Source organism: Cryptomeria japonica, chromosome 5, assembly GCF_030272615.1.
Source record: "Cryptomeria japonica chromosome 5, Sugi_1.0, whole genome shotgun sequence".
NCBI lineage: Eukaryota > Viridiplantae > Streptophyta > Pinopsida > Cupressales > Cupressaceae > Cryptomeria > Cryptomeria japonica.
In genome coordinates this window covers 730,591,788-730,663,876 of record NC_081409.1, presented here as the reverse complement: position 1 = coordinate 730,663,876, position 72,089 = coordinate 730,591,788, and the positions used below count along the sequence as shown (strand labels likewise).

Below are 72,089 nucleotides of genomic sequence, written 5' to 3'. Positions count from 1 at the left end.
TTTCCATTGTCGGCCAGTAATATCCCATTCTTAGAAGCTTTTTAGCAAGAGTAGTACCACTGGAATGTGTGCCATAGATACCTTCGTGAAGCTCGTGTAAAGCAAAGTCAAATTCATTACGATCAAGGCAATGAAGAAGAGTACCATCTAGACCTCGACGGTACAAAGTATCAGTAGTAAGAGTATAATGGGTAGCTTGTCGGATAAAGTTACGTTTTTGGTTTCGGGATAGGTCTATGGGTAGGATATTATTCTTTAGATAGTCATATATCAATCCATATAATGGAGAGTCAGAACCAATCAAGGCATAGATAACATGGGATTCAGAATGGTCATAGGCTGGGGAGAACAGTTGCTCTACCAAAAACTCGTAACGACTCTGTTGCTCTAGAATTTGCAGTAGTGAAGCGATAGTAGCCATTGCATCGGCTGCTCTATTGTCCAACCTTGGTATTTGCTCAAAGATGATGTGTACAAAATATTGTTTGAAATCATCCACCATTCGCTTATATGTCAACAACTTGTCATCCTTTGTCTGATAGTCATTATTGATTTGATTGATGACTAGTTGTGAATCTCTGTAGACTTTTAATTCTGTGATTCTCCATTCTATGGCCATTTTGATGCCTATAACCAATGCCTCATATTCAACAACGCTATTTTTGCATGGAAACATAAGCCTATATGATCTTGGTATGGTGTTTCCTTTAGGAGTGATGAACAGAATGCCAACATCGGAGCCATGTTGAGTAAGTGATCCATCAAAGTATAGGGTCCATTGTGTTGTAGAGATAGCAAGAATGTCTCTGTCTGGAAATTCGATCTCCATAGTTTGTTTTCTAGGTAGTGGTGCTTCTGCAAGTTGATCTGCAATTGCTTGTCCTTTGATAGCTCATCGCTCTGTGTAGTGGATATCAAATTCACTGAGAATCATGACCCATTTAGCCAATCGGCTTGTAAGAGCTACTTTGCTGACTAAATATTTGAGAGGATCAATTTTTGCAACTAGCTTATTTGTGTGAGCTAGCATGTAGTGCCAAAATTTTTGAGAGGCAAATACCACTGTTAGACAAGCTTTCTCAATGAATGTATAGTTAAGTTCATATCCGTTCAATGTCCTGCTGATGTAATAGATAGCTCGTTCTTTACCTTGTTGATCCTCATGTGCTAACAATGCCCCCAGTGATATTTTTGTTGTTGAAATGTAGAGAATAAGTGGCTTCCCTGCTATTGGTGGTACTAGAACTGGTGGGTTCATTAGATATTGCTTGATTTGATAGAAGGATTCTGCACATTTGGCTTCCCATCTGAACAATACATTCTTATGTAGCAGATGATTGAATGATAGAATTTTATCTGCTAGTTGAGTGATGAATCACCTGATTGATTGGAGTCATCCTTGTAGAGATCTGAGTTGGGTGATGTTCTTTGGTGGTGGCATCTCCATAATGGCTTGTAACTTTGCTGGATCCACTTCAATACCCTTAGCTGAAACTATGTAGCCTAGTAACTTGCCTGATGTAACCCCGAAGACACACTTCTTAGGGTTGAGCCTGACTTGGAATTTCTCCAATCTGTCAAAAATCTTTTCTAAGATGCTTAGATGTTCTGCTCTGGTGAAGGATTTAGCCAGTAAATCATCTACATAGTCTTCCATGAAGGTATGCATCATGTCATGAAAGATTGTTGTCATTGCTCATTTATAAGTTGCCCCAGCATTCTTCAAGCCAAAAGGCATGAGGTTCCAACAATACGTTCCCCAAGGACAAGTAAACGTTGTTCTATCTTGATCCTCCAGAGCTATCTTGATTTGGTTATAGCTTGAAAAACCGTCCATTAGTGATAGCATTGCATGGCCTGCTGTGAGGTCTACATATGTCGATACTGGGTAAAGGAAAGTCATCCTTTGGAAATTCTTTGTTGACATCTCTGAAATCAATGCATATTCTAATACTGCCATTTGGCTTTGATACTGGTACAATGTTGGAAATCCATTCAGCATAGTCGATAGGTCGAATGAACCCGACATCCAATAGTTTCTTCAGCTCAGCTTTAACCATGAGTGCCACATGTGGATTCATTTTTCACAGTTTTTGCTTAACTGGCTTAGCTCCTGGAGTAATGGATAGGTGATGCATGATTAATTATGGATCAATCCCGGGCATATCTACGTATGACCAAGCAAAGTTGATTTGCTTTGCTTTGAAGAATTTGATAAATTCTGATCTTTCTTCCTCTGTCAGAGATTCTGCAAGGTGTATATTTTTGGTTGTTTCTGTAGTACCAATGTTGATTGATTGAGTGGGCTCAATCAATATGGGTGATCACTAGTGATAATGCTCAGGAAGAGTGTCAAGTCTCCCATCTTTAGGTGCCTTTAAAAGGTTTTCACCTTTAGATGCATCCTTTATTTTTACTTTTTTGTGATCTATTGCTGCCATTGACTAGTTTTCAGCATTAGATTTTTTATTTTGCTCATTTTTGTGACTGAGAGACTTGGCACTCCCTTGATTGTAGATGTCGTTACTTTGTTTATTGATAGAGTCTGTTTCCAGTTTAATGGTACACAAGTAATGGATAATGGATTTGTCATTTGGGAAAATTGGTATATCATGAGTTTCAGGTTTGTCTCAGTCTATAAAGTCAGGAAAGACAAGTGGTAAGGAGTTGTTAGGTGGATCAAGTTCTGCTACTATAAGTTTAAGACAGAGGTATCCTCGTGATTGGCTAGTTTGTTAAAGAAATTAAGAATTTCGTCAAGGTCTTTGATGGTATCATCTTCCTTGTAGACTTGCTCATAATGTTGCTGCTCGTTTTCCTTAGCATCATAGATATTTTGTGGACCAAATTCAAGTAGTCTAAGCTCTATGCTATGTTCTTCTTGAGAAAGGGATATATGACTAGTATTTTCAGCAGTATCTTCAGTAGCATTTGAACAACTACCCCATTCATATTCATTTGAATCAGTCTTAGAGGTATTATCCCAGATTCTTTCAGTGCTATGAATAGGTATGTTGTATGGTGAAAAGAGATCTTTGATAATTGATACTAGTCTACTAGTTTTCTCTAATTCTGCGTCAGATCCTGCTTCTATTCTTTGCATTTATTCATATGTTGTTTCTTCTCAGGGAGGAATGATATTGTCAGGAGGTGATTCCTCTTTGTCAAAAATAGGTTCTTGAATATTATGTACCTCTGCACAAGGTGTTTCTATTATTTGAAGGACTACTTTCTCTTGATGTTTCCTTTTTTCTTGGTATTCGCATTCTTTTCAAATTGTCTTGGCTGATTCAAATAGTGCTTCCTGCCATGAGTCCTCCTTGTATTTCTTCTTTGCCTTCCACTGCAGTTTTTGATATTTTCTTGGTGTCTTCCTTGGTGGTATGGTGTGTTCATAGCCCAATCCCTTTTTGTCTTTACAAAATTGTGGAGGATCTAAGGGTTCTATGATGCCTTCCTTACACTTACCGATAGGTCCTTTGCCATTGTATCCCATTTGTTGCATGATTAGATAGCCCTTACCATATAATTGGGTTGGTATAGTGACTTCTATAGTAGCTGCTCTGATTTCTTCCTCATCCTTGTATAGCCAACTAAGGATGTCCCTTTCTTCTGATTCATGTGCTAGGGTGCCTAGTTGGATAAATTTACCATCAAACTTGGTGATGGGCTGTGTTGCTTGATGTGTTGATTCTGAAGGTAACCCATGAGATTTAGGCGATGCTGGTAGTTTAGTTAAACACAAGGGTTCCAAAGAGTACTCTCCCATACCTTGTTCTTTGATTTTCATCTTCTGTTTGAAATCGATGGATAGAGATTTGGGTTTTTCCTACAGAGGATCTGTTGTTGAGTAACTTTGTTTTTCTCTATTATGTGGAACCAAGTTGTCTTGGGCTGCCCCCATGGCATTACAATGTTGAAATGGATTATGATCTACTGAGATGCAAACTTCTTGTCCATTGTAGGGAAACTTAACACATTGATGATAAGTAGAAGGTACTGCTTGTATTTCATGTATCCAAGGCCGACCCAATAAGATATTGTATGTGAGGTCTATGTCCAAGACTTGGCACATAGTATCCCTTTGTATTGGTCCTACTTGAATTGGAAACATTACTGTTCCTTTAGATAATCTTTCTTCATCATAATATGCTTTGATAGTGATCTTTTTGCGTGGATCAATAGACTCCTCAGAGAAGCCTAATGCATGGATAAGTTTCAAGGTACAGATATTGAGTCTAGCTCCTCCATCAATTAATACTCTTTTGACTTGATGCTTGTAAACCAAGAGTTCAATGTGGAGTGGAGTATTGTGTGGATGGCTCAATGAGATATTATCATGCTCAGAAAAAGTGAGGTTATGAGGCCCTGTCATATGAGCCACCATGGCTTTGAATTTGTCAGCATCTAGATCTTGAGGTACATTTGTTTCCAATAACGCTTGTTCCAATATGTCTTTGTGTTTTGGTGAAAGTTTCAGCAACTCTAGTATAGATATTTGAGTAGGAGTTTTGCACAGTTGACTGACTAGATCATATTGAATTTTGGGTACAATGTTTGTTGTTGACATATGTCCCTTCAAGACATATTTTTGAGCTCTGGTTGTTACGTTGACGGATTCATGTTCATGCTTGTCTTTGATTGTGATAACATTGACTTGATGGTCCTCAGCTGATATATGATTGATGGTGTTAATGTATATGTGATTGATACGAGCTTCACGTGTATCATTTGAGGTTGAAGCTCCATCCTTGTTGTAGTTTGGAAGAGGATTCCTGAAGGCTCCATGGTCACCATTTCTTTTGAGACCATCGACTGTTAAATATCCTCAGTCAATCATGTCTTGGACAATGTTCTTCAGCCTCATGCAATCATTGGTTTGATGACCTTTATTGCGATGAAAATCACAAAAGTGTGAGTCATTCCACCAAGGTGGTTTGACTTGTGGTTCAAAGTTGTTGATTGCTGGTAAAGAGATAATTTTGTTCGCCAAGAGTTCTCTGAATGCCGACTCTAGCGATTGCCCCAGTGGTGTGTAAATGCATTTTTGAAAGTTGTTTGCATTACCCCATGAGTTTGGATTAGGTCCCCGATTGGTGATATTGTTTTGGGAATGTTTGGGGTTGTTTGTGTTGAGTTGATCTTGATTGGCATTTGGTGCATAAGTGTTAGTGTTTGAGTTAGCACCTTTGGTATTTTTTGTAGCTTGAGGATTACCTGATAACGCAAGCACAAGCTACTTTGATTTTAGATCATTTGATTCATTGCCTCCTTCATTTCCATTGTTTTTGTTTATGGTCCAGAATCTGAATTTGTCCAAGTTGTTACTGTTTTGATTGTTGTAATTGGATGAACTTGTTCCTTCTTTGAAGAATTTTAATGTTCCTTTCTTGACACATGCCTCTTCTACTTGTATGCCATTCTCGATCAATTTGGCAAAAGATGGTATGCATTGGAGTTTGAGTATGTAACCCATTTCACTATTCAAGTTGTCGATGAAAATTTCCATCTTTTCTTTTTCAGGCACATCACGAGGATATCTTGAAACCATACGTCGCCAACGTTGAAGGAATACCATGAATGTTTCATTGTTTTTTTGCTTGGTATTATAGACATCTAGCATAGTGATAGCATGTTGAATGTTATAGGGATATTGAGTTATGAATTTGTTAACTAGTTCATTGAAGGATCTGACAGGAGGTGTGATTTTGGATAACCATTCCATTATTTGCCCTCCCAAGCTTCTTGGGAATAACCTCATCAAATAGGTATCATCATGAGAAAATTCAAGACTCATTGTACAGAATTCTCAAACATGATCATGGGGATCACTCTTCCCATCATATCTGTCAAATTTGGGAATGTCTGAGTTTGGAGGAAAAGGCACCATGTTCAACCGTCTATCAAACAGATAAGGACAAATTTCAATTAATGAATATCGTATTGTTGTCCCTTGTTGCATGTCTTGCATTTGTCTTTGCAACATTTGCATTTGTTGTGTAAGAGCAATCAAGGATGCATTTGTTTGTCGAGGGAAGAGTTCTTCCCTTCCATTAGTTCTCAACTGGAGTGGTGTGTGGAATGGTATATTTTTCTCTGGGATGTTTTGCTCAGGCAAATTCTGTTCTGGTAGATTCTGCTCGGGTATGTTTAGTTCAGGGTCACGTGTTTCTTCCTCTCTTTGTCATTCTTGATAATCATAATGTCGAGACCTTGTTCTAAATATGCCAGTGTCAGAGTCATCAGGAAGTTTAACTCCTTTACTTGTGAGCATGAGCAAATATTTTTCTTTGTCATTTTCTATAAGTCTTTCTATGAGTTTTTGAAATGAAGCGCTTTCTTGACACTCTTAGAGGAGTTCCTCAGAAATTTCAATGTCTTCTAAATTTGGACCCTCGAAAGGATTTCATAATCTCTAATCCATGTTGGACTCTGGTTGCATTTCGCCTTGTTTGTTTCATTGAGAGCGAGTGACAGTGAACATTTTTAGAAATATTTGGGGGTTGGCGGTGACAACCTTGGTATGTGATAAGTGATGCACTCTTTAGGAAAGAATGCTGGATTAATCTTTCCTCCATGATTGATTTGTTGGTTGAATGTTGATTTTTGACAGAATGCTCTACTCCGTAATGGTTCCTTGTCAAATTCGTTGGTTTTGTTTTGAAGATACAAGCAAATATGACGAAGGAATGTTCGATGAGATTTAAAGAGTTGGAGATTGATGTATAAAAATTGATATCATTTTGCAAGTTTCAAATAACTAGGTTGTTGTTTCTTCAACTTAATGTTATGATAAATACTCTTTCTTCTCAAAATATAAAGATTAGTCATGCATAAATGATCAATGGTTTCCTTTGATTTGTTTTTGGATTTAGTTTAGCTTGTTTTTGGAAACTCAAGTTTTACTTTATCAAATGAAGGTTTAGATGCCCCCTCACGACAAAGTGTGTCAAACGATATGGAATATGAGCTTTCAAGATATGGAAACTTAGTTTGACAACTTGGAGTTTTTAGAACAAGTGTGTTTTGGGATAGAAATCCGTATGATTGAAGGACATGTTTGATACCTGTGATGAGGTTTCCTAATTTTGATAGGATAGATTTTTTTATCTTGCAACTAGTTTTTCACATTTTGGGATAACTTTGTTTTAAAAAAACTTGCTTTGAGAATAGTTTTGAATACTCTGTTGTGGTTTTCTGTTTGATGAATTTCAGACCGAGGAAGGAAAGCCCCCGAAAATGTTTTTAAATTTTTCAAAAATGACCTCTGTTTTGCCCCCTGTTTTCTTAGTTTCTGCCACGCGCTAAGACAAAGACAGAATGCGCTAAAGAAATTCTTCCATGCGCTAAGCTGCCCTTGTGACGCACTAACTGGTTTGTTTTGATTTTACCTTGGTTTAAAAGGTTATACATTAATATGGGCTTGTGACGCGCTAACTGTTTAACCCTATGCGCTAAGGTTTTGTCTTTACGCACTAAGTTGTTGCTTCAACGTGCCAAATTGTTCTTAAGGCGTACTATTTGAAACTGCTAGTTTTGGATTCTGGTGAAGCACTAATGTTAAGCCTTAATGCACTAAGAGTAAGGTTTAATGCACTAAAGTATGGTTCCTATGCGCTAAGAAGTTGCTTTTATGCGCTAAACTACCCTGATATATTTTGACTTGGTTGTTTTTCTGCAATTTTGGAATTTTGCTCTGAGTTTTTAGTGTTGATAGATGATTTTCTGAAGTAACAAATGAAAGCATGACACCAAAGAGACAACCATTTTTCTTAATCTAAACAATAAGTGTATGTTCTGCGAGGATGTGTTCAAATCCCCAATGTTTTAACAGGTTTGGATACAAAGAATACACTTCAAAAAGACTCTTTATTCAAAGGTCATAAGCAATATCATAGCCCACTAGTCTCGATACTTCGTCAGCTCAAACAGCCGTGTCACCCCCTAGGGGGTGCCCATTTTTTTGCCTTTTACCAAAAATTAACTCAAAGTGAATTGCTTCACAATTGAGTAGTTATCTTGGGAGATATATGGTGAGCGATCTTGGGGGCGGATTCTTCCCCACCCTTGCACTATGATATTGCAAATGTCTGGTTACTGACTCGGCTCAAAGTTTCTATGCTAAGGTTCATAATCAAGCTTCCAGTTCGGTCTTCAATGATAACCTCCCTCGAGAGGCTTCCCAACCTTTAGAACAAAGGCTTTACGTATCTCAAGGATACTGGAGGAAGACTAATCGTTGAGCAAAACCGTTGAAGGTACTTTTGTCAACCTCCACTTTTGATTATAGTCGGTTGGAACTCTTGGCAATAAAGTCGTTTCCCACTTAGGTCGTTCCCTTCACACTGGTCAAAAATGGCTTTAAGAGTTTTTCAACCCCTCGGGAAGACAGGCCTGCTAAAGGATTTATTACTTGAAGTAAAGAAAGCTTTAAGAGTGGTTTGGCTTTTTGATCACCCAATTAAGGGGAGAGCATATACCTTCCACTTTCAAGACAAAGCACACAAGTTCTTTTTAGCCTTTCAAAGCAATGATTTGCTAATTCTATATGGAGATGTTGCTCCACAAAAACATGGTGTTCCTTTTAACCTTGCAAGACAATGATTTTCTGATCTATTTGAAAATGAATGGTCAACAAAGTAAATCCAACGTTTGGTCCACAAAATAAATCGATGTTTGGCCAACAAAATAAATCGATCCAAAGGGGAAGATCTTCCCTCTTTGGTTGCAAATGACTTTTGGACTTTGTGTGATTCTTTACTTTGCAAATACTTAAAGATGGATCCTTTTATGCACCAAAGGATGGTGAAGTTCTTTTGAATCCCTTTGTTTGCAAAACTTTGAAAAATTTATTTGTTCTTTTTAAGATCCAATTTGGAAATTCTCTCTCCTAGAAAAACAAGGAAAAATTCTTTTGTGGTTCTTTTTAAACCCAAACAAAGTGAGTTCAATTTTACCCAACAAAAATTTAAAAAAGAGCCTTATATTTTAACTAACTTAACTAAGTTAGTAAAAACTTAAACTATTTATGATCCTAATTAAGCTCCCATATGCAAGAAATTTGTTAAAAAAACCTGCAAGATACCAAGCAAAATTGTTAGAAAAATATGTGCGTTTGGTGGACTTCAACAAGTCTAATTTCTCATTCGGTTACAATTTTTAATTTTGCCTTTGTCTGTTATGCACTACATAACAGACTGTACGTGCTACGAGATAATTAGGATGCACTATCGGACAGACCCGATGCGTTGAGCTATTTTCTTGATGCGTTGTTCTATTATTCTGCTGTGCCAAAACCTACAGGAAAATGTTAGAAAGATGATGCGCTACGGTATGGTTGTCACACGCTAGGGAATGAGTCCCATGCGCTAAACAGTAAGTCAGATGCGCTATAAGATCAACCAAATGCACTAAGGGATGTTCCCTATGTGCTGATTCTTGTTTCCCGTGTACCTGCAAAAGTGTTTATTTTTAAAAACTGATTTGATATATGGGGTAGTGCCCCACGGTGGGTGCCAGAAATGTGTGTGGGAAAAGCAGGTCAATGAAACTTAAAAAGTGAAAATGTGGTCTCAAAGAGGCTTGTTCACACACCCACGGGCCTTCTTGGTACAAGTTATGGAGTCATGAAGAATGAATCAACTTCCCAAGGTTGGTTCCATGGTTCTCTATCTCACAAGGTCCCTCAAGCCAATGCCTTTGCTCTCAGAGCAAAGTGGCTTAGGGATGGGTAATGCAAGAACTAGGGATGCTTTAGATTGATTTTAACATGAATGCATCCTAAGCTATACATGATTCTACAAATGCAATAAACTAGATTATAAGATGACAAGATTAGTAGCAATATTATCCTAACATGATATACTAGTTTATGATTTAAGCTAATGATAAAAGAAATAGTCTAAAATGCTTATTAAATTAATTCCTATTACAAAGAGAAGCTAGATGTATTGATAAATTTGAGCATAAATGAGATACTAAAAGCTTTCATGGGTCCTAAAAATGGAGGAAGGAGAGCTCTATTTATAGTGAAAATAGGGCAATGGATGGTCAGGATTGAAAGAGTTAATCAAGGGTCAAGTTTGAAAGTTGTCAATCCATGTTTACAATTTTCACCAATGAAATAGTGACAATTGTCAACATAAGACTGGTTGAGAGTGTTGGCATTATGTGAACCGGTATGAGGACATGATGACATTGTATGTTGTCATTGATGTCAATATGCTGAAGATGTGAACTGGTATCTGTGCCAAAGTGAAGCGAAATTTTTTGTTCAAAGTGAACTGGCATGTTGGTATGGGAACCGATACATGGGAACCGGTGTATGACTAACTGGTTGGTAGTCTCAATCTTAGGGTTTCCGGTTAAAATGTTCAAACCGGTGTGATGAATTAGCATTTGTAACGACAAATGGATCATGTTGCCACATCAACCTTGTGCGCATGAAGGATCTTGCATGGAGGAGATTGACCCTATCTACCTCGGGAATATGCAAAGTCTCCAAACAGTGAAAATGCATGATGGGTTATCAGCCGCCATGCAAGCAATGGAGAACGAATGATGGAGAATGTCTTGAGATTAATACAATATTCTCAACGGTCAGGATTGAATCGTTTGAATTGCTTAACCTAATAGATTTAGGGTTTAGGGTTTATGCTATCGACCTATCTGTTTCCTATAAGGTTGATGGTGTGTTTCTTTCTGTGGTTGTTGGGAAAAGTTGTGTGTGAGTATCCAAGAGAAGCGATACGTGATTCTTGCCAGACCAAGAGGAAAGAAGTGATACCTACAAAGTGTGAGTGCAGAAGGAAGAAAGGAACTGAAACGGATCTGCATTGGCATTGAGTGTTGTTACCAGATCGTTGTAATACCTGTTGATCGTTGGAAAATCCCTTAACAGGGTAGCCTTAACTGGCTTGTTGTAAATCCTTTAACAGGGTGACTCAAATTCATTGAGTTCTTGAAATCCTCTAACAAGGTAACCTCTAACAGGGTTTAATCCTTAACCGGGTATATAGCCATCCCCTAACTGGGTGATCCCTAATAGGATCGGTTCCTAGTAGAACCTATTGTAATGTCTCTAACCGGACAAGGCTTCTAACAAAGTAGACTTCAAAAGAGTTCAAAGAACAGCTTGTGGGTATTCATTCCCACCATGGTTTTTCCCAGTTGGGTTTCCATGTGAAAAATTTGTGTGTAATGTGTGGTGTTTTTCATGTGATGGCTAAGTGATTTGTGTCTGAAAGTAAATCATGTTGAATTAGTTGTTGTTATACTTATGATGATAGATTACCTATTAATGCATAAGGTTGAAATGGAAGTATGGTATTAGGTGGAGTAGAATGCTAAGTGAACAACCGGTTAATGCTTGTCTCAGTTATTCTGGGTCTTGCCGGTTGTACTCTGGTTAAGACCGATATTAAAGTTTGCTTACCAAAGCATAGTATCTATAGACAAACTGGTTTTAAGAAGTGTTTTGTCCGTACTGATTCACCCCCCCTTCTCATTACCGGTTTGGTACTCAATGTTCATCATTTCAGTTATCAATTGGTATTAGAGCATCCTCCAGGTCCTTTGTCTCATAAGCTTAACCACTTGGGGAAAAGATCCTTATCTCATGATGAAGAGGGGAGGTCCAAAGTTTAACAGAGACACCTTCAAAATATGGAAAGACAGAATGAAGATATACATCAGAATCATGGGTGCTCAACACTGGAGCTATGTTGAGAATGCTTATGTCATCCCTACTGGTACCCTCACCGATCACCAGAGAAGAGAGATTCAGGAGAATGGGCAAGTCATGGAAGCCCTAATCAGTAGTCTATCTGACATTGAGTTTATTGATGTCCAGGATAAAGATAATCCCAAGGAAGTATGGGAAGCTCTGGAGAATATCTATGGTGGTGATGAGCATGTAAAACAAGCTAAGGAGGAAAGCCTTAGGGGTAAGTTTGAAGACATGCGGATGGTTGAAGGAGAGAACATTCAACAATATGGGATAAGAATCAAAATGGTTGTTGGAGGCATTAAGAGTGTAGGAGGCAAAATAGAGGATTCCACCATTGTGAGCAAAGTCCTGAGATCCTTATTACTAGTCTACGCTATAAGGGTAGCTGCTATTCAGGAGCTGAGATCTATTGACAACTCTAAGGTATCCCTAGACTCCATCATTGCTAAGTTGACTGCATATGAGTTGAACAGTTTTGATGGTAGTGTTCAAAAGACTGAGTCATCTTTTAGGGCATCTGCTACACCTTCTAGGAAACGAAAGGAAGCCAGTGCCAGCTGTGAACCAAGGCAAAGTAGAGAAATAAATGATGAGGAGATCCCTATGGACTTTGAAGCCCTTCTTGCCAAGAGACTCCCTAAGGGAACCAGTAAATACAAAGGCAAGCTCCCTTTAAAATGTTTTTCTTGCAATCAGATTGGACAAATTGCTATAAATTGTCCTAATGGAGATAACAAGGAAAAAACTGGAAAGGTTTAAGAAATTCAAAGGAGGAAATAGGAGAAACTATTTTGTAGTAGTTGATGAAGGAGTTACTAATGAGGAGTCTGAAGATGAAGAAAGTGAAGATAATGTGTTTGTGGTTGTCAAGGAAGATGTGTCTGACAAGAAGGCTCTTGTCTCCCGCTTTAATAATTCCAATGATTGGATTATTGATAGTGGTTGCTCTCACCATATGACTGGTGACAGGAGTAAGTTTCTATCTCTGGAAGAGTATGATGGTGGTGTGGTTCGCTTTGGAAATGATGCACCATGCATGGTAAAAGGTAGAGGGTCCATCTCTTTGAATGGAAAGAGCAGTGCTGACAATGTGTATTGGGTTGAAGGTCTCATACAGAACCTTTTGAGTGTTGCCCAACTAAATGATAGTGGACTCACTCTGGAGTTCAAGAATGGAGTGTGTAGAATCAAAGGAAAGAATGGTGAATTAGTGGCCACCGGCATACAGACCAAAGGTAACCTATTTCAGCTAAATGCAAACATCAGTACATGTCTTATGGCCAAGTTCGATGAAAGCTAGATATGGCATAGGAGACTCTGCCATGTAAACTTTGATAACATTGTGAAGGCCAGTAAGATCAAGGTAGTTAGAGGATTGTCGGTGCTGAGCAAACCAGAAAATACCTTGTGCAGAGAGTGTCAACTGGGGAAAATGTCTTCCTCAACCTTTAAAGGTAAACCTTTCACTGCAAACAATTTACTTGATCTTATGCATACTGATTTGTGTGGCCCTATGAAAACCAGAAGTGTGTAGGGAGACAGGTACTTCATGATTCTCACAGATGACTGCTCAAGGATGACGTGGGTCACATTCTTGAAAGACAAGTCTAAAGCTTTTGGGAAGTTCAAATCCTTGAGAGCATTAGTGGAGAAGGAAAGTGGTAAAAGGATCAAGTGCCTTAGAACTGACCAAGAAAGGAATTGAAATGGATCTGCATTGGCATTGAGTGTTGTTACCAGATCGTTGTAATACCTGTTGATCTCTAACCACCTCAACAATTGGAAAATCCCTTAACAGGGTAGCCTTAACCGACTTGCTGTAAATCCTTTAACAGGGTGACTCAAATTCATTGAGTTCTTGAAATCCTCTAACAAGGTAACCTCTAACAGGGTTTAATCCTTAACCGGGTATATAGCCATCCCCTAACCGGGTGATCCCTAACAGGATCGGTTCCTAGCAAAACCTATTGTAATGTCTCTAACCAAACAAGGCTTCTAACAGAGCGGACTTCAAAAGAGTTCAAAGAACAGCTTGTGGGTATTCATTCCCACCATGGTTTTCCCTAGTTGGGTTTCCATGTGAAAAATTTGTGTGTCATGTGTGGTGTTTTTCATGTGATGGCTAAGTGATTTGTGTCTGAAAGTAAATCATGTTGAATTAGCTGTTGTTATACTTATGATGATAGATTAACTGTTAATGCATAAGGTTGAAATGGAAGCATGGTATTAGGTGGAGTAGAATGCTAAGTGAACAACCGGTTAATGCTTGTCTCAGTTATTCTGGGTCTTGCCAGTTGTACTTTGGTTAAGACTGGTATTACAATTTGCTTACCAAAGCACAGTGTTTGCAGACAAACCGGTTTTAAGAAGTGTTTTGTCCGTACTGATTCACCCCCCCCCCTCTCTCAGTACTGGTTTAGTACTCATTGTTCATCATTTGAGTTATCAGAGAGGAGAGGTAGGAAGCATTAAATGCTTGAGAAGACCTCATGGTTACCTTAGGGGGTAAGGGTTAAGGTTAGGTTAGGGTTATCCATTGGATAAAGCTTTTACCCAAAGAGTAAACTCTTGTGCAAAGGTTAAAGGAATAACCATGGTCAAAGCAATGAATGTTTGATGAGACCCTTAGGTTAGATGGAGGTTAAGTTAGTCAAAAAGTCTCTAACCATGCCACTAAGGGTTAGTTAACCATTAATGGTTTGAAGACTTTGGGGACAAATTTGTAAGAGTCCTTCCAAATTCGGGGGTATTCAACAAGTTAGCTTGTTGAATGAATAAAGGCTTTAATGCCTTTTGAAGACTTTACTCCAATTTTGAGAAGTGACCTCCTCAAATTTAGGGAAAGGGGATAATTGATGGGTTTAGGTAAATTGATTAGGATTAGATGAATTCTAGAAGAAATTAGGAATAGGGTTTAGGATGCAAGTGGGAGATGTAGGAAAATGCAAGTGGGTGAGGGAAAATAGAATTAATTAAAATAAATTGCTTTATTTCAATTTGGTTGCAATTTGGGAAATTGAATAAATTAGATTTATTCAATTTGGGATAAACTATTAATTAAATGTAAATTTAATTAAAAGGTTAGAAGAAGGGATTTAATTAAATAAAATGATTTATTCAATTAAATGGGCTTAAGTGAATTTAACTAAATAAATTGAATAATTTACTTAATTAAATAGAAGAATGTGGGTGATTTAATTAAATTAGATTTAACTAAATAGAGGAATGAACATAAAATATTCATTTAGGAATATGGTCATTTTTATACGTCTACACTTGATAATGAAACTCAGCTAAAGATCAGAACGATAAATTGCACTCCCTTTTGATTGATCTAAGTTTAGTTGACAATTTACACTTGTAATGACTGGATTTTAAATTGTCGTTTGATAAAAGACAAACTTTACTTTGAAAAGGGTGTCTAGAAGTGGTTTCATTTTTTAGAGAAAATTCTTATTTTGCTCTCTTTCTTCGGTGATGATAGCTTGATGCACTAAGACAAACAATGAATGCGCTAAAATCTAAGTTTAATGTGCTAAAATGATCCTCCAAAGCGCTAAACTGGTGTTAATTTCCTCCAAGTGGTTGAAAATTTTATTTTTACTGATGCGCTAATGTTTTCCTCGGATGCACTAATGTTTGCGTTAAACTGCTTTGTGATTGAATGTTTTTGATAATTTGACTCATGTTTGTGATGTTTTCTCAAATGGATGATCTTCTGGAAATGATTTGAAAACACAGTAACAAGAAAAATACAGTTTATCTATTCTAAACAAATATTGTATTTTCAATAGGATCTTTTCAAATCCTTGTTTGTTTTCATTGGTTTGAAAAAAAACTACACATTAGATAGACCTCTCTATTCTCAAGGGTCATTTAAAATATCAATAGCCCACACTTGATACTCCTTTAGCTCAAATATTTGTGTCACCCCCTCGAGGGCACCCATTTTTTTGCCTTCATTTGGAAATTAACTCAAAGAGGATTTCTCCTCAATTGAATCATTATCCTGGGAGATGTATGGTGAGTGTCTTGGGGGCGGATTCTTCCCCACCCAATTAAGGGGAGAGTATATACCTAACACCTTCGAAACATATACTCAATTGGGTGAGTGTCTGGCTTTTTGATCACCCAATTAAGGGGAGAGCATATACTTAACACCTTCGAAACATGGAATACACTCTTTGTATCCAATATCATAGTTGTTTTCTAAAAGATACCTTGTAGATGTTTTCCAAAAGACATGTGGTTCTTTTTAAGCCAAGATAGCAATGTGTGAAAAGATAGCAAAAACTTTGAACTTTTTTTTTTTCCTGAAAATGAAATCCTAGTCGACAAAATGAATCGCCAAAAGATAACGATTTTTGAATTTGAAAGCTTTTGAAATGGTATGAAAAGATGATTTGTTCCTTTTAAAGCTTTCAAATGAAAATTGGTTGTTCTTTTTAAAGCCTCCAAATGAAAATTGGTTGTTCTTTTTAAAGCCTTTGCAAATGAAAATTGATCCTTTTTTTTAAAGCCTCCAAATGAAAAATTGATTGTTAGAAGTAAAAAGACTATACTAAGTCCTCCAACACATGCAAGACAAATTTTAGACCTGCAAAACCTGTTCTAGCAAGTCAGTTGATATGGTGGGATTACAAGCCTAATTTTCCCTTTGTCTTACAAACAATAATATTTGTTTGTCTCATGCACTAAAATTTGAAGCCTATGCACTATAAAATGATGGCCAAGTGCTAAATAACAAATCACAAGCACTATTCTAATTCTTAGATGTGCTAGTCTGAAGACCTAATGTGCTAACAAAACAAGACAAACTAAGCGCTAAAACAAAATTGTGATGCGTTAGAGTGTCATTGCAACACGCTAAAATGTGAGTTCTATGCGCTACATAATGTGGTTAATGTGCTAAGGGACCTAGCATATGTGATATTCTATGTTTCCAGTGTGACCTTATCTTCAATCTATGCGCAAAAAGCGATTTTAAAAAATGGGGTTTGGCCCCACGGTGGGCGCCAAAAATGTATGCAAGATTTAGTGTGATCAAAATACTAAAATTGAGATCAAAAGATAACATACCAATGAAACTTTTGAGTACAAAGATTAACTAAATTTAAACTAATGTAAACAAGTTAACTTCCCAAGATGTGTCTCATTGTTCTCTATCTCACAGGATCCCTCAAGCCAATGTTTTTCTCTCAGATCATTGAGCAAATGACTTAAGAATGACAACTCCAAGAATGAGTGATAGTGAGTGATAATGATATATATGCAATGCATCCTAGATCCTAGCAAAACTTATTAAGATATGATTTTAAGCTATGATGAAGTTGATGATATGATAATGAAACTAATTAGCTATGCTAACATGATTCATGATTAAAATGTTATATTAAAATGCTCCTAAATAATTTAAAATGGTATTTATCAAAGAGAGGCTAAATGCTTAGTTTTATGTGACTATAGTGTAGATGCGTGAAGACTTGGATATGGATAATGAAGAAAGTGAGTCCTATTTATAGGGAAAATAGGGAAATGGATGGTTAAGATTGATAAATCTTAACAAAGGCTAGGATTGAAAGCTTTTCAATCCATGTTTACAATTTTCACCAATGAAATGGTGACAATTGTCAACAAGAGGTGGCTTGAAAGGAGATGTAAGAGGCATTAAATGCCCAAGAAGACATGAGGGTCACCTTATGAGGGTGTGGTTAGGGATAGGTTAGGGTTAACCAGTGGGTAAAGCTTTTACCCAAAGGGTAAACTCTTGTGCAAGGGTTAGTAGGATAACTAGGGTCAAAGCAATGAGTGCTAGATGAGACCCATGGGTTAGATGAGGGTTGAGTTAGAGAGAAAGTCTCTAATCATGTGCTAAGGTTGAGTTAACCATTTATGGTTAGGATGACATTGAAGGTTAACTTGTTGAGGACATAAAGCCTTTAATGCATTTCAAAGACTTTGAGACATTTTTGAGAAGTGACTTCTCTTAAGGAATGTGCAAATGTTTAAGAAATGAATTAGGCTAATTAGGAAGATTAGAATAATCTAGAAGGCTCTAGAGGATGATTAATCATGCAAGTGGATTTGTTAGGAGAATGCAAGTGGGATATAATTTTGGATTTTAATTTTGAAATAAAGTATTTTATTCCAAAAATTGGATGACAACTTGCCTAATTTAAATAAAATTTTGATTTATTTAAATTGGAAGAGGATTTTTAATTAAATGTGAATTTAATTAAAAGGAGAAGGGGATTTAATTAAATAAAGTGATTTATTTAATTAAAAGCTAGAAATTGGCTATATGAATTTAATTAAATAAATTGAATAGTTTATTTAATCAAATAATTAAATATAATTTAATTAATAGAGGAATGTGATTCCAATTAATTAAATAAATATTAAATATTTATTTAACTAGATGGTCAGATTTATACGTCTACACATATCACTGAGGATATTTCAGATTTGCATAGGACATAGGTTAACTCTTGTATGTTTCGCGCAAGCAACACTAAGGTCCTCTTGGTTCAATTATACCTCGATGCTTGTGTCATCTTGCAATATCAAACTCCATTTAAGTTATACTCGGGTCTTTATGGTTCAATTATACCATGATGCTTGTGTCAACTTTCAACATATCAAAGGCTCGATAATGATAAAAGGAAATTACTATAAAAAGAAATTGATCGAAAGGATGACTATACTAGTAATGAGAGGATCATTTTATATCATAGTCACCTACATTTAGTTGCATTAATTAATCATATCCACTTAGCTGCATATCATTGGTTGGCTAACATCATTTAAAGGTTGCATTAGTATCATTTTGCATCTCATTTTCAAGATACATCTCATTATCAGTCCACAATATGTATTTCATGGCATATCATATCATTATCAAAGTGCACTTAGTTGCATTTTCATTATCATTTAAATAGTGCATTTAGGTGCATTATCATTTTTCATGTCATTAAAATTTGCATTTAGGTGCATTATCATTTTTCATATCATTTGAAAGGTTGCATTTAGTTGCATTATCATTTCATATCATTTAAGAGGTGCATTACATATCATTTAAAATCATTGTCATTTAGTACCATATCAAAGCATTTATCATATCATTTAAAGAATTCAAAAAGCATGTTAAAAAGCATCATCATATCAACATCACATCTACATTTCATATCATTTACACATGCATACATCATAAAAGCATAATAGGACATTTATTCATCATATATACACATCCACATCATCGTTTGCATATCATTTGCATTATCACGTCAATAAAAATCATCGCATAGAGACATATATCACCTTCAAAACATAAAATCACATCATATAGATCACAACATCACACACATCACATCAAAATCATATGCATCATAAAATCATATAGACATGCATATCAAAACATCTAGATCATCAACATATGGGCATCCATCAACATATCAATATCATATCAACATGTATAAATTAAACCATGTAGATCCAAAGAAAGATCGATGAATCATGTCAGAATGAATCAAACTGAAAGAATAAATGTCCATAGTCCCTAGATATCATCTCAACAAATAAAAAGTGCATAAACAAAGAAGATCTAAATAATCACTATACAAAATTGTGTACATCCAGTCATATCATAATGATCAAAATAGATACATCAATGTATACATCTCATCAAGGACTATATAAAAATGATCAAAATACATCAACATGAGGGGAAAATCTAAGAGTGGCTGCCACTTGAGTCTGTTGGCCTAGGACCCTAACTACCACCAACACCTGTATCACCACCCCTTGGGTCTCTCTTAGGTCTCAAAACTCCTCGGCTAACTTCCTATCTCTAAGATCCCCCACGCTGAGAACTAGGCACATAGGATGGGCTCACCACTCTGGAGGTACCGCCTGATGATAGAGGCTCCGGTAATGCTCAGCTTGCTCCGACTAACGCATAAGATCTATGATAGTATCACTCGTCAACCCCTGCGTGGATGCGTGTTGTATCGTATGCATGAGCTGCTCAACGTGCCCACATCGTCCAATCTTTGTATCTCACTCAATGGTGAGCCGAGAAATCTGATCCTGTGTAGCAGGTAAACCTTGTTGCATTGTGTCCCTCTTTTCCCTAGCTGTATCTTTCTCTAGAGAAAGAGTGGTGACATGTTTCTGTAGTTGGGCTATCTGTGCCTGAGCTTGCGTTAATTGTCCCTGTAGGCCATGTATCAAGGATTATAGAGCGGCTATCAGTGCCTATTGATGATGAGGTGACACCAAAATCTGAACCCCTGATGATCGTGATGGCTGTGGATCCTGACCAACCTGTGCAGCCATAACCTATACTAGGGCAGCAGGTGGAGGCATATCTAACCTCCTCCACCTAATCAAAGGTTGCAAATCCTCCTCCTCCTCCTCCTCCTCATCCATCCCACCCATCCCACCCATCACCTCCTCCCCTGAATCCTCAGACTCAGTCTCCTTGGATGACCCATCCTCCTCCTTAATCTCCTTCCCCTCAAACTCGTCACCCCCCACCACCTCCTCTAGTTGCAATGGCCCTCCATGACCTAAGTCTCATCGCCATTCTCCTCCCTTGTCAATAAACATGTGGCCTCGCTCTCTATCACCTCCCTCTCCTCCCTCGCCATCACCTCCTCTACCCTCTCCACCTCAACCAATCTGACCTCGAGCTTTGCCCACACCTCCACCTCTCCTACCTCTCCCACCTCTCCCTCTCCCCCATCCTTTCCTGCCACCCCTTTGACCTCTAGGCCCTCCCTCATCATCATCATCATCATCATCTACCTCATCCAAGGGTGGTATCATCTCCCCAGGTCCAATCATTCATGAGAAGGGATGCTCTGCAAAAATACTGTGCATACTGTTCAGTCATACCTGCATTTGCTAGCCTTATCCGCATTTCCCACCATACCTGTGGTAGTGCCTCAAACTCTACCCATGTTGTGTCAAAGTCCAGTGTGGGGACCAAGTCTACTCTCTCCTTGTGCACTCAGGCATATATGGCTACATCTTGAGGCATCCCTTGGGTACGGCCAAACTATCGGTACATACGTGTCAAAATGAATCTCTCAATAACATAGGGAGTCCTCCCTATCAAGTACCTTCTCTAGAATATCACGAGGATCTCTGTACGATCCTCGACCCATGCCTCACAGTCCATATACGGTCTCCATATCACCGAATCCATGTCATCTATGGTCTGTCTCCAGTAATCCAACTTCCCAGGCATGGGTTGCAAAGATGCCTATCAATACATAAATAAATAGGATAGCTCAACTGGTCGTGATCTCTCCACCACTAGATGGGTCATTGCTATGTGCTCCCATGCCGCAGATCTGTAGAAGTGTGACCCTTACTGCTAAGCTAACACCGTCATCGTATACAACTTGGTGAAACTAGTGATACAAATGGGCCAATACACAAATACCCCATGCATACCATGTCCTTTGTCTAACCATTTATCATAATATCTGACCCCATCCAACTGAGAATCCATGTGACCTCCTATTCGAACAGAGGAAGCCACCGATCAAGCCTGCTAATATAGACGATAGTGGGGCATAATGATCTACCATGTCTTTCCATGCCACTGAATAACCACTGATGTGCGGGTCACCAAATAAATCTTGTAATACCTCAGTGTCACCCTACTCCTCCATATCATACTATACAAACTCACCAGTAATCGAGATCTACAAGATCCTATACATGTCCTCTGGTGTCACCATGATCTCTCTAGTCAACAAATGGAAGTTGTTATGATCACTATGCCACCTCTCCACCAATGTAGTTAGTAGAGCCATGTTCTTCCAATTGGAAGGCATGAACATGATGTGTGACAAACCACATGTAGCAATAGTTGCTCTATCCCCATCAGTCAAAGCTCCCCGCATAGCCAAAGTCTTCGGGTATCGCTCCCAAAGAATCAACACACCACGTCGAGCCTATAATACAATATCAAACATCATATCAGTTATATTTATCAAATCGATCAATACACATGTGTCAATCAAACAATCTTCTATCAGCTCAACGTGAGCTCTTACACAAACTCATTGAGCCCCTATCAGTGACGTAAGTCACACTATCATTCTGGAGTTTAAATCATAAACTCTTCATCAATCAAGTGGGTTCATCTTAGCCTATCCTATCGGTAATCAAACAAACCTTTCCTATCAGTGATGTAAGTCACGCTATCCAATACAAGTCAATTCCTATCACATCAATTGACCCATATCAGTAACAAAAAGACTCTTATCGAAATCAAAGTTATCCTATATCGAACACAAAGCTATCCTGTATTGAATACAAAGTTATCTCCTATCGACTCAAGCGACCCATATTGACATCAATGACTCATATCAAAATCAAATGAACCCATATCGAATCAAATGAACCTATATCGAATCAAAAGACCCATAACAAATCCATATCAGAATCAAATTATCCCATAACAAAAATCCAGTTGACCCATATCAATGACGCAAGTCACACTATCATTTTAGAGGTTTGATCTTAAACTCTTATCAAAACAAGAAAGTTCATCCTAGCCTATCATATCAGTGACCTAGTCATTGACCTTATCAAACACTTGGAGTGTCGATCATACCCTATCAAGTAGACCTCTCCTATTAGTGATGCAAGTCATGCTATCCATTTAGAGTTTCGATCATAAACTCTATCTATCCAAACACAAATAGACACAACACCAAGTCCTATCAATATCGAACTTCAACATTTTTGACAAAATCAGATGAAAACAAGACCTATCGACCATTGAACCAAGTATCAAACATCATCACAAGTACCAAAATCAATTTTGCAAACATAAAAAATCTCGAAAAATATCAAAAAAATCATATTGTTGCATATGCGCTAAAATAGTCCTCTTATGTGCTTCATCAAATGCGCCACAACATCTTTTAAATGTGCCACAACATTAATCAAATGCGCTAACTAAGTGATCAAATATGCTACATCATACCTCATATGCGCTAATTCATCTATCATATGCGCTATAGCAATCATTATATGTGTTGCAACCTTGGTTATATGCACTAACTAAAAGATCATATGCGCTAAAAGCCTATTCAGATGCGCTACGACAAAAAACATATGCACCATGCAAAAATTCAAATGCGCTTTGCGATAGGGCATATGCGCTAAAAGAAGGCTAAAAACCTAGAGCACGAAAAATGCACCAAAAATGACTAAAAATCTTGAAAAATCTATCTACAAATGCGTAAAAATCACACAAAGAGGTCCAAAAACCCCCTACCAAAGGTCCATACATTGTTGGCCTCTCATAACGTTGAACCCACTAGAATCTATGGCTCTGATAGGGGGGGGCACCATCTTGCTCTCTCTTCTCTTCTCCTCTCCAAAGCTCCAATCTTCCAAAGCCACGTGCACAAATGAGCGGGAAAGGGACCCATGAAGGCTTATATAACATGTGATGATGTAGGCAAAGTTTGTTGCCTAGATGGACGTGTGGGACATGTACGCACTATGCTCACACCGTATTCTCAATAAATTTAATTAATTTTAATCAGTAGATCAATATCAAAATTTTTTGAAAAATCCAACAAATCGATTTTTTTTTGAAAAATTCAACAAATCGAAAAAATTTAAAAAATCCAAAAAATCGCAAAATTTTAGAAAATCCAAAACATTGCCAAAAATCAACACAATCATCCCAAACGTCAATTTTTTTTCCATTCATCTCTTGAGGGGGCATCATCATCATATCAATTTCATATCAGTATCAATATTCATATCTGGGGCATCATATCGAAAATTTTGGCGACAACAACAAAATAAAAAATGTTGGTGTCATATTGAGCAATTTTTCTTTGAATCAGCATGTGATCACATGTCACTTCAAAGAGGGGCAAAATGTAGACACCTAAAGCTTTCACATCTAATTAAATGAATTTTATTTGTTTAATTATTTCTTATTCACCTATTAGTTAAACTAAGGTTTAATTAATATCCCCTTTTCTTCTATATAGCCATTAATTAAATACAACATTTGATTAAATCCCCTTTCTTCCATTAATTGAATGAATTCTATATATTTAATTAATTTCTCTTTCCATATTTTAATTGAATTTACATTTAATTAGAAATATTTCTTGCATATAAATAAATCAAATTTATTTATAAATCCCCCCACTTGCACTTTCCTACAAATGCAAGTTGCATTCATTTTGGTTGAAATAAATCTTTTTTATTTTAATTAAAATTTCCCTTTTCTCCCACTTGCATCCTAAGCATTCTTCTAGAACATCTTAAATCACACTTAACTAGCCTTAATTCTTCTAATCGTGTCACATCCCTAAATTTGGGGAAGTCACTTCTCCAAATTTGGAAGAAAGTCTTCTAAATGCATTTAAGACTTTATTTCTTCAACAAGTTAACTTGTTGAGTTCTCCCAAATTTGTAAGGCTCTTACAAATCAGCCTCTAAAGTCTTCTAAACCATTAAAGGCTATTACAAAGCCTTGAAGGTTTCTCCCTTCACACAAGCTAAACTTCCAAAGTATTCAAAGAGCCTTCAAGGCTCTTACAAGACATCATCCTTTCAACACATCAAGCTTAATGGCTTCTCCCCTTTGTACAAATTGGACTTTGCACAAGAATTAAACCAATGGATAATAGTCTTCTTCATTGGATATTAGCTTTATCCAATGAATCATCCTCTTGAGGTTAACCTTCAAAGCTTGTTAAGCATCTAATGCTTACTTAGCCTCCTCTCAACCCTTCACATGGTGACACTTGTCAACATGAGATTGGATTGAAAACCCTACATGGATTGATAATTTTCAATCCTAGCCCTTGTCAAGATTATTCAATCTTGGCCATCCATTTGACCAATTCCTCTCTAAATAGAGCTCATTTCTTCAATTCAAGGATCCATCTTTATTTTGCATCCAAGTTATAGTTAATTTGTCTTGTGTAGGTTATCAAAGAGATCATTTTGTCATCTTTAAGCATTTAGATCATTTTAATTGCATCATAGCTTAGATTTTATCATGCTAGTTTCAATTTCATGCTAGTTCCATATCATCTTCATATCACTCTCATGCTAGCTTAATATCATACTAATCTTGTTATCTTGCACCATATGTAGTTTCATATCCATAGCATATCACTAATAGCTTAGTTGCATCTATTTAGATCTTAGATCATACACTATGTCTCATTCTTTGAGTAGTCATCCCAAAATCAAGTGCTCTTCCAAGTTGAGAGCTACCTTGAATCTGAGAGATCCTTGGAGATAGAGGACAATGAGACGATTTTGAGAGTTTTTGATTAACAACTTGTTTTGTTGATTCTAACCTCTAATGCAATATCCCATTGGTGTGTTTGTGTTGTTTGTGTCTTTCTTGTAGGTACCACAATCTGAGCATACAATAAATCATCAAGCTAGTTTGTGTATGAAATGTTCTTCTCTTTGAAATAAAGCTCTTTAGATAGAGATGCTAGACATTTTAGGCTGCCAATTAGACATTTTAGGGTTTGAATTGGAGAATTTAGGATTTCAAATTTGAAGATCTTAAGGTTTCAAATTTGAATATTTTAGGTTTCAAAATAATTATTTAAGGTTTTAATTAAAGCTTTTTAGGGTTTCAAAATAATTGTTTAGGTTTTCAACTAAATTATTTAGGGTTCTAATTAAATGTTCCAAGGTTTCTAACTAGTTATTTAAGGTTTCAATTGAAGCTTTTAGGGTTTCAAAATAGTTGTTTAAGCTTTCAACTAAATATTTTAGGGTTTTAAAATTGTTGTTTAGGGTTTCAATTAAATATTCTAGGATTTCAAAATAATTGTTTGTGGTTTTGGCAATAACCATTTACAATTTGAAATTAAATATTTGGGGTAAAAAATCACATAAAATTTCACCATATCAATAGAAAAATCCTTGATAAATAGAAACTTTTGTAAGTTTTTGCAAGTAGAAAACCTTTGTTCAAAGTCAAATGGTAGATTAATTGTAAATGATTGCTTGAAGACACAATTTAGCAGTATTTAAGTCAATAGGAGCACTGTGTATCATGTTGCATCTAATGTAAAAGTGAAATGATAAGTTTTCTTTCACTTTTGAAAGGTCATTTAATTGTTGTTTACTTTTTATTACATTAAAATAAAGCCTTCATTGGAAGGTTACCTTCAAATGAATGAAGTATTTTGTTTAAACAATAAAGAAACACCTTTGAACAAAGGAACCTTCATTCAAAGGTGTCTGAGTATTTTGAGCACCCCACACTATAAAAAAAGTGATGTCCCAAGTTTGGAACTCACTATTGTGGGATGACCCCATTACAAATACTATTGATAATTATTTTATTGAGAAACAATATAATAATAAAATTATATGCTTTTACACAATTGGACTAGAAATTATAATTACACACTTAGTCTTTATGGTGTTGATAGGACTAGCAGTTTTTTAACCTATGTTTTCTCATTCTGATTGGGCTATTGATGGTGACATGCTAAGATCACTAGATATATAGCCAAACATTGATTATTTGAGGCTATTAATATTACATCTTGTTGGTTATACTTTTGCACGTGAGTTGTAAGTTGAAAATATAAAAGACTACCTTACAAGGTCTTCCTAAATTAAGTTAAACCAAAAAGACTCTAGCTTAATGAAGACTCATGAAAAAAATATGAGAGAACATCATTGAGTTATGCATCTCTATACATATGTTCATATATGTTGTCTTCTTTCTAGAGGGTCCTTTATAGTGGCACTCCACTCTCATCTTATAGAAGGACCATCAAGATTTTGATTTTGAGTTCTTCAAGTAGGGTACTTGAAGAATTCTCACATTTTCTATTGAGGAATTATCATTGTAACATATTATTTCTTATCACTATAACATCTTAGTAAGTAACATTTAACTTAACATTTGAACAATTGAGATTGCACACTTGATTTTGGTTTTTGATGAATATGTGCGAAGAAAGATCATCACATGTCTTCATTGTTTAACTCATTGTTGTTGTCATAGGATCAATTTTGTACATTTTGATATGCGTATTGACTTGAGATCAATGTGTATAGCAATTTATCCACATTTTTAACTATATAGAAAGTCCACCCAATGCATTCTTCAACATAAATTTGGGTTACTCGTAGGAATAATTTATTCGAGTTGATGACTGAACTACCACAATACCTAGAGGATCACCTACAATTAAAAAAGTGATTGATTTGATATGAAGCCTATGAATTCATTGGATGAAAAAAAATATGATGATAACATATATTGAAACCCTTGTTATAAAGACAAGGATGAAATCCTAATATGATAGAATTAAATTAGTTCATTACATGTGTATTAATCCTATAAATTAGGACAAAAAAAAGAATGTGAGCTAAGTAATCTTAAGTACGTTAGTCTCAATAGGGACTTAATAATAATTAATTAGATGATTGCCTTATCACTCTAACATAATTAGCACATGTTATCTAGTTTCTAAGACACATAGTCTAGTTGTGACATACTTTGGACTACTCATGGGTGTAATCAATTTTGGTTCTCTAGACAAAAGTGACATAGATAGAAGTGGACCAATCTTCTATAAATTTCATCACTTATAATTAATGATAAGTTTTCACTTAGCAAAAAAATGGTAGTGAATTCATAAATTTCACAACAAATAGGTGTTCTATTCTATTATAACCAAATATATCGTCATGGAAAACTAACTTAACTTGATAAAAGAAACTCAATTTATTACCAAGTCAATATCTTGGTTCATGGAAATGTTAAATTTATAGAAATTAATAAGCTATCAATCAAGAAAAACCTTTTGCAAAATATTAGAGCTTCATGTCAAGCAAATGAGACACCATAAACAAATTACCCAAGATGTATAACACAAACAATGATTTATGCACTACCTTTGAAAATTAAGGGGGGGATGCGACACTATCACACATAATCTTAGATATAGTAGGATAATATTTTATATTTTATATTTTCGAGATACATTAGAAGTTGAAGAGTCATTTAGAAGATGAACTGAACAATCATTTCATATTGATAAATATGGACATTGCATCACAATTTGATCAATGTATAAATGATAAGGGTTTCACTAAATTTTTTATTATTGTCTCATTTATTTCATTTTATCAATCTTTTCATCTTCATCTTGTTTGTGACGCATAGATATACAATGACAAATCAAGGGGATATATTAGTATGTGTCTTAGATTAGAAAAAATATGAATAGAAATCAAAACATAAGACCCTAAGGGGGTGTAGGAGTAGCCATATTAATGAAAAATAAAGATGAAAACAAATAACCTTTTCAAAAAATATTCCAAGGGTGAAATAATTGATCAAACATTGTAAAATGGTCTGAACATAATTAATTGAATAAAAAATTATTTAATTAATCCTCCCTCCCAATTTAATTGAATTCATTAGCAATTTGATTAAATTCTCCCTTTCGTCTACTTATTAATAAATCTAAGGATTTACTTAATAGGTTCATTTCAATAATCCCCTTTAATTAATTAATTCAAATTAATTAATCCCCCCCATCAAATTCATTTCTTCTAAAATCCCCTAATTAATTAAAACAAATCAAATTCATGAGTTGTTGAAATTAATTAGCCTTTTTCTATTATTTGAATTTTTAAATTCAAATTCTCCTAACTTCTAACCACCTAACCTAACCACTCCTAAACCTAACCCATTCCATCTAACCGTAGCTTTAATTAACCCCATCCTAGCTTGCACATCCTAACCACCATGTTCCCTTTCCTTGGACACTTTGCCCTCTCATGAGCAAAGCTTCTTGACACTTGTCACCAAGTGTTCCCTTCCAACCAACCCCTTTTCCTACCTACCACCAATTGTCCCCTTTCATCCAACCACCTCCAATTTAAATATTGATATCTTCAGATCAAATCTCGACCATTGATTCATGCCACATCACCCCCGACCTTGGAAAATCCCACAAATAGACCCCATTTTGGAGCTCAAAGGATCCACATCCACAATCCCGATCCACATTCATCCCATCTCATTTGCATCTTAGGCATTGTTACTATAGGCATATAACTCTTAGCAATATTTTTAGCATTGTTATCATGATCAATTTTAGCTTAAATCTAGCATATTTTCTAGCTCAATCTCATCATTTCTAGCTTAAATGCATCATCATTATCATTTAAATCCTCCATCTAGGTGTAGTCAAGTCACTGGAATTGCTAACCAGATCTGAGAGCAAATTCATACTTGCATTTATTAGGAGGTGATAGATCAATTAGCCATGATTTCACATTTTCGCTATCATGATTTCTGATTACCTCCAGGATGTCTTTGATTAGAGGAACAAGGAAGGAATGTGATATTTTTCTTGTCTGTTGTCTATAAATTAATCATTAGTAAGTGCAAATTGGTCTCAAGACATGATCATCGGAGTATCATTGAAGACATTTCCAATTTGCATATGCTAATGGTTAATACTGCCTGTTTTACGCAAGCAACATTCATGTCATCTTGGTTTAATTATACCTTGATGCTTGTGCTAACTTGCAATATCAAAATCCAGGAAAGAAGTGCTCAGGTCATCATGGTTTAATTATACCATCGATGTTTGCACTCACTTCCCACATTTCAAAAGCTCAATGATAATAAAAAGCAATAACCCAGTGACTGCACTGATCGTAGCTTTGCATTTCATTAGCATTGGCATTGGCGTTTAGCTTGCATTTCATTCTTGCATGGGATCCTAAAAAGCTCATCTTATCCAAGGTCAACTCTATCGCAGGAATCATCAATGTATTATCATAAGTGTATACACAATCAAAATGATGACTCATCTCTCTTCAGATATTATCAACCCAGCAAAATACTTATGCTACCCCCTAAAATACACCAACATCAACATATTTACATCATTATGCAACTTGATATCAACAAAATGTTAGTTCTTTACCCAATCAACCTTATCCATCTTATCAATCGATCGTATTTGATCTATTTTATCATGTCTTACACAGGATGTATCTCACCTGAAACCAGACACTTCCGATCAAGTCTTATACAAGATATATCGTTCCTGAAACCAGATGCTTTTGATCATCTTTGTCTTATACAGGAGGTATCTTCCCTGAAGCCAGACTAAATCTAGATCTTATCAAATCTAATCAATCTTATCTTGTAAATCAAGATTTATCAAACCCTATCAATCATCATGATCAAAGAACTCGCACTTTCATCAATCAATGTTGCAGAATCGAATCTTTTCTAATCGGGACATCAATTTTGCAATCATCCAAAACACTCCAAGAAATCAATTATCTCAATTGATCTCCCGAGGGGACATGAACATACCGAAATTTATCAATCAAGGTCTGGGGCATCCTATCAAATCAATATCATCATCAATTTATCAATCAATGTCTGGGGCATCCTATCAAATCATCACCAAAACAAAATTATTCTTTGAATCAACGCGTCATCACACCTCGCTTCAAAGAGGGGCAAAATGTATACACCTAAAAATGGTCTGAAGATAATTAATAGAATAAGCAATTATTTAATTAATCCTCCTTCCCAATTTAATTGAATTCATTAGCAATTTGATTAAATTATCCCTTTCATCTACTTATTAATAAATCTAAGGATTTATTTAATACGTTCATTTCGATAATCCCCTTCAATTAATTAATTCAAACTAATTAATTCCCCCCATCAAATTCACTTCTTCTAAAATCCTCTAATTAATTAAAACAAATCAATTCATGAGTTGTTGGAATTAATTAGCCTTTTTCTATTATTTGAATTTTTAAATCCAAATTCTCCTAACTTCTAACCACCTAACCTAACCACTCCTAAACCTAACCCATTCCGTCTAACCCCAGGTTTTGCCTAACCCCATCCTAGCTTGCACATCCTAACCACCATGTACCCTTTCCTTGGACACTTTGCCTTCTCATGAGCAAAGCTTCTTGACACTCATCACCAAGTGTTCCCTTCCAACCAACCCCTTTTCCTACCTACCACCAATTGTCCCCTTTCATCCAACCTCTTCTACATCCACCTCCAATTTAACCATTGATATCTTCATATCAAATCTTGACCGTTGATTCATGCCACATCACCCCTAGCCTTGGAAAATCCTATAAATAGATCCAATCCCGATCCACATTCATCCATCTCATTTGCATTCAAGCATTGTTACTATAGGCATATAGCTCTTAGCAATATCATTTTAGCATTGTTATCATGTTCAATTTTAGCTTAAATCTAGCTTATTTCTAGCTTAATTTGCCTATCATCTAGCTTAATCATCATTTCTAGCTTAAATGCATCATCATTATCATTTAAATCCTCCGTCTAGGTGTAGTCAAGTCACTAGAATTGCTAACCAGATCTAAGAGCAAATTCATACTCGCATTTATTAGGAGGTGATAGATCGATTAGCCATGATTTCATATTTCTTTGTTTATATTTGCTAATCATGCTTGTAATGATCTATTGAGTGTTTTTGTGTTGCAGCTGCAGGTTCACAGGTCCACACTTCACAGATACACGACAAACATAATCAAGTAATTACATTGGACTTAAATAGTTAACCCAGGTAACTATCAAAAGTAAAATAGCAAAATAAATGCATAAATTGGACAAATAAAACAAATATATGTAGCTAGAAAAACAAAGTTGATATGTTGTTATTGAAAATGATTTGTTAGAGTGGAGAAAAATTGGGATTAATTAGCAAATGTCTTGGGATATGAAAACTCATTGCCTATCACTATGGGTAACTTTCATAATTGTAAGATCAATCGGGCATGTTTAGATCCAATCTACACAAGTGTAGACTTGATTTGGATGTATCTATATCTAATTTGTGTATTTTTTCTATTGTTCACTCTTAATTTTCCTTTATGCTAATCATGAATTTGTCAATGACATAGAATATATTTCCCTTTGGTCAAACCCCTAAGATACCAAGTCAAATACTAAGTCAACAATTTTTAGAAATGATAAAAAAAAAAGACAAACATGCAAAAAGATACCCAACGTGTTGATGCAAATATGTAATGCAACAATAAATGTTTTCATCTCTAAGGCCTAGTATTATCCAATGCACCCACTTGCAGGCAACTTGGTGCATCCCTAGGGGATTAGTCTCACCCTAGCTCGTCCCTTATTAAACTCCAACTTAACAATATGTAAGCCCAAGGCAAGGCAAGTTGGGTGCTCAGTCGTAGGAATATCCTTATGATTACAAAAAAAAAAAAAAATGTTTTCATTATTAGAATAAGTATATCACACTTTCTATCAAATAATTAAAAATTAACTAGGATTGATCTTTACATAGAACTCCAAAGATAACAATTGAAATGTTTTACACTTCAATTAAACACATAATAACTAATAGAAATAATTATATAGATTCTGAAATATATATTTAAAATTAAAAATTTATCCTTTTCCATAAAACACATTTTAGATCAAGTCACTTGTACAAATCATAAATCTAAATCTAGATAGAAAATGAACAAAAACTTTAAATCAAGACCCTCTTTAAAAATTATATATTTGTGATTACATAAGAAATAATCAAGACAAAGCTCTCCCAAAAAGAAGAGGAAAGCGCAAGCACGTAATTTTCACTAGCACATCATATATAGAGAACTAGGGCAGTCACAGCCTAATTTAAAGAATCATTCAAGCTGTCACAATGAGAGTTTGGGAACGAGTGATTTGCAATCAAGTTTGCCCTTCCTCCCAAAATCAACATTGTATAAGTTCCTAGCAAACCAAAATAACAGAAGATCGCGTCAAACTGATCTTCAGTCAATTCAGAACGACATTTTGTTTTTAGCTTCTCAATTCTGGCTGCACACATTCACAACGATCATATGAACTGGTATTTCCCACCAATCATTGGGCATTTTATAGAAGAAATTACAATAAAACCACTGATTCATGTATTCCACATACTGCGATTTAAGCATTCTTGTGCATATGCTTTTAATGAGGGTATGGACATCGATCACTCACTTGAGATCCATGGTAAGTATGTCCTTTACCAAGAATCATTCCGTGTGGCTGATGAAGTTAACGATGCTTTGAAAACTCTTACCTCTGGTCTGAATTGTATGTCTGAGCGCTTTTGTGGTTGGCCTTGCTTTGAAATTTTGGTTTATTGCTATAATCTTGAGATCTAAGTTGAATCTGTTCTTGGTTCATTGTCACAGTGAAAATTCTCAAGTGGGTGCTGGAATTGTGAGGTTACCTGTGGGAATTCACAATTGGATAGAAACAATTCGAATGCTTCTAGGAGAGTAGAAAATGATTAAGCTTTCTGTTCTAATGCCGGCTTTCACAAAACCAGTATCTAATGGCTTAATAGCAGCAGCAGCTATTCTTTTATGCTTGCTTATAATGCATCTGAGTCCATGGCCTACAACCAGCAATCAAGCTTATCTTGAAACTATTCCTACCAGGTATTCTCTATCCTCCTCTGTACTGTTATACATGAAGAATAGTAAATGAAAGTATTGTTTTGAGTATTTCCATTCTCAAAATTTTGATAAAAGGACTACTGGTTATTAACAAGCATAGAATTGCATTCTGGTGTTAATATAAGAGGGGCACGCAATTGGGTGCTCATTATTCATACCGTTTTCTTCTTCTGGTCTCTTTTGCGCTCTTCGTATATCTTTTGAAGCGTCTATATTTTTTTAGTTTTTTAGTAATGTTCAATTATCATGATCGTGTGGCAAATTGACAACCCTGCTAGTGTTATGTTATCATGAAGAGAAACATGAAATCAAATATAAATGGGTTTAAAGCAGGGGTTCTCAGGTTTTGGGTATAAGTAACCATTTAGGGTTTTTCTATAGACAAGTAAAAATTGATACATTTTAAGTAATCACACCAAAAAGTGTACAGATAAATCCATCTTTCCACAAGTCAGAACATATATTCAGATTTATCTTGGAGAGTCAAGAGACAACAAATGACGTTCATATGACAATTACTTTATAGTCGATTAATACTTTAAGTCTGGACAAAATATAAAATATATGCCAACATATTTATGAAACACGCAACAAGAGACAAAATGGAGTTAAGTTTGAAAGATCAATGGAGGGATTCATTATGGACAGATGTTGATATGGTTACTGGATAAGGGACATAATTGGTATTGATTATTGAAATGTTCTTTTCTGATTTAGCAAGCAATCTGTTGCAGGCCAGAAATGGCTGAAGAAACGCAGGTAATTGGAAAACCTATATTCTGATGTTAGTTTCTCGAGGAAATGGATTTCAGAATGTTGTCAGTACTTTGCTATTCTATTATTGGTAACATAACAACACCTGACCAGATCTCCCTATAAATAATTGATTGAGCCTGCAATCTTTAAATAAATGATATATATAAGAGCAAAGAGCGAAAAGAATCTGGGAAGCTACATAGACTTGGCTTGATTTTATGTATATACTATACATGTTATTGCTGAGTCTGTTGGCAGTTTCTATTTTTCTGATATTTTGAAACTCGTGAAAATCGAATTGCCTAAAAATATTACCAATAAGAATACACGTCTGTTGTTTGGATGAATGAAAGGAAATACAAAAAAGAGCAAGATGGTTGCTGAAAAAATATCAGACGCTTAAAAACATATCACCTTATTTTAACTTTGAAAGTTGGTGGTATCCATTCCAAATGTATAAATTCTTTCTTGTTTTGATACAAGCACAGGAGCATGACATACAGAAAGCATTTTATTTCAAAACATATATGGAATGTGCAGAGTCGTGTAGATTGGAAGCCTTGTGAATGGTGGACTGCAAAGCCTTTGACAGGTGAAAGTTGACTTTTATTTTTCTATCCATGTGAAAGTTTTTATATGACTTTAGGTGGACCTATGTCTAACTGTACATTGTGCTATGAGAAGCTAGGCCTGGACTCATTTGCAGACAATTTCACCGTTTCTGTCAAAAATGTCCAGGTTTTCCACAAAAAAGCACCGGATACATTAAAGTTGATTGCTATGGTGGTCTGAATCAAATGCGTAGAGATGTAAGCCTCTCAAATGACAAACCAATTTTAGCTTCACAAAATTGCTCTCTTACCCAGACAAATGTTTTGTAATTTTGATGCAGCTGAATAATCTATCTAATATTTAATTTTTTTATTTTTTAATGCAGAAAACTGGAATTTATTTATAATGTTTCTTATATTTACTTTTCTGCCTCTGTAGTTATGTGATGGTGTAGACATTGCCCGTCTGCTCAATGCAACATTAGTTCTGCCAGATTTTGAAGCAGCTTCATATTGGAATGATACAAGGTAACCTTCAAATACCTTCCTGGAAAGTCCAATAACAATGCCCTTTTTCTTTGCCAAGTAAAGACTCAAGAGATTTTGTCTTAATATTTGATAATCCATTAACATTTCCAAAAAACTAAAGATGAGAACTGTCATCTGGAATTTGAAAGCAATGCAAATTACAAAGAGAATATTAGCAGAAAATGTTAATGTATGAAGTTGGAAGAGTAAGCAATAATCAGCAGACTCTTGTTGAATAGTCTCACCTGCTGAGTCCCTGCAATCCTTCAGGTTATGGTCAATCAGTATGTTGGAGTTCTTATTTTCAGAATGAACCAGTTTTAAACTGATAGGGACCCTCTTTTTGATAATGTGGTTGTCAAGTGTATACATAAAATGGATTTAGCTACCATCCATAGTCTTCCAAAAAGGTTTTCTAATAAAAGAAGTACATTTTCTATAAGCAGAACAAACATTGATGTTTTAGATACGTAATACCACCAAATAAAAGCTTGAATATGTCTTTATATGACCTGGAATGTGAGCAAACAGTATACCTCTGTCTAATGTGTCTATTAGAGGTTTTCCTATATGGCGTTTATCTGTTTGCAGTTGAAATCTTAACCCTCCTTTTTTGTAGAAGACAGAGAGCCAGGAAATTACATGTGAATCCTGTTGCGAATAGTTAGCCAACACTAAATCTTATTATTTGCACTTCATGAGGTTCAGGAGGGCGCAGTGGTACCCATATCTGCAGGCTTACAACATCAAACTACCTCAAGCAAGTGAAATTGATTTTGAGTAGCTGTTATCCCATTATTTTGTAACTTAGGGAAGGTTGTACGCATGTCTGCATTTTATCCCAAAGCTGGCTCAACTAGTGAATCAACACTAGTAGTTTACCTTTGGATATTTATATGACAAGCCCAAGAAGAAGACAGCAATATCAAACAATATGGCCATTTTAGGGACAGATATGGCATCTATAGGGAATACATCTACAATCATAGATTGTTACGCTATGTAATCCATAAACAAAGATGAAGGGTACCTGTCAACGATTTCTCTTCAACCAACCTAAACATAAATATGAGCTTGCTCTTCTCTTTACGAGCAATAAGACTAGATACCTACATATTCATATGATTTTACCAATAGCCTCAAATGAACCCTCATTCCATGGCTACAGAGGCTAAATAAAAAGGCCTATTTATATTGGAGCTACAGAAGGCAACTTATCTCTGGGATCAAAACCAGCACTCCAAAACATTAAGCTAGTTTAGTTGATCGAGTCTGAACATCATCTTTCTTAGTAAGGAAAGTTTGGAGAGGACCATCCCTGCCCCTTGATCAGCCATGAAGCTCATAGATGATCCAATGCTATGCTAGAAGGAAGTTATCTGGTTGTTAAATTCCTAATTTGATAAAATCCAGTGAGAAGTTGAAGCAAATGTTTGAAATTGACACAAATGACCATATTTATGATACATCATTAAAGTTTTCACCACACAAAGGAATATCTCAAAAAAATCAGTGAAGGGGGTTGTAGCCCAATTAGTGCGGATTATGGCATGTCATGCCATCCACCAAGGTATAATTCCCTGGAGACACCTGATATGGAGAGGGCCAGGTTCAATCCCTGGGTAACTTTGATGGAATGGACCCCCCTAGTTGTGGCAGCTTTAGCCAGAGGAGACCTCTGATATACATGAACACTTGCTCAGCAACTTATAATGAGCTATTCATGGACAGAGGCGTTGATACCTATGTACTCAGCTTTACCCATAAAAATAAATAAAAAGATTAGTGCTTCTGTTTTTAAATTAGTTGAGAAAAAAAGAGTTAAGAACAAATATGAAATATGTCAATCTCTGCAAACTAGGGAAAAATGTGTCCCAAACATTTCACCGAGATGTTTAAACACAGTTATATCATAAAGGTATACAACCACAATTTCAGATTAGAGTAACTTATTTGGATTTTTCAAAAGACCTTTTCACCGACTTGGAAGTTGTCAAAACATACCTACCAAGGAATTGAACCTTGTTCAGTTCAGGCAGTGCTCTAACGTGTCTGAAGGTCACAACTCAACAGATTCCTGATGTAGTCTAGCATATAAACATTATACTACTGAAATTCAACATACAGGAAAAATTCCTTGAAGAGACAGTGCAACTTAAAGCAACTTGACAATCCTAGACATTAAATATTAACAGCCTATACCATAGTTGTTTGGAACCTTGAAAAGTACCAAATAATTTTTTGATTAGGAACATGCTCATAAATTGGAAAGGCATGCTTTTCTAATGTATAATTACGAAATGCAGTAATATATTTTTCAAGCTATATTTAAAAAAAAAAGAGATGAAATGACAATGTTCAGTTGATTATAGCAGAATGATTATATCAAAATTTACCTTTAGAAATTGATTCTTTATTCTAGTAGAGCCCAAATCTTAGATTTATCCTCCTGATTTATTTATGCCTTGACATTTTATGCTCTTCTCTGGGCTTTTGTAGATAAAATCGTTCTTTTTATGCCTCAGTGTGGAGAGATGGTATAGACTCTACCTTTTCTTAGCCGGTCCTCATTCTTGAATTTTATTTACCTAATAGGCGAATTGCATTTGTAGGCTCTGTTATACCATCTTTAGTCAAACATATATAAGGAATGATGAAAACTTTTCAAGCTAACTTTTTCCTTTAGAATTCCACGTGGTTTGATTAGTAACCCATGCCTTTATGAAGCGTCTGCAAACATCTTCCTTCTTACAAAACCAGAATTTGTTCAATATTCTTGTGCAAAGGAAACAAAACACAAGAAAGGCTCTTTAACATCTTGAAATTGAAAATTGGCATGAAACTACAGGCAGTTTAGGTTTTATTAGGATTGCCTTTATCTTGCCTGTAGACAGTCACGGAACAAGAGATGTTTGCCTAGGTTGTTACCATCGGTATTGGGAAATGTTGGGGAACCTCCTATACATCCATCTATCAAAGGCAAGAAACAGGAATTTCACAGAATCAACTAGTTACTATCTAACAATGCCATTTGACATTTTTTGCTGCTCCTTAGTTGGGATTTTGGCTTGCTAATTAATGGCTTCACCTAATTTTTGCCATGTTCTTCCTTACTTGCTAAGTGTATTATACTCAAATATCTGGATGTAATGCTAGGTTTAAACATGGTCTTCATGTTTCTTCTATCAACAAACAGCATTTGATACAAAAGTCCTAAAACAATGTCTTTGGCTGACATTATCTTGGGGAAAAAAAAAAAAATCTCAGAGAGTTATTTATTGTCATTTATTATTCTAGGGTCATAGTCTTAGGTTTGTGAGAATACATTTAACTCTTTTTATTTGTTATCCGATACAATCAAATGCAAACCAGTGCACAATTCTAGGAAAAACCTTAGTATAAACTGGTTCAAGCATAATAGGTTACAATGAATAACTGTTAAGATTGCTGTAGCTTGTGACAACATTTGAAATTGATCTTGAAAGGATGGTCCAAAATAAGTAATATAACACATTAAAAAATCCTCAAAAATATGCAAAAAGTGTGCTTATTCTTCTCAGGTATTGTTTAATTTGTGAAGAGAAAAACTGATGTGAGTTAATGGAAAAACACTGTTCAACTAGTTTGTTTATAGTTATCATTCCCATTAGAAAAAATTATTCAAGTTGGTCTGCAAGTCTTCCATTTGGATGAAGGGATACCTTGAATGGCTCCTTTATGTGGTTTGGCCAATAGTCTTCCTTTCAATTTCACTGTACCAGCTAGTTGTATGAGACTTGATTACTTGAACATGGGCATATCAACAATCATACATTCTCAAAGATTCTTGAGATGTAAATTCTAATGGTTTACACTGTGGATATCCTATATTATAAGTGTCCCCAATTCCATTTTCCCATTGGGTTTTAGTTTCAGTGTCTGGTTTCACATGAGGCTTATTACATTACAAATTGGGAAGAGGATGTCACCACTTGTCCAATCAGATCAGCTCTTGCATGTATGCAAAAGATGAAGCATTCCTTGTTCCAACTTTCAGTTTCCATTGGATGAATGGTGTTGATCTTGAGAGAGGAAAAAAGATTTTATAACTGGAATTTAGTGGCCTTGGTAAATTCCCTGGCAGCTGTGATCTACCTTAAGCTATGTATTTTGCAAAAGTTTAGGTCATTGTTTACATGGAAATGGATAGGCTATTCTGGGGCCTTAGTTAAAGCCTATTTTTAGTGACTGATTATTGGTAGATAACTTGAGGGTGAGAGCTGAGGCCTTTGGTCTTGGGCTGGAGAGGTTTCTGCTAGGCCAAAGTGAAGCCACTTTGGTTCTGGTGAGTAGAAGCAGAGTTCATCCCTACTGTTTGTCATGTCAACTATATATGCATCTTTTGGACCTTGCCTTGTTCTAGTCCTGGGATGTTAATCTTGTACAGGACTGGAGAGCTTCCACTGAAATCGCTATATTCTTTTATCTGTTAGATTTGGTTTCTATGTAGCTGAGTTAATGAGGCTATCTTTTATCCTTTTCATGTCATGTTATTTAAATCTTGAACAATTGTTGTACATACTCTACATTTTCATGTTAATGAGATACCCTCTATAATTTCTAGTACATGTTGTGAAAATTTTATGTATATAAATTTAAATTTTGAAAATTGCTGCATAGTTGCTAGGAAATCAAATTCCAGCTACAAGATTCTATATTCTATTGTGTTAAGAGAAATTTCATCTCTCATATATGGAACTAGGTGCACAACACCTTAGTTAAATCTTTAAGGGAGTGTGAAAGTGCCTGTATTTATTTCATGCTAACGATAATAAAAGAGGTCAATATGGCTTGATATGTACATAAAAGTTGCGATGATGATTGAGGTTAGTTACAAGGTTTTTTTTGTTTGTATTTCTGAGTTTCAAGAACATCACTTTTTTAGCCAGTCTATGTCAACTGATACACAGCTTTTGGGAAAAAAATGTGTAGAGATTTTTATGTATCAATGATCACAATTTGTGATTCATCATTAGGATAATACAAATGAGTGATGATGGCAGACATTATCTTTCTAGATGTAATGTTCAATATTCCGAGAAGAGTTACCCTGAAAAAAGGGAGAAAAGCCAAAGTACATCAAAAGCCCTAAAATTAATTAAAGGGATAAATTAGAAAGAGTCACCATTATGTTGCCAATAATTTTAATATAATGTCGACAAAAAGCACCATTGCCATATTAAAAGTGGTGCTGCTAATAGTTGTTTTCTAAAAATTATGGATTATCAATTAGTATTTAAGATTTAGAATCCAAAACTAAGACCAAATGGTGTAAAAATGAACATGAAACAAAGTTCTTTAATATGCAAATCACCATCTAAAAAGGCAAAAAATAAAAGAATTACTAAAAACATAAAAGAACGATTCCTAGTTATATTTAATTATCTCTAAACATGAGACACTTTTTAACACATCTTGTCATTGTAAACAATTGGTCCTATAAAATGTTTTAAAAACAAATATTACAAATAGAAATTAGAAAAAGAACAGAAGTGAAAAACCATATTTAGAACAATAAAAGGATCATATGAGATACAATTCAAACTTTTTATAAAGTTTTACATTTTGATTTTAATTGTTGATCTTTTTGAGTTAATAGTCAGACAACACAACTTGCTTACCTCTAATCCTTGTTTTGTGTTAATCATCAGATACCACGAGTGGCTTACCCCCAATCCTTGGTCCCTATTAAGGTTTTTATCAGAGCTTTTGTTAGTCTCAATGACCACCCTTATTTATCAGCTGAAATAATTACCTCTCACTGCTAAGTGTTTGGTATTTTAAATACAAATATGGTGTTTATCGTTTAGTCTTAAAATGGATGTTCTGCAAAGGTTGATTTGCAAATACATTCATATTTGAAAAAGGGCAATTTTCTCAACATAGGTAAAGAAAAAGGAGACTATATAATGAATTTAATTTATATTGCTTGTTCTAGAGGAGTCATAATTTCAGCTCAATCTTGTCTACAGTTTCTAGGTTATTTCATTGTATAAAAATTATAATTCCTTTTCTTGTGAATTGACGTGGAACTAGAAAAAAGTAAAATTTAAGAATCTCACGTCTCTCGAAAGAATCTCCATCAAAGTGCTTAGTACATTTAGAACTTGTATGCAAAAGCTATGATAGAAACAGTTTATCCCATGCTTATTTTCTTTTTTGGCATGAAGGTGATTTGATAATGTTACTTTTGGTGAACAGTTTGTATAGACAATATCCACCATGTGGCAAGATCCTATCGGTCAGAAGATTTTTTGAATGCCTTTTAAAAGTGGTCTTCTACTTAATCAGCTCTTGCAACATTGTCAACAGGCCTTCCTTGGTCTAATTAAACTAAACAATATCCTGGCACTTAATAGTTTTCAACTTTGTACCTTGCTCCATATGTTTCCCATGATAGAATAAAAAGTAGATCCCAGTTATGACGATTTGTCCATTGGATATTAAGCTACCATTGGTTTTGTCAATTATATGTTCTCATCTGGTTTTTAGTTTTATGCTTTCATAAATGATCCCATGCTCCTCCCTATTATGTTGTACTTTAATTGTATTCCTGTAATTTAATTATCAGATTTGAGAGAGGATCACTTATTCATCTTCAACCATATCTTATCTCTTCACTGGCATTCATAATTGAGCTTCATATTTTCCAATATGACTTGTCTTTCTGTAAGCACGAAATTACTTTTCTGTTGTTTTGCTCTCCTTTGACTTTTCAAAGATTCATGGTGGTACTGTTGTGACCTAATCACACATCACCCCATCCCAGATAGGCCCCCCCTAGCTTTTAGCCCCGCAATCCCTTCAATCTCTCCGCTTCGTGGATGTTCGAGGGTCAGTTAGAGTTGATCTGCTTCTCTATTGAACGAATTCTATAAAGTCTAGGGCTTGTTTTGTACCTTTTTAGGGTTTCTGCCTTTTGTCCTAGATTTTAGGGGTTCCTGTTAGGGTTTTGGGAAAACTGAACATACGACTAGAATCAGGATCCTTAAAGGGACCTCCCAGTAAAATTTGAGCCCAAACGGAGCAACTTTCTATTTTTAGAAAGTCCCTATTTTTTAGGGATTTTTCCGAGTATCGGAATGTCGTCATTTTGCCAAAAATCAAACTTACTATATTTAGTAATTTCTATTTTTAGTAAGTTTCTATTTATAGTAAGTCATTCCTGCACCCTGTCTACGGTCTAACGTTGACACCTTGAAGGTTTCTATTTTTGGAAAGTCAGTACTGGCAGGGTCAGTTAGACAAGGCGACAAGGATTAGACGCTTGTAGATATTTCTAATTCCGGTAAGTTAGACAACAGACAAAGAAAGCCAAAAATGGGTCAAGTGCTGGAAATCCATGCCTAAAATGGAGAAGCCAAGGACAGATGGAAAATTCCACCCAAGGATGCAGTTGGGCACCAAAATGGAGAAGCCAAGGACAGATGGAAAATTCCATGAATCCATGGCACAAGCAAAATTCCACCCAAGTATGCAGTTGGGCGCCAAAATGGAGAAGCCAAGGATAGATGGAAAAATCCATGAATCCTTGGCATAAGCAAAATTCCACCCAAATATGCAGTCAAGCGCCAAACTGGAGAAGGCAAGGACAGATGGAAAATTCCATGAATCCATGGCACAAGCAAAATTCTGCCCAAGTATGTAGTTGAGTGCCAAAATGGAGAAGCCAAGGACATGGAAAAATCCATGAATCCTTGGCATAAGCAAAATTCCGCCCAAGTATGCAGTTGGGCGCCAAAATGGAGAAGCCAAGGGCAGATGGAAAAATCCATGAATCCTTGGCATAAGCAAAATTCCACCCAAGTATGTAGTTGGGCGCCAAACTAGAGAAGGCAAGGACAGATGGAAAAATCCATGAATCCTTGGCATAAGCAAAATTGCGCTTGAGTATGCAGTTGGGCGCTAAAATGGGTCAGGGAAGGACAGATGGAAAATTCCATGAATCCTTGGCATAGCGAAAATTCCGCCCAAGCTAAAAAGTTGAAATTTTGCGTAAGGCATGGAATCCAAGGAGTCAAGGAGGAATAAAAAGCAAAATTCCCCTCGAGCAAATTTTTGAATTTGCTATTTTTAGACACCGAATCTTGTCGGAATGAGGAAATTGTTATAGATTCGGAATCGTGGCAGAATTCTCCATCGAATGAACCTAGCTCCTAAATTTTAGGAGGATCCCTAAAAAGGAGGGATGTTGAAAAGAAGACATTGACAATTCACAAAACAATGAATTCCTTTCTCAGGAGGAATTTCCGCCCCATCCTTGTGGAGGGTGCCAGAATGAAGTGTGCATGGAGAAACAGGCAAATTGCAAGAGTCCTTGACCAAGGCATTTTTGCGCCCAAGTGAGAGAAGGAGTGCCAGATAGAGGGATGCAAGGAATCCATGGAATTGAAAGAATTCCCCACCAAGCGTAAAATGCCGCCTAGGAACACAAGAGTGCGCTAAAATGATCTTCTCATGGACAGTGCACAAAGAGATGAATTCCTTCATCCAGGAAGAATTGCACCCAAAAAGAAGAAATTCCAAGAAAGGTGAAAAATTGACTGAGTGTTTGAAATTTCTTCCTTCAGGACATAGTTCTTGGAAATCATGAAAATTGGCTTAGGTATGAAGAATTTCCTTCCTCAGGGTAAGGAACAAATTTCTTTCCAAAGGAGAATTCCTCCACAACAAGAAATCACATCCAAGGATGAATTGAAGATAAAAATTTTAAGACGAGGAAGGAATTAGGGATGAACTAAACAAGAAATTTCCCCCCCAACGGAAAAATTTGAAAAATCCATTCGCGGGCATCAAATCACATCCAAATTTCAAAAGTTTTACAGATTTGGATTCTTAGGAGAATTCTCTTCCTTCTGGACTTGAAACCCTAATTTTTGCAAAATTCCTAAAAAATAAGAGATGTTGAAAAATCATTGAAAATCTTTTCCAAAGCAAGGCAAGTTCAAAAACTTCAAGAAAATACTTCCAGAGTCAGAGGTTCTCCCTCTTGAAGTTTTTCTCTCTCCAGGGTTTTTTCCACCAAATGGTAGTTGAGTCAACAGACGCTGAATTAATGAAGCATCTCTTTGCATGCAACTGTCACATTTGAGGCATTATGGCAGATTCCTTTTGCATGCCGCCGTCACATGTGGAGGTGATGGTGCATTTATGGCATCATGGGCGATTTTTGCATGAGGGTACATTCATTGCATAGTGGGCACTTTTTAAATGTAATGGTTAATTAATGCTTTATGGGTGCCATTTTCGGCAGGATTGTAATTAATTATATATGGGCTTTATGGGGTATTTATTGCTGATTCCCAACTTGTTGCATCTTGAGTGGAGAATCTTTTGGGAAAACCCTAATTAGGGTTTTGCATGTAGTCATGGCCTGAGGCCTATATAAAGGGGTGACCCCCCCTCATTTAAAAGGGAGGGAGCTTTGTATGAAATTGTTGCGATAAGTTTTGAGATAATAACAATGAAACATTGTTCTCTGATGGTGTCCACTTAAATTGTTTTTTCAAAGCTTGCATGGTTTCACCTTCCTCACTTAGATTAGAAATAGTAAAGTGCTTTGATTTCAATGGAGAATGTAATGGTGTCCGATGAATTTCCATGGTTCATACTTTTTACATCTTGCTGATTGTAAGTTGCAGTGTAAAGTTAGTCTGAGTTCCCTAAATTTGTGCTGAGTTTGATTGTGGATAGTCATTTGGATTGCGCCGTTTTTGGGTATTCAAATGTACTTTCTCGATTTGAAAATCCTCTACCATCCCCAGAAGATTGCACCAGTTCTTGCGGAGTTGTAGTTGATCTTGGCGAAGCAAAGCTTGGTTTATTTGGAATTTGTCCACCAAAGCATTAAACTGTTGTTATCACTGCTGCCCTTAGGAGTAGATTTAGATCCTTCTAAACCCTTACCCTTTTATTTTCAGTTCATTTCAGTTCGTTTGAAGCAACAACATCACAAAATTTCCATATCTGATGATGGAGTTCCAGCCACAACAAAGAAATGAAAGAATGATGCAAATGTAAGGCCGCTTGGATTACCAACAATCACATCAGCCAACTGAGTCACGTCCGTAGCATAAAGGAACCTTGGAGTCGGGTGTTTGAATTTCTTGCAATCTTAGCATGCAATTGCACTTTGATCAAGAGAGAGTGAAGTGACCGTTAGGCAACTTTATTCTGTGTTCGACACTGTGATAAAAAACACGTCAACAGGTACCACCCAGTAACCTGTTATAAGTTGCAAATATTTTCTATCAAGTTCCTTTACAATTTTCACTAAGTGTTGGGGATGCCAAGGGTCACTTTATAGTCACTTTAGAAACTTTGAAACTGCATCCTTAAAATTTCACAATTCCCTCAAGATGCCATGTTTTGGATATACATTAGCTTTGGAAATATTTCAAAGCATCACAAGTTACCGCATGCCATTTTTTGGTGTGTTTGAAAAGCTGCCTTAAAGGTTTCTTTCCATGGGTATGGTCATCTTGTGTTCTCTTGACCAATGCAAATATTAATTGACATCACTTTAATGTAATGCAACTTTTAGAGTTGAGTCACCCAATGTCAAGTTCTATTAGTCTGAACTTTAATAAAACTTCGCTCTTCAGATTTTTGCAGTGAATAGTGAAAACTTGTAGGTTTTAATTGACTTGATTCCAGTAATTTAAAATTGTTGAACTTCATTTATTTCTTTGAAAAATTGAAACCTAGAGTTGTCTGAGTTCTTCTTCTAATATCTTTTTAACTTTATTTAATTTAAAAACAACTACTGCAGCTTCAGTTATGCAATAAGCTTGACAACCTATGATTCTTTGTTCATTAAGTCATGATATGATGGCACAGACCGTAAATGTCTGTGGATGGAGCAGTACATCAAGTCTTCAATCCTGAAATCGTCTGGAAAGTCTTCAGACCAAAAACCAGTGTTTCAAAGCTTACAAATTGTAATTATGTTTGTCACTCTAACAAGTTACAGAATCTCTCCCAAGGGCTTGAAGCTTCTCAACCATGCTTGATATCACCTTATATCATATAATGTAACTAGACCCATTATTTTGGGTGCTGTAGCTCCTTTTCTAGCTTGTTTGAATTGATGATGCTCTGGTGTCATAGATTGGGCTTCTGCCAACCTTTGTACTCTTTTAATTCTTTGATTGATTGATACAACCAAAAACTCAAAACACAAAATCACATGCTTTAATAGGAAATTCTGAAAATCAAACAAGAAATAAACAAGAATTTTGAATAAATGGGCTTCCTCATTATACTCTTCTACAATTAAAATGATTGCTCCAAATGCTCCAGGATCACTTTTCAACCAATCATATGCATTCTTATCATGGGATAGCCTCCCAAACAGACGAAAAGAGAGAGCCAATGACCTACCAATGATTGTCGATGAAACAATTCCAAAGCCCAACCAAAGGAAAAAATAATCTTTGACAAGGATTGAATGGCATAATTACTAATTTACTACTTTTATATTGCTAAATAGGGCATTTCAGTGAGAAAATATCCACCAAGTAGTTTATGATTTCTTTTTCTTTCTACAAATGTATTGTAAGAACCTCAAAAGGCCCTCAACTCTGACAACTGAAGTTTAGTTGAACCTGTTGCGTTTTTAAGTTTGTTCTATGCATTTTTTTGAACAGCAAGTATATTCTAACCATTACAAGCTCAAAAAAGCAACTATAGGGAAGCGCTAGAAATAAATTCTAATTCAGTAATTAACTGATCAAACCCTTGTTACATTTATTCAACCTTTATTTACCCTCAATACATAAACAGACAATAAAAGATAAGAGCTGATAAATACCAAGAATTTCTGGAAACCCTTATTTCCTTCTTGCTGGTCATGCACAGTCCATTATGACAGCATGTTGTAATTTATTCTAGACTGGCCCGAACAGCTTGCATGATAGCTGAATGGAGAAACCCAAGCTAGGCGCACCTTCTCCTTATTTTATTTATTTTTTTAGATTCCTCCACATGCAAAATCGCAGCCCTTAGGTGATTGGCGCTACTCCCCAAGCAGCCGTACAGCCACCAATAAATATCTCCTGTGGGTGCCTCTGTTTCCCTGTTTGCTGCTGCAACAAAATACTGATGAATAACGATGCCTCTCTGACTAATAAGCACAAACTTGGTCCCTGAATGAAACCAACTGGAAGAGCAAGATCGACTGATATTTCACAGCCTCTGATGTTGTTGCACAAGAATCCCACGTTTTCTTGTACCGATACCTCTGATCACTGCAGAAGAATCTTCTGCTGAAACCCTTGGCCAATAACTCCTCTCAGAGCTCCAAACAAAATATCCAAAACTTAGCATAATGGAAAGAAGACCAAAAAATCTTCTTTTATCTCCTCCTCTTTGGGTTTGGCACGATTTTCAAGAAAGGTACGATTTTGGCATTTAATGAAATTCTTAACTTTTTTTATTATTTATTTTTGACTATTGAAATATCAAAAATAAATCACTTTCAATTTAATATAAAAGTTGGCCCCATCTGATGAGAAATAGACCCTCACTTAAGTTATAACTTAAAGTGACTTTTAAAACATTAAAACATTAAAGTTCCCATTTAATATTTAATTAAAGTAATTAAATATTAATATCTCTCTAAGTATCCATCAGAATTGCCTGCTGTCAGAATTGGAGACTGCCAAACCATACTCTGCCCCTGCCCAACCCATTGGCTATAAATAGCAGGACTGCTAAAAATAGAAAGTATCTCAACCGGAGTCCTGGAGACCCCAAACGAAAGCCAGTCTTGGAGTGCTTACTCTGAAGATGAAGAACAAACTCCGAAGGACCCTCTAACCAACCTCATCAGCCTACGAGGGTCAATGATAGGCTAATCTACTTAGCTGACAGATGTCAACTAGAAGGGGACATCACATGTATCATATCAGTGAAGCTTTTAAACATTCATGGATCTCAACATTTAATATAATACATTTAGAATGCTGTGTGAATCTATCCTTTTCAAATTATTGTACAGGAATCCAAGCAACTCAAGAGTAACTTTCTTCTTATAATACTTTAGAAAAGTTCTCATTATTGTATTTACTATTTTCATATAGAGTTAATAAAATGCCCTGATTTTAACATAGCTCGTCTCTGGTGCTGTTATGATTCCCAGAATACAATACCACAGCTAGCAGAATTAATGAAATAAAATTGATTTATTTTCACACCTAATTGATATATTATCCATTATTCTATTGGCCTGAGATATTTTTGTATATTCAGTGGTTTTGCAGACATTTTTGATGTAGACTATTTCATTCAACGGACAAAAGACTTTGTCCATGTTGTGAAAGAACTACCAAAAGAGTTGGCCTCAAAAAAACCAGTTAGAGTTGACTGTCGTAAGCAGAAGGGTCATTTTGATTACATTGAATCTGTACTTCCATCTTTAACTAAGCATCAATATATTGTCATTACCCCAGCAGCGAGTCAAACACCAGATAGGTAAGTAACATTGCAAATATTTCTTCAGGTTACCTCTTTCTCTTTAATTATGGCTTTCAAATTTCAGTAGATCTTTTCTCTAAAATATGGGACCTCTATAAAATGCAAATAAGATTTCTATTACATTGCAAATATTTCTGCAGGTCGCCTCTTTCTCTTTTATTATGGCTTTCAAATTTCAGTAGATTTTTTCTCAAAATATATAACCTCTATAAAATGCAAATATGATTTCTATTACATTGCAAATATTTCTTCAGGTTGCCTTTTTCTCTTTTATTAGGGCTTTCAAATTTCAGTAGGTCTTTTCTCAAAAATATGGGACCTCTATAAAATGCAAATAATATTTCTATTACATCGCAAATCTTTCTTCAGGTTGCCTCTTTCTCTTTTATGATGACTTTCAAATTTCAGTAGATCTTTTCTCAAAAATATGGGACCTCTATAAAATGCAAATAAGATTTCTATTTTTGTTGGTTTCATTCAGACATTGCTTTTAATAGTCTGTTTGGAACTTGGGAGTGATGAAGAAATAGCAATTCAATTCAGGTAACAATGCCCTCTTACTGGGGACAAGATTTGGGACTCTGGTCATAGAAAAACTCTTAGTTGTTTTCACATTAGACTTGTACAAGTTTGTGCTTCTGTTAGGATGGCATGTTCATAATTGTTCATAGAGTACGCTCCAAAACCTATTAAGGTGAATATTTCTTTGCATATAAATAAATATTCTCTACGCATCGCCACTCTTCATTCTAATTGTATCCAGTCTTTGCATTCCATTTTTGCTTCATCTTTGTTAATAGCAATGTGGGTACAACATTGTTGGCTATTGTTGAGGTATCAGATCTACAATTTTCTGTTTTGTGGATTTATGCATAGCAGGACTTTAAAAGCAGATTCTCAGTGAAAAATGCAGTCACACTCCCTTTCAGAAAGACAAAAGATTCAACATTTTCAGAGTGTAGGTACTGGAGAATAAAACTGAGGATCCTATGGCTTTCAGCTTGCAGGTTTTTTTGTTTTACTTTAAAGACTGGTGAAAGTTTTGAGAGCATTTCCAAATTACCTAGAGCAAGTGCAATTTGTATTCGTTTTGATATCAAGTTTCTTGACATGTAAGAGAAGGTTGCAATTGCAACCTTCTGAAGATGTGTATTCTTCTGGTACAGAAGGAAGTATATTTTCTTCCCATTGTACAATATGTACAAGAAATGCCCAGCTTCTAATTACGACCAGTTTGCCTTTACAGTGTAGACATCTAAAAAGTTGATCTTGTTTTCTTACCAATATAAGATTAGAGTCTTAGATCTTTCAGTCACAGCTTCATTTAATGAGAGATCTTTGAAAGGAAGATGTCATTTAAAATCAGACTGTGTTATCAGCAATTCTCAAGACACTGAAAATGTCATCTAGAATAGTCCCTATCATGATGATGCCTATTGTTTTTTGTGCTGTTATTTTAAACTAAACCTTTGATAACATTATCCTGACATTTCAGAGTATGTGGATGCTGAAATATTTTTCTTCTCTCATCTAAAGAAGATTTTAGGGATTTGTGCTATACCAATTTTATAACTGAAACTGATTTTTAGCAATCAGACTGAAAGTAAATAACTGAAACTGAAAATGCAACACATAACAGCACAAAACAACACAAGAACAACACAGCAGTACCCTGGGAAAACCTCCCTCTTGGAGGTGAAAAATCCAGCAACAATTCTCAGACCTTGATTAGTCAAATTGAATTTACAATTAGCTTCTTACTTGAAGCTGTCAGCAATTATGCACAGAACCTTAGGGTAAATAGCACAAACAAAATTATCTGCAATACAAGGAGGATGGCAGATTGAGGTCACTGTCTACAAGATCGATCTGCTGTCACAAAGATGATGTTCCCTGACCGTAAGACGATGTTTGGTGCCCCCTTAGACCAGTTCGCAGTCCTTCAAGAGAGTTCGATGTGCCTTGATGAGGTTCGCTGACTGCAAAAGGTGTTTACTGTGTATCTGCTGATGTTCACTGGCTTCTAATACTGATTCGCTGTCTTCTGATTATGTTTGCTATGCTCTTAATGATATTCGCTTATTGCTGAAGGTGATTCGCTGATTACTGAAGACAATTCGCTGCTTGTGGACAGATAGAAGGTATTCGCTGGAGATATCTTTGAGCAATGAGATAGGCTTCACATATATAGGAGACTCTAGCCTTCACTTCACCCTAGGTCGGCTAGGTTTAATTCCTGCCAAATTATAAACAAATAATTTCATTTTACAAGTATAGGTCGTGACCGATTTACAAGTTACACAATTTTGTTGTCAGTCCATATTTTACATAATGTTTACACGTTATACATGCAAGTCAGCATGTTACATATGTATCTAACATAAATCGCCCAAATAGGGCCTAGTCAACACGATGACAAATTGCTAAGGCTAAAAGGCCAATTTAGAGAGCTAGGTCGGCCCAAGCTAGGAATCCAACCTAGCTATAAATCAACAATCAGCAATTCTCAAGACACTGAAAATGTCATCTAGAATAGTCCCTATCATGATGATCCCTATTGTTTTTTATGCTGTTATTTTAAACTAAACCTTTGATAACATTATTCTGACATTTCAGAGTATGTGGATGCTGAAATATTTTTCTTCTCTCATCTAAAGAAGATTTTAGGGATTTGTGCTATACCAGTTCTATATAAGACTGTAATAATCCTTACTATATTAGAGTAGTTCGATTGTATAGAAAATCATTATGCAGTCACAGAAGTTTTTAATATCCAATTTGGATATTAACATCCAGTTTTATGACCATGTAATGAATGTTTTTCTATACAAGTGGACTGCTAAAATATCTACCATTTAACTGTTTCTAATATCCAATTTAGATGGTACTTGTTTCCTGTCCAGATTAGAATTACAGTTTAATTATAACTATAGTAAAAATATTATAGCTGCAAATTCAATTTGATCATAAAGCTTGAAATGGGCAACATTGATTAGCTTCTCGTGTCACTGATATGAAAAATGCTTGGGAGCTGCATTTCTGGTCATACATCAAGTTGATTAAGATATAAGTACATTTTTTGACCAGATCTTCAATCTCCTTGGAATATTTTTTTTGTTTTCAAATATTCATTATGAATTTGCATTGGTACCCACATATGAAACTCAATTTTTGTGCTCTCTTTTTTCAGTTGATTGTCAGTTGTTTGTCAATCCACTTGATTTGTGATCTATGTTCCACCGAGTTTCTTGATGCAGGGACGGGGGATGGGTTTCCTTGACAGGGGTATGGGGGGCTTAAGTGTGGGGATGGTAGAGGGACGGCAGCAGGGGGGTGGTGGTGGAGCGGTGCTGAATTATATATAGTACTTGAAAAATTAGTCATAAAAAGATGTATAACTATAGAAGGAATAAGTAAACAGATTACAATGATTGCATTGAACTTTGAATATTAAGTTATAAGTAGAAAGATTGTGTTGGAGCATCTTAAAAGGATCTAACCCTAAAGGCAGTAAAAGCTCTAATTACCTCTATCATTTCAGCTCAAAGTATGGAAATAATAATCACAATCTATTTCAATTTTGTTGTCATGAAAAACATCTTTATATGTGTAATGAGCACCTTAGACGATCTATTATTTTTTAACAAGCATAAGAACCATGCAAATTGAAACAATGCTATGTCTGCTATTTAAGTATTGATAACAATTATAAGCTGATACAAATGCTGTTACAGGGCAGCACATTGAAAAGACACTTTCTAGATTGCCTAAATTGCATGAAACTAGCACCCAATAGAAAGCAATAAAGCAAAATACCTGGAAAAGCATGCTGAAATGATCACAGCAGGTGGGGAACACATTTAAATTACTGTATATGACAATGCAGGTCTGATACAATTATAAAATATGTTGCAGGTTTGGAACATCACTATAGTGGGTCCAAACAACCCCTTAAATCCTCCAAAAACTCACTCTATGCAACCATGTTCCCCCCTAAACAATGGCAAACAGTCTGAGATAGACTCAACAATATCAAACAGTCTTAAAAATTTTCAAGTCCCCTCCAAGGTCGAGACGTTTGGGAGTCTCAGGGACACCCCAGTGTCTCCTTATGAAACATCTCAGAGACATCCCCTATCAGAGGGAACGTCTTGGAAACGGCAGAGGGTGTGTGGTGGTGGTAGAGGGATGGCGGAGGGACCTTCCCTTGGAGTTTCCGAGTTACAGGGACGTCCCTGTCTCGGAAATGCGTAGTTTTTCCGGGGGGATGCATCCCCAGGGAACACTTGATTGTGTTCTCCCCATTGAATTTGCAAGAACTTGTCCTATCTTGGTATTTTCAATTAAAAACTTTTCCAAGGCAAAAAAATGATTACCTCAAGCTGATAAGGAGTAAACAATGATAATGTAAAAGGGCTGAAGGAGAGGCAAAGAATGATGAAGACAATGGAGCAGAGCAAGGGAACATGTAAGAATAGGTCAGCTGAGTTGACATGGCAAAATGAGTTGTGACTTGGCCTAAGTGTGTGAAGGAGTGTGAAACTTTGAAGGCTTTGAAGGATACAAACTAGCAAATTGGCAAAGTGAAGTTTTTCAGGTACATTATTGTTGACTAGAATAGTGATGATCAAAAGAGGTCATGGTGCATGCCTAAGGTGGCTTTGCCACATGTTTTCTCCATCAATGTTTCAATGGCATTCTCCACCCAAATCTCCACTCAGCTAATAAAGGCATACTTGTTTTTCTGCTCAAGCAAAATGGTTGGCAAATGCCTTAGGGAAGTGTGCGTAGGGTTCAAGGATGGCTCTTTAACATGTTTCAAGGCTGGGGTGCTTTGTGGCTGGTCTAATTTAGTAAAAGTTCTGCCTAAAACAGCAAAATTGTCTAAGATTTGAGTGATTTGCACCCAGCTTTGAAGGAAGTAAAAGAAAAATCAGAAGTTGGCATGTAAAAGACCTCAGCAAATTACAAAACAAACATTGTTGCACCTTTTTGATGGTTTAGCCATGTGTTTTCTCCTCCAAGTGAAACTTTTGGCAGGCAAAATCCTTATTAAGTTGTGCCAAAGACATATGAAAGGCTGGCAGAATTATAAGCGATCCATGCCTATGCTCAAAGCAGGAATAAAAGTTTCAAGTCAGGTGAACTTTAGAGGTGATTCTGCCACCTAAAAACCCGACTCAGTTGTGAAAAGGTATTGATAAACTTATAAGTAAAGTGCACCTAGGAAAGTGGCAAATAGGTTAGTGAAAGTGAAACACTCCAATAATGGAAATATGGATCAAGTCATAAGGTGGCACATTTACACATGGATTTTGAACTCTCAAAGCTCTGCCGAAGCATATGAAAATAGGGTTGTGTTAAGTGGTTTCCACCATTGGTAAAACTAAAGGACTAATGTAGGTGCTCTTTTGATGGGCTGAGACCACAAAAGGCTCCAACCAAATCTTGGCTCAACTATAATCAAACACTGCCCAGCTATTACGTTAAAAATGAGCTGTAATTTAGAGAGGATTTTGCCCTCATAATTCTCCTCCAAGCACACTACTTTAGAAGTGATTGAGAAACCTAAAATCTCCACTTTGTTAGCAAAAGCATAGTCAAAAGACACTAAGTGCCCACAAAGGTAGAATCAGCCACTGAAATTAAAGTGAGACACACATTTCTGGTGGTTTTGTCACTCATTTTCTCTGCCTGGTCAGTTCGGATAGCAAAAGCTTTAGCAGTCTGCACTCAATAATTTGGGGTCAGTTTTAAAGCAAATAACAGAGACCTTAAGCATGCAAATGCCTGTATAAGAAGACAGTATCACCGTAACAGTTTTTTGTAGCAGTTTGCAGGCACATTCCAGTTATATTGCAGCAGTTCCTAAGAATTTTCAGAAGGGATGCACATATTGTGCGGGATTTCTATTTATGATTAGTGGGGTTTTATGCCATTAAATTTAGAAATTCATATGTTATTTATGTGTGCCTAGGGTTTAAAGGAATTTTTAATTTTTAGTTAGTATCATTCACGTCCTGTTGTTCTCTGCCCCTTCACTGCCTCTTCAAACTGCCTAGGATTTAGTCATCATTACAGTTCATTTTCAGTTCCTGGCAATCATGGATTGTCAAATACAGGAGTAGTTTGGATGCCCTTTTCTTTGCATATTTCATGGTAGCTTCCATATCTTTGTTGCTAATTTCACCAAATCTCTGGTGTTTCAACATATTTCAGCAATAACCTTAACCGATTTGCATCAACTTACAGCAGGGCTTTTAGCCTCTTCAACTTGCAGAATATAGTGAATCAAGTTGCATATGACAGCAATTTTGTCTAGTTTGAATGAATTTTATTTTCAATTTATTACCATATCCTTGATGTCCCTCCTGCAACAGTTTTTAAAAGTGCTATGCCCTTAACCTATAGTGTGTTTAGGGATATATGTAGCTGATGTGTGGCTAGCATACCCTTATTTAAATTATATAATCATTTATAGTTTTAATCGTTAAGTCAGCTTGGGTAGCATCCAAGGCATAATTATGATATATACAGGAGCTAGTGGTCAGTTTGTGATCATCATATTGTGAACTTTGTTCTTATTGGAGACTTTTGGAGGTTTGCTCCCCCAAAGTGGCTTATCATTCTGCAGTATTTACAGAATATTTCCTACTAGTTTCTTCTCTTCTGCAAGTTATTTCATTACAAGTGGTATTAGAACATGATCATGTCATCCAAAAGGTAAGAAACAAGGTGATCTTTTATTTATTAAGAAGGCTGAACTGCGAAGCACATATCTCCCTCAATTTGACAAAAAAAAATTCTGAATTTTAGAGGGTTGAGGATATATGGAAGCTACTACAATCCAGATTTTAGGTCATTTTGTAATGTCCCCACTTTGAAATAGAATTTAATAATAAATAATAAAAATATTAAAATACAAAAGAATAAAAACAAAAATAAAATTAAAATATACTAGAATATAATTAAAATTTAATTAAGTTAATGAATGGTCAAAAGACATGGAAGGAAAAGTTGTGACTCACTCAAACATGAGATATAAAAGGGAGAAGAGAACCTCATTTGAGAAGGGGATAATTTGAGAATCAAAAGTGCAGATCTGATCTAAATAAGAAGTGCAGATCTGATTGTGAAAGGTTGTGTCCTTTTCAAAGGGTGGAAATAATGAAGATTTGCACTCTTTCAAAGGGTGCTAATGGAGAAATGGCGTCTCTTGCCAAAGGGCATAAGTGAGGAAGAGGTGTGACCTCTCCCTCACATTGAGAGATATAAAGGAAAGGAATCTAAAGCATCCGGTGACACCACCATTGACCAGATCAGATCAGAATTGTTATTAAGTTACAGGCAGTAACATCCTTGTTCTTGGTGATATGCATGGGCATGTGCTTAATGTGTATGTTTAATATATGAAGCCTGATAATGTTCTTATGCAGAATTTAATAGTAATATTAATATAGACTGCAATTTGTATGACAGTCATAATATACGTCCATAGTACTAAGTGATATTGCCATAACTTTGTCCTAAAGTCATAAATCTATTCTAATCCTTCTATTCCCCAAGGGAGATGGGTGCTGTTAGGGAGGGGCAGAGTAATTCCACTCCAAGGAAAGAGCCCCAAGGGTGAATGGACAATGTTCCTGACATCTGGGCAGTATTAGGGAGGTGGTGTCAAGCGCCCTAGACAAGCCAATGCCCTCTTTTGGGAATGAGAATTAGAAGGTTTTAGGATTAGGACTAGGGAAATGATAATATTAAGCTGTATTATGAGCAACTTTAACTATTTAATCTGGATTGATGTAATATAATAGGTAGTAATATATGTTTCCCTTTGGGAATTGACAGCCTATAAATAGGGGACATTACACGTTTGGAGTAGATCTGAAGGAACTATCGCAAAATTAGTGTTTTCATCAAATTCACTCTCAAGGGTGTAAACCAACAATTTTTCTGTTCTTTTTTTTTCAGAATTTTGGGGGGTTGATCAAAGACATATTGAAGCTGCTACAGTTCAAATTTAAGGTCATTTTGAGCAGAATTGAAGTAGTTATTGTGAAATTAGGGACTGCACCAAATTTGCTATCAAGGCTGCAAATCAGCAAATTTCTTAGAGATTTTTCTTCATAGGTGACATTTGGGCCCTAGTAACTTACAATAAAAATTTAAGGTTATTCAAATTCATTGTGCATTTGATTACAAAATTATTTTGCCACCATGGGCTTCAACAAGAGGCAAGGGAAGGAATCTTGTCTCCCCTGGAAAATCTTTGGACAAGGATGATGTAATGATTGAGAAGGGTTCCATAGATGTAGAATCTCTTAAGGATGATACTTCAGCATTGAGGGAGGAGACGAAAGGGTTCACCAAGAGAGAAGATATCCAAGTATTAGTGAACAAATTTGGGAAGAATATGTGTCTTCAAAGGGTCATGACGCTTTTGGGTTTGACTCAAATGTAAAGCTGGATCATCATCAAAATAATTCTATGGCTAGGCACTTTAGACTAAAGATGGATATGTGAAAGTTTGATGGCAAATATCCAACCAATTGACTCTACCAAATGGAGTGGCTCTTTGATCTTCACCATGTTCCATGTTAATAGAAGGTTGCAATGAAATACTGTACTTGGAACTAGACCAATTCATTTGCCATCATTGGCTTTGTGAAAAGAAGAAATAGAAGGGATGTGTTGTCACGCGGTCCATTTTCCAAGAGGTACTCATGACACATTTTGGCAATAGTCTTATAAATAACTACTTTACCTGTATCACTAGATTAAAGAAAATGGGTGCTAGTGAAGAAGGAGAACAAGAAAAAGGAGAGGGAGGAGGAGGAGGAGAAGATGAAGATGAAGAACCCAAGCTAATAATATCTTGCCATGCATTATCACTAATTGGAGAAATTCAAAAGAGCCTACCATATTTTTTCTTGTGCCATCCTATTTCATGTAGCACAGTCTCTACTTCAAACAAGTGCTGAAAAAAAAAATGTTGTTTGTCCTTCATGTCTCCCTAGAGAACAAAAACTTTACACTAGCCTCCTTGTTCTAAGGTGAGTTTGGTGAGAGTACATGGGGCAAACTTGGCTTACAGGTGGCTTACAGTAGGCTACTTTTTTATCTTTGGGTGGACCGATATTAGACAAACCACTCATCAATATCATAGTCACTTGTGCAATTGACTCTTAATTTTTTAGCTTTTGATTGTTAAGGGGAGTGGAGGATGCACACAACCAATTTCATAATTTGAAGGAGACCATAGAGGGGCTTGGGACCTCAAATGTTGCACAAGTGATCACCAATTTAGCATGTGTATGTAAGCTAGTTGGCATGATGGTGGAGTGTTCTTAAAAGCATATTTTTTGGACATTATGTTGTGTTCATAACTTCATATGTTGAACAATTCTTTGAAAAACATAGAGAAAATAGATTGTGTGGAGAAAGTGATGGTAGAATCAATAAATACACAAGCGTTCATTTACAACCACTCTAGCTTGCTGTCTTAAAGACTTTTTCAGGGAAAGAATTCGTTAACCCTTGTAACTAGATATGCTAACTATTTAATTTTCTTAGATAAGATGCTTGAGATGTAGGGACCTCAAAGTTTATGATAGTTAATTTAGACTGAGGTAGATAGCCATAGGTGAACACGGTTGAAAGAAAAAGGGTGAAGTAAAAGATCATTGATGACGACCAATGGTCTAGAGCGAAGTAAAAGACCATTTATATATTATTATTAAATTAATAATTATATTTTTTTTGCAACTTGTAAATTTCATCTTTTTTGTAATACCATTCACTCTTTGTTATTTGAGTCTTTTTTTGTTTTGAAATATTTGTCGATAGTCATGTTTGCTCTTTCATCTCACATGTTGTATTGATCATTAGATATGCTAATACAAACTTTCCTAGTCTTGGAGAGATTTATGAGACATTTGACAACATGTTTGGGCAAATGAAGCAAGCAATTCTTAGTTGAGATCTTGTTTGGGATTATATGAGGAGCATATTTAACCCATTGTGTTGCGATGATGGAACATTGAACACCTTGCTTCAAATGACATTCTATACTCTAAATCCCAAAAGGTATGCACTATGAATTGGGAGAGTGCCTCCTCTTGATGATGAAGAGGTGAAAGAAAGGCTCCTAAAGGTCCTTCAAAAGATGTGTAGCAATGAGGAGGCAACTTTATTTCAAATGTAGTTGCCAGCATTTGTCAATCTTTGGGGTCCAACATTTGGCAAACCAAAGGCAAGAACAAATAGATCTACATTAGCTCAAACTAATCCTATTGGATGGTGGGCATGGCATGGAAAAGATGCAATAGAGTTGAGGAGGCTTACCATTCACCGCCTTTCAGTAGTTGCTAGTTCCTTTGTTGTAAAGAGGAATTGATCCACATGAAACTTTGTTTAGTCAATCAAAAGGAACATGTTGCTAGTTCCTTTGTTGTAGAGAGAAATTGGTTCACATACAACTCCATTCTTCAATCAAGAGGAATAGGTTACTTCTCAAAGAGTGGAGAAGTTGGTGGTTGTATATAGTGCCTTCCAACTTCAATCAATAGAATCTAACTTTATGATGGGATGTTGATCTCGTAGCTGCCAATAGATTGATGAGGAGGCATAAGAAGGATTGGTTGGGGTTCTTTTGGATGATCCAATCCCTCATATAAGTACTGACTCATATTGAAAGTTCAATTTTGATTTAAGCAAAGATGAGGTAGACACACAACAACAATAGATCCGGTCATCTACATTTGGTTATTTTGTAGTTGTAACCTTTCGGCCTTTTCAGTTTATTTTATATGCACATTGCTAATTAAAAACTCTAGTGATTAGATAATGAAGTTCTGATAATTTGAATGCCAACTTATGTGAATTCTAAATTCAGCTCTACTATTTCATAATATGGTTTTATAATGAATATGGTGAATATCTTATCATACGAATATTTTAATTTTCCTATATTTTTTAATTTTCCCTTTTTAAATTGCGGCTCCTTATGATTCCCCCAAAATAGGTTTTCATCCTAGTTGTCCTAGAAATGTGCTCCCCTGTCCCGTTTTACCCCATCCCAAAAACTCAGTGGACTATTGCTCATTACTTAGATAAACAATCACCTATGTACCCTATAGACACATCCCTTGCATTTTCAAACTCTGTTCCCTATCAAAAATGTTTTAGGGATGCAAGGTTTGGTTGGAGACATCCCCCAACCATCCTCAATTCATAGAAAAAAAAGGAAATGTCCTTGAGACATCAATAAATATTAGGGGACAGCTAGCCATCCCCTATGGCCCAATAAAGAAAGAAGCAATTTTAAACAAAAAAATACAAAAATTGAGTAAAAAAAAAGGGTATGCCATAAAAAGCAAATTTATTATAATGCCTTTGTGAAGTCTGTTATATAAGGAATGTCGTTTGACTATGTTCTTCAACTGGAATGGCAGCATGTGGTTTGTACTAATTAGCGTATGCACATAGTTTTCTTAAAATCCCAAGTGCCTTTTTATTTATTTCATTTTACCAATGATGTTTCAAAAATTGTAGTTTTCCATTTTCTCAAAGATTACATTGGTCAAGCTCCCACTCTCAACACACCCACACATACACACTCCAGCCCCACTACGATTTGTAATCAAGGAAAACTTGGTAACACCCCATCACAATCCTTGGATCACATCCTTATAGACATGTATAAAGACATAGATGACCACATCGTTTGGGCATTTAATTGTAATTTTATATAATAATAGCACATTAACAATTAAATTAATGAAATTTTGTTAATTTGTGTGTTTATTCATGTGAAATCTCATTCATCTTTGATGTTATGCAATAAGGTTCTATAATGTATACGGTGAATTCCTTATCAATGTTATCATATGAATATATAAAATTTACTGTATTTTAAAAACTTCCTTTTTTTTAAATAGTTGCATCCTTAAAAACAGTCTCCAAAAATCCATCCCATGAATCCCTCCCCTTGTCTCAATCTTGAAAACTTGGTGGAACATAGATGATTACAAATTTACCGAGGAAGGGTTTCAATACCTTGTTTATTAGCCTCATGAATGTACTTGAAGCATTGGTCAACTCAAATGACATGACAAGCCACTTATATAACCCCTCCTTAGTCTTAAAGGAAATCTTCCATTCACAACCCTCTCTTATCCTTATTTGGTGATGTCCATTCACCAATTCAATCATGTAAAGTACTTGGCTCCACTCAAGCAATCCATCAAGTCATCCATCTTGGGCAAAGAAAATCAATATTTGATAGTGCTTTTTGTTAATGGCCTTGGACTCTATGTTTGATGCTAATATAGCTAGGACCACACATGGAATCAAGCTAATTTTAATCAAAACCTTCTTCCACTATTCATGAACTTGTCAATTCATCTTGTTGTTCTCTAGGGGTGTCATTCTATATGCAGCCTTCTTAGACAAACTAGCCCCTAGAGTCAGCTCAATATGGTGATCCACGCTTCTCTTTTACGAACACAACCTCTAAATACCCACCAAGTAGCTTCTTTACTTCTTATAGCATCTTACCATCCACCTCCAAGTATTTAGATGTAGGTTTAGCTATGAGCACAAAACCATCATCTTTTGAACCCAATTCAGCAAGGAAATCCTTTCCATCAACTAAAATATCCCTAGGTTCTAGAGCATTTTCATAATCCCATTCCCTCATTGGATTTAAGTGATTCTTAGCAACATCCTTCACAGGGGTGTAGGTATTAGCTCTACCATCATAAATAGCTTCTCTATCAAACTGCCATAGCCTCCTAAACAAGACATGGCACACATCCATTTGCATGACATCACGCCATTCCTGATCACACAAGGATCCAATATTGAAACTCACAAGGCAGCAGTTTACCACATGTTGCCCCTTTTTAAGCCATGAAACCCAATGTGCGTGTGGGTGAGTTAATTTCTTTAGACCCAACCTTCTCACCATTTCCATTTTAACTCACTTATCTATCATCCCACTATCACTCTTTACTTTGCAACATTTCCCTTTGGACTTGCAAATGGTCCTGAAAAGACTTCTTCTTTGAATGGGTCCATTGCTATCCTTTGTTGGCTTCAACAAATTCTCCTCATCATGAGAGCTTCCCCTTTTTTTGGTTCTTCCATAGGCGAACCGACACATTCCTCTTTCTCTTCAACAAGATGGATACCGACCTCCTCTCCGCACCTCTCACTTTGGCTCTTTGAACATTAATATCTTTTGGTTATGCCAATTACCTGGACCCTTGGATACCCAGTGGAATCAACAGCATACTGTGTAATGAAATAAATTGCACGTATGAGGAAGATTATATGAAATATACTGCAAATGCTTTATAATAGGGTTAGGGACATCGCATACTGAAACCATCAACACAAAGAATTGACCACGAATGCATAGAATGCAAATTTAGGAAATCTATGGCTGCATATTTACAAATTTTGAGCAAATAAAAAATCTTTACACAGAAGAATGCATAGAATAAAAACCCTAATACTGAAAAGTTAGCATAACTTATTTCCTCAGCCCACTCGTGACAAAAAGAGTCATAGTCAGAACAAGGCATACATTTTTTTGAAATTGTTCCTACAAATAGACAACACAACATAGTGAAGCCTCTCACAAAATCTGAAGTATCTAAAGGACTCCTGCAAATGTTGTATACATAAAAAACCCTGATCCCAGAAGAAGGCATACACTGCAAATGTATAAATATTGAATATTTCCAAGAGTTGAATATCTGCATATGGCATAGTAAAACAATCAAATAAAAAAAATTTAACAGTGAAAAAATCAGAATCTACAAGAAGGCAAAAATAGGGCACAGATAATCATTAGCTGCAATGGCAGTTGCAGGTTGTGTGTGACAGCAACCCTTCAAACCTATGGGCAATGTTGTGGTCAACAATCTCAAGTGTCTCCAAAATGTTTTAAAAAAAATTGCAGTAGAGCAAGAAGTGGGAGAGTGAGAGTAAGGAGTGAATTAGGTTGAGGGTAAAAACATAAAAGTGAAATCCAAAACTAGTGCTTGAGATACCAAGCCTGGTAATATTTTTCCAACCATAAGTACTTTTAATTCTAAGACTAGTGGCTAAGGGAGGGGCCACTTTACATGTTCATGTGTGTAGGGGTAATGTGGCATTCACGGTGAGGCACATAGGAATAGGGGTTTTACTTCTAATAGTTTTGTTTTGATAAGTATAGTGCATTACTATTGGGGCCCTTCCTGCACAAATTTCAATTAACCATTTGAAATCGCCATTTTATGACCACCATCCACATAATGAGTAATTCCTCGTTCATTTTTAATGACCCCGATCCCAATCAATAGCTTTAATCAGTTAGCTTGCCAACAGGTGTGGTGAAATTTTCAAGAAAATCTGATCTACCATTTAGGAGCTTGAGGGGTGTGAAGATAGTCAATATGACTGCTGGATCCTCTCCCCAACTTCCACTTACCAAGCCATAGAGTATTTTTTTTCTATCAAAGATTTATATGCTCAACATACAAACCTTTGTCAGTCCTCTAGTCAGTTCATAGAAGTATTAATACATCTTAAAAATGGTACTTATAATCGTGATGCACTTTCATACAATTTCTTGTCAGTGACCAACTTATGATTTTATTATTTTTCCTCATATAATCTTTTATGATATTTATAGATTTTTTTTATTAGAAGGCAAAAATAAATTTATCTTCTGAACCAAAATATAGTCAATTTGAAGAATATATAGCTCTAAATTTTGGTGTCCTTTGATTAGGAAACATGAACTATGGACTGACTCCATGAACAATTCGCAGACACCCAGTTTTTGCCAAGGCAGCTCGTTGTCATGTATGCTTCAAAGCTTTACGACTTGTTCCTGCCATTCAGAAAATGGGAGCTGAACTCCTGCAAAAAATACCTCAACCCATTCTGTCTCTACATATGAGATTTGAGCCTGACATGATAGCTTACAGTAGATGCCAATATAATGATCTTTCCCAAAGCTCTCTGGATGCAATCAACTCAGCTAGAAATGGCAGGACAATCATCTCGGGTGATGCTGCAGTAACATGGAGGAAGAGAGGAAAATGTCCTCTTACTCCAAGAGAGACAGCCTTTATTCTACAAGCACTTGGAATTCCTACCAACACAACTGTTTATTTGGCTGCTGGTGAAAGCCTATTGGAATCAAAGGATTTTACTTCAATTTACAGGAACAGTTACACCAAATCTTCTCTTCTGGACAAAGCAAGTCTGATGGCAATGCGGGGCAATAGCAGAGCTGCATTAGACTACTATGTATCCATCAACAGTGACGCATATATTGGTACATACTTTGGGAACATGGATAAGATGGTAGCTGCAATGAGAGCTTTGAATGGACAATCAAAGACTCTTTTTCTCAACAGGAGAGCGTTTGCAGAAGCTATTTTGAAAGGCCTTGAAGGGGAGAAATTAGCAGAATATTTATGGGAAACTCATAGTAAAGCTTTAGTTGATGGGAGAGGCTCTGCTCTACCTGACTGCTTTTGCATGTCAAATCTAACAAATTCTTCATGACCGTAAGAAGGTAATTGGTGATATTCAGCAGATTTATTATTTTAACATGATTTGTTTGACAGGTTTTATACCTTTTAAACAGTTCAATAGTGCTTCCTAGGAAACATTATCTCCTTTGGTCTCAGACGGTCAAGTATACGTGGATTTACAGGGAAGCTTGTTCTCAACAATGTTTGAACTTTAACAGTAAAATGGATTTTTCTGCAAATGGACTCACCCATTATATAATTTGTTTGTTTCTCAGGTTTCACATTTTCTGTGCATCTCACTAGCTGGAGAATTTCTCTGCAGTTCAACCTCCAAATAACCATGGGTTAGCATTTCATCCCCGGGCCTTAACAGTAATCTTTTCTCCATTTCTTTCCTTTGTGTATAATGTATCTTACCCAAGCTGGGCTTCATCCACTTTGCATTAAGATGGATATCCAGATCTGCTTAACCAATTTTGCAACTCTGACCCTTCCATATTCAGATCCCTGCAGCTTTTATTGTGTACGATTTAAAAATGTATAGGCATTACTCAACCAACATCAGAGTAATGAATGATGGAATTCACCATTCAACTACCCTTCAAATTGCGTCCTTCGAAAGATGAATTTGAGTTAAGGCTTTGTTTTCTTGCCATGTAATATTCTTTAATTTCCAATAGAGATTGTTATTAATGAAATTTTGTAAGAAAACACTCTTAAAAATCATTTGCACTTGAAAATTTCCCAAAGGAAAAATCCATAATCCCTTGCAAAGGTCTCGATGTCCGAGGCACTCTCCCTCATTATGTTTTTGTTGCATATTGCTAAATATTCAATTATTTTTCAAAAGCTAAGGAAATTTTCTCATAGTAGTTCTATATTGGAACTGACTTTAGTTTTGAAGCCCCATTGACCTACTTCTGGTCATCTGTGGATGTTGGTATAGTTTCTCTCTTTGTTCTTTCTTTTTAGTTGGGTTGGTGTATATAACATAGTGCCCATCAGCAAAAATATGGTAATATATTTCACTTTTGAAATGTCATTTTGATAGTGGAGACCATAAAAAAATAGATAAAAAAATTTAAAGACTTCTTAAAAGTTCCTATACAATGTAACATGATGTTCTTTTAGCTATTTAATAAAATAAAACATATTTTATAGATGTGCATTTAAATGTTTTGTGCAATTTTTTCCTGTCAATCTTGTAGTGTGACCAAGTTGATTCGAAGAAGGCAAAAAAACCTTGCCTTCTTCCAATTGATTCGAGTCTGCACAATAGACAAAAGAATACTAGGAAAAATAAGAACATGGGAAAAGGTAATCAGGAATCTTGATGACCAAAGCAAAATAACCCTCTAGATAAAAATGCAATCCAAGCGTTGAAACAATATGAAAAATGATACCTACTAAGAAGAGTATGGTTGTTTTTATAGGCTTTTATTGTATAGCTACCATCGAAAAGATCTTGTCTTCCCCATCGCAAAATCTCCACATTTTATACTTGTTTTCAATATTTATAATTATTTTAGGACTTTCTGTTAGAGTAAGTAATAACAGAATTACATTTCTATTGTTAAGTGTTGAATAGGTGTCGATAACAATTGTTGAGTGTCCCAATTCGTTGTCTCTAGATCCAGTTTGTTGTCAAAAGTTTGAGTTTGTTGACAACATTTTTAGTTTGCTGCTCTGTTCTTTCTTTATTCTTAATTTATTGTCCTTGCTCTTTCAGATTCAGAATTACATCATATCGATTTGGAAAATCAAAAGAAACCTGGGATGATAAATAAGTTGTTTGGAGCCAAAGCAACAAATGCAAAGTTCTCTTTGAAGGTGCAATCATTTAGATTCAAAATGTCAGATGAAATTACTATGTCTAACCACAAGCAATCTAAGATCTCTCATTAAACGACTAGCAGAAGTTGACGTTGTGGAAGATAAAGAGGATGTTAAAGTTTCTTGTTAAATAGTTTGCCTTGAAGATACAGCAATGTTATTTTTTCTTTCAGTTAGATGCTCTCACAAACTTTAGAAGGTGTGGTTTCAATGCTCTTGGCTGAAAAAAAGATAGCAATTATGAGAGATAAAGCAAGAGTTTGCACTATACTCAAAGAAAAGGTTGGGAAAGAGAATGTCAGGTAAGAATGAGATTAAGTGTTACTACTGTAGGAAAATAGGTCATAGTGCAATTAATTATAAAATTTGTGCAAGTGACCTTCTCAAAGGGAAAGTTAATGAATCACTAAATATAGCTTTTGTTGAGGAACCACTAGATGTTGATAGTGATGATGACATCATTGAAGATGATGAACTTGTCCTATTTTGAAGAGGTCAACACTTAGAAAATAGAGAGGGATGCGGTAGAGAATATTTGGATGCTTAATAGTTTGAGGTGCTTGTAGATCGGAGAAACTAGACCTCATCGAGGTTATGAGACATACATGTGAGGATTGGTGTCCAATAGTTCAGGGGAGACCCAACATTTGGAAGCTCAGCGTTATATCTTTACGAAGGTGATGAGACACTTCATGTGCAAATAGTGTCCAATGATGTTGGGAACTTGGATGATAGCAAGGTGACTATACCTGCAATTGGGGGGCAGCTTGAAGGATGTCTTGTTGGTCCTAGACCTATTTTCAAAGGACAGCTTCTACATAATGTATTGTTGGGAACTTGGATGATAGCAAGGTGACTATACCTGCAATTGGGGGGCAGCTTGAAGGATGTCTTATTGGTCCAAGAACTATTTTCAAAGGATAGCTTCTACATAATGTATTGTTTTGTCTTATGTTGATTAGTCAGATTGTACTATTCAGAGATATGTTAAGAGTCCATCAAAATTATGTTATTTCTTAAGGGGGAGTGTTAGAATAAGTAATAACAAAATTACATTTCTGTTGTTAAGCGTTGAATAGGTGTTGACAACAATTGTTGAGAGTCCCAGTTCATTGTCTCTAGATCTAGTTTGTTGTCAAAAGTTTGAGTTTCTTGGCAACAGTTTTAGTTTGCTGTCATTTCTATCAGCATAATTATAGGACCTTGTTGAAGTCAATTGTATCTATATAATTGTATTCTCCATTGATTAATAATAAACCATGATTGAGTTTGCTGCTCTATTCTGCTCTTCTCTTTCTTTATTCTTAATGCTTTAGTATTATAAATATGTGTAGACATTCTCAACCACTATTAAAATAATGCATAATAAACAATAGAGTTTTACTTGAATACTACATGTTAAATTCAGTAAGGGTACATTTGTTAAATTTTTATGTAGTGGGAATGTTTAGTCTAATTGTATTTGATATTTGAAGAGTCATGAAAGTTTCTCACCTGATCTTTGTGGTAGATCTTTTCAAATGTGTGTTTCACCTGTTTAGTCTATTTTAGCCATAGACACAATTCATTCGCAAGATTTGGCCAGATTACTATGTTTATTTATTATTTGACCCACTGAACTTCAAATACAGACATTTTTCCTTTGATCTAAGAGTCGTGATTAGCTTTTGGAGATCCTAAATGTGAGATCATTTAATTTATGTCTTCACTTTTTTAAGAAAAAGGTAAATATTTGCTCTAAGTAAATCCTGAATTCTAGTTGTCCTCACTATCAGAAACTTTCTAGTTGCATGCTCATCCAACTCAAAACTACATATGATCTCTCCCAAAAGGGAGCAAAAGGCTCTATTATGATGACAACAATGTTTTGCATGTGTGTCACTTTCTTGCCTGGTATCTGGATTGCTCTTGTTTTGGACAGATTAGCACGATTTGGTGTATTCCCAGGCTTATCATAAAGTGCGGATGCCTGTGTATTTGTATATAATGTTATGTTTTATAAGGGGTTTAGAGATAGGTTCGCATGAGATATAAAGTTAGTTTGGATAATGTGAAAACTATAAGGTGGCCAACCATCATTACTGAGCATTGGACCTATCCTTGTAATTGGTGGTAATCTCTTGCTAATCAACCAACGTATTGCTATGACGAAGATATCGAGTATGAGAATATTGTGAATGTGTATTCGACTAATGAGACGAGTGGTAAGAAATGTGTGTTGTAAAGATCAGAGGTGACTTGTGTAATTTGTATCTTGCTCCATGCTTCAACTATTTTTTAAGGAAGGTTTGATGACTTTTTATTATCTGCGCTTTGTCGGTTTGGTTACTTCATTGCTATAATGGCTAGCTTGGGTTTAACATGGGACATAAACCAATAATTTTAATATGGTACAGCTCTTATAGTGTAAAGTAGTAAAGATAAATGATCTAAGTAGCATATATGATTGATGGTATATATGATAGTTTCATGTTGAATAGTTTTTGGCAAGATCTTATATAGATAAGGTGGCTATTTTGGTTTAGTTGCGAAGAGTTTAGACTTGATTGTTGTTTTGATTAAGGGTGGTAGAATTTTTTGGAAAATACATTATAGAGTATGATGAACTTGATGAAACTAATAATCTTAATAATTACCAAAATCTAAATCTTAACTACTCTTATTTACAACTCCTAAATAGCTTAATATAAGATTAGTAGCAAAATGAAATTGTATATAATATTACATATTACAAAATGTAAATATATATATTTTTAAAATAATTTTAATTTAATGACAAAAGAAAAATAAAATTGTGATGATGATAACCTTGTACTTTTTTGTGAAGAAGCTTCACAAATAAAATAAAATAATTAACATTCATTAAGAAAATAAATGAGTTGGCAATAGGTACACTAAAGTTTAAATGTTCCAATAAAATCACATTAGGTGAATTGGGAGCTTTCTATTTAAATAGAAAAGCAATAACTTACCTTAAAAGAAATATTGTATGTCATTATCATTTTTATGTAGGTTTAAAAATAAATTTATTATGTATAATTAAAATTTATTTATTCATTTTTAGAATGAAATATAGTCGTGGAATTATTTTTTATATTAAAATATAGAGGTATTGTCTTGTTAGTGTAAAGTTAGAGATTATAAATTATGAGTGTATCAAGATAATTGTTATTTAATTTGGTTAATTATAACATATGTTTTATTATTAGATATATAAAATTAATGTCTAATTATGACTTTAAGCTTCACCATGTCCTACGTGCTCACCTATGTCTTCCTTTGCCTATACTAGGATTGTTAATGACCAATTATTTGTTGAAGTGGGAAATACACCTATCGTATATTAAAGAAAATTAATACCTAAGCTCACTTTGTGGCTATGTATTGCCTCTAAAAGGCATGGTATTCAAGTGACAAAAGTTGACTAGGGACACATGATTACCTTATAAATTACCTACATTGCCTCCTTCTAGATCATATCCAACCCCTAGTGCCATTGAAAGTGAATAACATTGGTGGTCATGGCCTAATCAAAGCTTTAGATTCCCTCATGTCAAAAAACACCCAACCAACATTGAATTTACGTTTGGATTAACTCAATATCTATGGTCACCAAGTAGAAACTTTTCTCATAATACTAGGTTAATTGCATGAATAATGATAATGGTTGTTTTTTTAAAATGTTTATTTAGGTGGAGGTTGTTGATGAGCCCCAAAAATGTGACTTGTTGCCTTTTTGAGATTAGCCTAACACTAGTATTCATAGTTCAAAAACAAGGGTACATGAATTCCTATTTATAAAGGGGAAACTAATGGTTTTGATGAGAAATGAATATACTTTAAAGCACTTACAATCCTCCTAATGATAACATTATCTCATTGATGTACCAATATCTTGTTTAAATCTTTGCCTCAATTATATCACATGTGAGAGCCATCACTTATCACGTCACTCATCTCCATGTGATCTCACACATGAGTGAAAGGAATCATACCACATCCCACATCCCTATTGGATCTTTAGACGTGAAAGGACTCACATGTCATATCACTCTTCTCCATGGTCCCCAAAGTTCAATCTAATTGTTTAATCAAAATAAGGTAAATCTAGCCCTCCAAATTCTCTTAATCCTTCCTTTCTCCAAATCTCTCAAGCACCCTCATCCATTGAACATCTAAACTCCTAATCCTCCATGCTAAAAATCTATAAATGAAACCATACTCCACCCAAAATGAACATGTCTCTCCAATGTAAAGTTATTGTGTTGTCTAAATAGCAACCACATAACTATCATCATGCATCTTGAGTACAACACTTTGTGTGTGTGCAATGAGAGGCTGTAGGTGATAGAACACTTGTTTCTTTAATCTTTGTTGCAAATTCTTAGTTTAATCAATGATATAACTTATTGTTTCAATCCTTGCTTCTTCTACATTTTACCATCCACAATTTTGGCATGATTAGTGGGACCTTGTCCCAACATTAATATTTCTTCTTGAAGTCTATTTTTTGTGATTTTTCTAGGTTTTTAATGTTCTTTGATGCATTTTAGGTATGTGGTGTCTTTTCCCTATGTTGTAGTGTTTGTGTAGACACTTATTTTTACTTTTTGGTGCAAGCAACATGCTTTGTGGTGTATTAAGGTATTGATCTTGAAACACCATAGAGCATGTTGATTGGATCTTTATGAATCAAAGTTTACTGTTTTTTTTATAGTTCAGGTATTGATCTTGATTATATTTTAGATTCAGATAGGGTAGATGTTATATTTTATTGATGGATGGTGATTTAGATTAGGAATCGAGATGATAGATTAGATTAAGATTTGAATGATGAATAGTATTAGGATTAGAGAATTATGATGAAGAGGATGGATTTGATGGTCTAGATTAGGATGAAGAGATGGAAGAGAAAAACATTTAGTTTAGAATTTATTCTGGATAGATTTTGAATTTAATAAATTCAAAGGTTGGAGATTGATTTGAACGAGGTTGAAGCTGGTAAAAGATTCGATGTTTTGGATTTGGATTGTCTTGAGGGATTGGATTTGATTAGATAGTTTAATTTGATTATGAGATTGGATTAAAGAATATGATTTTCCAAAGGTTGATTTCCTTTGAGCTTTGAAAACAAGAATTGATTTAACACAACACCAAACAAGGTAAACACAACAACAATTCTAGATTATTCGAATAATGAATAATTAGTGTAAGCCCACCAATACACCTTTTCTAGACTTCAATTGCAAGGTCTATAGTGGGGCATGGATAACCTTGGATCACCTAATATTGTTATATGGTACAAGGGAAGATCATACATGTCCTATCCAGATACATAGTTCTTAGGACAATGTAAATAACCTCTTGAGGCTAATCACTAACCCATGCATTATGTTCAAGCACAACTAAAAGGTTTTGTTATGAGATAAACACGCTTTCTAGGGATTATCTCTATATACCTAGGGGTACATGAGGCTAAAGTTTGTGAGTAGGAGTCCATCTACAAGCTTGTTTTCATGAACAATTCTAATTCCACTTTACCTTAGCTCCTTACAAAAAAGGGTGCCAAGGCTAAGCCAAATATGATGGTGCTCCTTTGAGTTACATCTTTCACCCTTCTCTCTTATTATGCTCAATCAGTACATGTGGTTTAGTTCATACCCTAAGGTGATCAAATCCTTCAGCAAGCCTACTAAAAAGAGAAAAAATAAAGTAACGCTTATTTTTTCTCCCCAAGATCACCTTAGGGTGCAAAGGCAAAACATACTCAAGTGCACTTTAGGATAATAAAAATGCAAGTTAGTTTTAATCCAAAACTAAATGTTTTTTATTAAAAAAGCAGCGTTAACTTGGGCGCTGAGCCTTGACATAGAGACCTCAACCCCTCTACAATTAGCATTAACTATTGCTAATTGTTTTTGAGAAACAACGGCGTTAAGAAGGGCGCTGACCCTTTACAAAGCCAAAGGCTATCAAATTTAAAAGACCAAGTAGGGGTGCAAACCCCAAAAGGACAAAGTCGGACTGACCAAACCAACCAGTCAAACCATCAGCAACCCAACCCAAATCAAGAGGGAGGAGAAAACCCCAAATCTTGAGAAAGGAGGG

General features: G+C 35.6%; 1 protein-coding gene across 5 annotated transcripts; it reads left to right on the top strand.

Annotated features, from left to right (window-relative positions):
- The first annotated feature begins 32,373 nt into the window (after positions 1–32,373).
- On the top strand, positions 32,374–67,251 carry LOC131069524 (O-fucosyltransferase 13). 5 transcript variants are annotated; one of them, XR_009112146.2, is made up of 9 exons: positions 32,374–32,807; positions 32,993–33,241; positions 34,504–34,607; positions 34,754–34,824; positions 35,006–35,094; positions 48,385–48,606; positions 63,435–64,189; positions 64,424–64,492; positions 65,878–67,251. XR_009112146.2 is itself a non-coding variant. In XM_058005141.2 (8 exons), the coding sequence occupies exons 2-7, from the start codon at positions 33,087–33,089 to the stop codon at positions 64,177–64,179; spliced, it is 1,386 nt and encodes a 461-aa protein (XP_057861124.1). In that variant the 5' UTR covers positions 32,375–32,661; positions 32,993–33,086; the 3' UTR covers positions 64,180–64,189; positions 64,424–65,015. The 5 variants fall into 5 exon arrangements, 4 of the variants coding, with proteins under 4 accessions (XP_057861124.1, XP_057861235.1, XP_057861023.1 ...); XM_058005141.2 differs by lacking the exon at positions 65,878–67,251 and having other exon boundaries at positions 32,375–32,661; positions 64,424–65,015; XM_058005252.2 differs by lacking the exon at positions 65,878–67,251 and having other exon boundaries at positions 32,375–32,807; positions 34,556–34,607; positions 64,424–65,015.
- The last annotated feature ends 4,838 nt before the right edge of the window (positions 67,252–72,089 follow it).

Excerpts from the sequence above, each read along its gene's own strand:
- LOC131069524 (XM_058005141.2), top strand. The coding sequence starts at position 33,087 with ATGATTAAGCTTTCTGTTCTAATGCCGGCTTTCACAAAACCAGTATCT. Across the intron at positions 33,242-34,503 it reads CTTGAAACTATTCCTACCAG|GAGCATGACATACAGAAAGC; the intron begins GTATTCTCTATC and ends ATACAAGCACAG. Across the intron at positions 34,608-34,753 it reads GACTGCAAAGCCTTTGACAG|GTTTTCCACAAAAAAGCACC; the intron begins GTGAAAGTTGAC and ends AAAAATGTCCAG.